The sequence below is a fragment of the Diceros bicornis genome, chromosome 21 (genome assembly GCF_020826845.1).
Source record: "Diceros bicornis minor isolate mBicDic1 chromosome 21, mDicBic1.mat.cur, whole genome shotgun sequence".
Taxonomy (NCBI): Eukaryota; Metazoa; Chordata; class Mammalia; order Perissodactyla; family Rhinocerotidae; genus Diceros; species Diceros bicornis.
In genome coordinates, this window is record NC_080760.1 from 19,408,099 (window position 1) to 19,480,187 (window position 72,089).

Here is a 72,089-nt window from a genome sequence, read left to right on the forward strand (position 1 = left end):
TAGACAGGTGGGGTCTGTGTCCCTCCCCTTGAGTTTAGAGTCTGTATATCCATACCATGGAATATTATTCAGCTATGAAAAGGAATGAAGTACTGAGATATACCACAACATGAATGAATCTTGAAAACATCATGCTAAGTGAAAGAAGCCAGCCACGTAGTCTATGAATTCCATGTGTATGAAGTATCCAGAATAGGTAAATCTATAGAGACAGAAAGAAGATTAGTCATTGCCAGGGGCTGGAAGGAGAGGGAAATGGGCAGCAACTGCTCAGTGGGTTTGGGATTTCCTTTTGGGGTGATGAAAATATTTTGGAACTAGATAGAGGTGGTAGTTGCACAGCATCACAAATGGACTAAATGCCACTGAATTGTTCTATCTAAATGATTAACTTTATGTTATGTGAATTTCACATCAATTAAAAAAATAAAGGTAGTTGCTTTTGTGGAGCATAAAAAAAGTATTTGTCATAATTTGGGGATTTTTTTCCCTTCATATGGGGCTTCAAAGAACATTTTACATTTATCAAAAATGACACACACTGTCCTATCACAGAGGCCTTAGTGCAGAATAAGAGAATAAGCCATTTTCTTTGACAAACTCGATAGCTTTCTGGGTTTTACCAAAATGCTAAAATGGTTTTCATCATATTAATTATTGGGATGTACCCAGAATACTGGTTTAATATATATATTTCTAATAGTTTAAATATCTTTCTTTTTTTTTTTTTTTTGCTTTTTTTAGGGGAGCGGAGTGAGGAACATCAGCCCTGAGCTAACATCCGTTGCCCATCCTCCTCTTTTTGCTGAGGAAAATTGGCCCTGGGCTAACATCTGTGCCCATCTTCCTCTACTTTATGTGGGATACCGCCATAGCATGGCTTGAACAAGCGATGCGTCTGTCCGCACCGGGGATTCGAACCTGTGAACCTCGGGCTGCCAAAGCGGAGCAAGTGACCTTAACCACTACATCACCTGGCCGGCCCCTAGTCTAAATATCTTATATGTAGAAAAAAAAATCCACTAATATGAGCACTTAGAATTTTGGGATTCCACTTAAAATTCTGCAGAAAATTGTTCTTTTATTAGGAGTATATTGATTAAAGGGTAATACTTTGAGCAACAGACATCCCTCATGTTAATGCTTTGGGGGGAAAGTGGCTAATAGGAGTAGGAAGGCATGAAGTCTGCTCTGGAGCTTGCGTCTTTCGTCTAGCATCATTGGTGGTGCTGAAAAATGGTGAGTTGGGTGGGACTCGTTGGGAATGCTTTGGCAATGAGATGGGTGAGTGGAGGAGAAATTCTGGGGACTGGGGACACCGTGGCGCTCAGAGGCCTGACTCTTTATGGTTTTGTGAAGGATTACAGGCCCAGGAGAGTAAGCAGGGAGATGAGTGCTGGTGCGGAGCTTTGAGAGGACAGCGATGCCCTAATTCCTAGGGAGCCAACGTCCTTTCAAACCTTGCCCTACATTCGCTGATCAGTCCCTGGAGCGAGGTGAGGGCTCTCGGAAGTGAGACTTAAAAAGCCTTCTTCAAGGATTGTCTTGGCATTGTGGGGGATCATCACAAACCATTTCATTAAGGTAGAGGTAAATACAAGGATACAGATTATGAGTACAGGAAACACCCCAATTCAGGGTGAGGAGACCTGACTTACACTCCCAGTCACGTCACCACCTGTGTGATGTCCGGCAAGTCACGGAACTTCTCTACTCCTCACTTCTGTCAGGTGAGGGGCGGCCCCAGAAGCCCTCACCACAGCCAGTTCTAAGTCTGTATCATTCTAACAAGAATACAGACGTGCGGTTAGGTGATCAGGTCATCTGCGAGCTAGAAGCCTGGAGATAAACACGTTTCATAAGCTATAAAAGCCACACAAAGGTAAGGAATTTTTCCTGGAGATGGAAAACACCTGGTGTATTTAATTCTCTCAATCAACAATCATATATGGGGCAAAAAGTACAGTGAGCTCTGTGCTGGCTGCCGAGACAATAAAGAAACGTAGGATAAGCCCCTGCCTTGGAGGAGCCTGGAGCGGGGAGAGAGGGAGACAGCCAAGTGCAGTGACAGTGGGGGGCTGTGACAGGGGTAGTACAAATGCGGGGGGTGGGGTGGAGGTGTTCCTCACATGAGGGGCATTCAATCTGAGTCTCAAGGAATAATATTCTAGCCAAGGCTTTTTCGGCTTCAAAGAATAGAAATCTCTTCAAACGAGCTCAAGTGAAAAAGAAGCTTTTACTGTAAGGACTGAGGGATCTCATGGAAGCCAAGCTCAGGAAATGAGTTAGGTAGCCCAGGGTCATCAAACTACAACAGGACGCTGGAAAGACTAGCTGAGCCACAGATGCTCCTGTCGCATCGCTTCCCTCCCCTTCCCTGTATCCCTCCCTCTCTCCCTCCCTCCCTCTCTCCCTCCCTTCCTCTCTCTCATTTCTGATTCCCTCTCTCTGTCTCTTCCTTTTTCCCTGTAGATCAGCTGCTTCTGCTTGCTCATCAGCTTGTAAACGACCCCAAAATGGCTGCCATATGCCCCAAGCCTAGAATCCAGATAATCTAGTACCGTTTTGGTTTGTTTGTTTTATCACTGCCTGGCCGCAATTTATAGAATTAGTTCAAATGCTAGAAAGAAACAGCAGTCTGATCGACCCAGCTCGACTCTTCAATCCAGGACACCCAAGTCACCAGCCAGCTGATGGTGAGGTGTGTTGGGCTCACGAGACCACCTCTGGTCCAATCAGCAGAGTGACAGAGTATTTGGGGCTCCTTTCTAAGGGCTGTGGGCCAGGCGAGTCACAGGAGAATGGCTGGTTGCTTCGTTGTTATTGTTGTTTAATTTGGTGGAGAAGAGTTAGGAAGAGAAATGGGAAGGGAGAGAGGGCACACCTGGCAAGAAAGCAGCATGTATGAAGGCCTGGAAGTGAGAAAGCTCATGGCCTAATGGAGGCACCTTGAGAGGTTCAGTACAGGACGCCATCATCCAGAGGTACTGTTTGAGGAACAACATATTGAACAACTGGTAGGGCATGGGCGCCAGCCAATCAGAACAGGTGATGGCTGTGAACAGCTGGAACAGCAGAAATGCCTGAAAGTCAGGCCTGCCTTTATCTGTTATAAAATCTCCTCGTGTGTGTGCATTTCTACTGAAGGGTGTGGCCCTCTCTTAACAGCCTTCTGTGACCTCACGTCCTCCTTTACCAGATGAACAGTTCTAAGACTGGGTTGAAGTGCTGGCTCTGTGGTTCTTGGCCAGGGCTTGGTTCCACCTCCAGGGCACCTCTGGAGTAGACAGAGCACTTGTCACTGATGCTTGGGTCTTAGGGGACTTGATCTGCCTGAGGGAGTTTAGAAGCTGCTTTGCCCTTTCTCAGCCTTTCTGGGAATAAGGAGAAGGAGAAAGCTGAGTGTTTGAGCCCCGTTGGAGGCTACAGAGAGTTCTGGATGAGTAAGCACTAAAAACGTGGGAAGTTTCTGGAAAGGATTTCTCAGCTGGCAATACTTTAGCCCTGGTGGGGCCAGTCACTGCCATTCCCTGTGTACAGATGACTCATCTGAGTGACTCTCTTCCTTGTCAGAAGGAGCAGGCCTATCTGCAGCAGTGTGAACCGGGGGACTGGGGAGAGCGACTGGTGCTTATTGAGCATTTCCTATGTGCCAGACAGCATGCTAGCTGCAAGGTATCTCATCTTATTTAATCATCCCAATGCCTTGTGAGGATTCGATCCAGACACTCTGGCTCCACAGCCCACTTTCAGATCCACTACATGAACTTTTCCATTCCTAACGTCCCCAGAACCCACCTATTTCATATGAAGCTCTGGATACTGTCAGAAAAAGCATCCAATACCTGGAAATAAGGCAAGTAACAGGAAGTGTGTGGACAGGACATCCTTTCAATATCACAGCAGGTAAAAGATCACCCAAGGATTGTCTAGAAGGGTCCTGTCCGATGCAACAGCCACTAGCCATGAGTGGCTATTGAGCTCCTGAAATGTGATCACTCTGAACGTAGATGTGCTGTAAGTGGAAAATCTACACCAGATTTCAAAGACTTAGTATGGAAAAAAATTCTAACATATCTTACTAATAATTTTTTATGTTGATTACATGTTGAAGTGATAATATTTTGGATATGTTGTGTTAAATTAAACATTAAAATTAATTTCACCTGTTTCTTTTTAAAATGTGGCTACTAGAAAATTTAAAATTACATACGTGGTTTACACTATATTTCTATTAGATAGCACTGGTCCAGTGGAATGTACTTAGTGCATCTTATTATTTCCTATTGACTAAAAGTCCCAGACTTAGTGAAGTTACTTGTTAATTTGTAGATTTTTGTCCAGTAGAGATGCAGATAATTTATTTTGAGTGGAACAGATAACCACTAAGATTTATGGCCTGTGGGACTTTAACTAGTTTTATATCTAATCCAGCAATTGTATCCTAACGTTTCATTGTTAAATCGCCTATAAATATCTTGGCTTCTCACATGTTCTTTGTATTGGTCATAACATCTTATGGGTTCCCTCATTAATTAATGAGTTTTTAAAAATCCTTGACACATGTTCATTTTATATTTTTCTGAGATCCATAATCTTTACCTTTTGGAGCAGCACTAATAGAAATAGAATGCAAGCCACATGTGTAGTGTTTTTTTTTTTTACTTTCTTTTAAATTGAAGTATAATTGACTTATAACATTATATTAGTTTCCAGTGTGCAACGTAATGATTCGATATTTGTGTACATTGCAAAATGATCACCACAGTAAGTCTAGTTAACATCTGTCACCATACATAGTTACAAATTGTTTTTTCTTATGATGAGAACTTTTAAGATCTACTCTCTCAGCAACTTTCAAAAATGCAATACGGTATTATTAACTATAGTCCCCATGCTGTACATTATATCCCCATGGCTTATTTTTTTAATAAATGGACGTGTATAACCACATGTATAGTTTTAAATTTTCTAGTAGTCACATGAAAAAGTAAAATTAATTTTTAAGATGTATGTTATTTAACTCTATATGCCTCAAATATTATCATTTTTACAGGTAATCAAGATTTTAAAAAACATTATCAATGAGATATTTTGTATTTTTTTTCGTACTAAGCCTTGGAAATCTCACACATCTCAGTTTGGACCAGCCACATTTCAAGTTCTTAATAGTCACACGTGGTAAGTCGCTACCTTATTGGATGGTGAAAGTTTTGACTTTATCCTTAGAAACAAAGGAATATGACCAACAAATAAAGCCAACTCAAGTCGCAAGGAAATCCTTATCTCACCTTTCTCTCCTTCCTCTCTATCCACCAGCTGTGTGACTTTGAGTAAATCCTCTCCATTCTTGGGTTCTCAGTTTCCTCATTTGTAAAATGAAGAGATTGAACTTGAAGATCTCTGAAGTTCCTTCTGTCGTTGATGTGCCATCATTCTCTGAACTACCCCTTCAGCAGCATCCTCTGGGGAAGGCAGCCAACCACTCTTGGAAGATTTCGGGTACTTCTGAGAGTCTTCTTTCTGTTCTTATCATCTCTACAGTATGTCGTGTTGAAAGGCTGGGAAATGGCTATGAGCTGCCTGCCCAACCAAGACATGGCTGCTCCCTATGGGCAGGCGGGGAGACAAGAGTTACGACATGTAGGATTCAAGGCCTGCCTGCCTAAGTGGTCAATTGTCTTCCTCTATGGTCTAAAAGTATATTTTGGGGAGGATCTCTTGCTTCACGGAGTTCTACAGCTAATCTTAAGCAATAGAAGATAAAGGAAGTTAATTCCGTCCTGAGGATCCCCAAGAGATTGTGAAGGAAATTAGGAGCCAGTGTGTAACAAAGAAGAAAGAGAAACTGCACACTGATTGCTCACTTAAGAGGCTGTAACTAAGTCTTGCTTTCTGTAGGTAAAAGTCGCTGGAGCCTTAGATCAAGAGAAGGGATTAGTCTGTGGATGTTCCTTTTAAATAAATCAATGAGAGGAAACCAACTGGATATGCCTTCTGCCAACCCAACAAGACATATGTCCTATGGGAACCAACAACTGGGAACAAGGAGACACCTGACCTGCTGGTGCCCCAGAATCAGACCTGGAGGACAGAAGCTACAGGGAGGTGAATTTCTGTCTGTAAGTGTAGGGAACATCTGAGGATGGGAACTTTCTGCAAGTGAATGGACAGCCTCCCAAGGCAGGAACATACAGGCCCTTGAAGGTCCAGGCAAAGGCCAAATGATCACCTGGAAGAAATGTTAAATGTAGAGGCTTAGGACCCCTCCTCTGTGTTCTCCTATTTAAATTACCTTACTATACTGTTTAATAATAGTTGTGCTTGAATATTGATCAGACTGTGAGGTCCTGTGTCTTTTATTTCAGCTTTGTCAGTGACCAGTACATTATCTGGCCCAGAGTAGCTACTCATTAGATGTTGAATGAATGAATCAATTAATCAGTCAATCAATGGATAAATCAATGAATAAATAAATATTTGATTCTTACATATTTAGATGAGTAAATAAATATCTTAGATATTCAGATGGGTAGTTGGACTAGGTCGTTTTCTCCAACCCTGAGACTGGACAGTTCAATGGACTAGTCACGGATGGGAGAATCAGCCCTTCTCCCATGCTGAAGCCTGGCGGGCGACAGTCCTTTCTCCTGACATTTCCCCAGAGCAGAACGGCCAGCTCGTGAAGCAGGGCTCCCTCTCCTCCTGGTCGGCGACTTGGTGGAGCCTTCTCCTGACAGACAGAGGAGTGGGGGAGAAGCAGGGGCAGAGATATCTTCTGTCACATCAGAGCTCTTCCATTCAGACTGGGTTCATTTGTCGCATCAAGCCATACCATGGTGGCTTATACATGAGGGCAGTAGAGAACTACTCAGCGGCACGATTCATGAGATGCTAGGGAGGGCACAAAATATCTCCTCCACCGCTGCCTGAAATCCCACCATGTGGGGTGCATTAATAATTCCTTTGTGGCCTGAAGAATAGTCCAATTTTAGGACTTCTCTATTACGGTGCACATAAATCTGGAGAACAGACATCCTCATCTTCTCAGCGTTTATCAGCTCACGCCTTAGGGCCCTGTAGGAAGGAACACAGCAAGAGATGCCTGAAATAACCTCTGCTGTCTTCCTCCCCTAACACTGCAGAACATTGGGCCCTTCCCTCCCTTTCCTCTCCTTCCTTCCTCGAGGATATTTGTCACTCCCTTGTTGGAACACCCGATGCCCTACACATCCTCTGGGTCTGCTCCCAGCCTGCCTCTCCAGGCCCATCGCTTTCTTCTTCCATGCACAAACCTTGGGTTTCTCCAGACATGCCCCAGCCCTGCCTTCCAAATTCCACCCCCTGACCTTTGCTCATGCTCCTCTCCCTTCACCTGGCCTGCTCTCTCCTTTCAAATCCAGGGTCCACCTCCACTTGGCCAGTCTGGGTGTTTGATGTGGGGCAAGCCAGGTAACTTGGCTAAATAGTTTCTTCAGTGTCAAAATGGGGAGACTGATATCAGCCCCAGTAACCTCACAGGGTGGTTGTGAGAAGTTCCTGTTTATGAAAATGGTTTAAAATTTCAAAGCGCTACACACATGCAAGATATTATTGTAATACTGATCCTAAAGGACCAGCAAACACAGGGTAAACTTGGATTTTTAGTCTGTCATCGTGATATTGTAGAAGGAGTTTGATTCCTGAGATTGCTAACTCCGTGTAAAAGCGCGGCCTGCAGGTGTCACTTCACTTTCTCATGAGGCAGGTGTGTTAACCGTGAGAAGGGAGAAAACAGTCTTTGGTATTTTTTCTCTGTTCCATTTTTATCATGAAAATCCAATAATAGTCCCTCTGGACTTTAGTGGATAAATCCACAGTGGATTTTTTTCTGTTTCTTCCAGGCTAAGAATCTTGGAAGTGAAAAGCATTGGATTCTGAGGTTCTGGAGAGATGACATAAATAAGTAATGACTTTTTTCTCTCTCTCTCTCTCTCTTTTTTTTTTTTAATAATTTTATTTATTTATTTTTTTCCCCCAACTATCTTTTGCCCAGTAGATAGTTGTATGTCATAGCTGCACATCCTTCTAGTTGCTGTATGTGGGACGCGGCCTCAGCATGGCCGGAGAAGCGGTGTGTCGGTGCACACCCGGGATCCGAACCCGGGCCGCCAGCAGCGGAGCACGCGCACTTAACCGCTAAGCCACCGGGCCGGCCCCTCTCTCTCTTTTTATTTATATCTTCGACTTGTACACCTGCTGAACAACAGAGGCTGAAAAAAGCAATAACGAAAGCCACTGCTTGCCTGAGCCCTCCAGCTCTATTTTGGAATGCCCGCTCTTTACAAATTCCCTTCCTCCTCTAGGAGGATGTCTAACTGCAAAGCCCATTCTTAGAATCCTTTTAATAGTGAGGAAACTGAGCTCAGAGGCAAGAATTTGTCACTTGTGGAAACTCACAAGTAATCAGTGGAAGGTGTGACTGAGGCCTGATCGCTCCAGTGGCCCAGGACGAATGCTCAACACCAGACAATAGATTCTTTTCAAGGACTGTTTTATCCTCTTGTGTTTATAATTTATAAACATGGATCAAAATTAAAATTTTTCAGAAGGACATCCCTCGCACCTCTATCCTCCAACCACCCAGTTCTTCCAAATGTATCAGTTTCTCGTACATTCTTTTCAGAGATATCTCATTTGTATATAAGCAAACATATTTCTCACCCTTTTGTTTTTTACACAATTGGTATACTCACTGTTCCTTGCTTGGCTTCTTTTACTTAACGATATATTTTGTAGGTTTTTTCATATGAAAATATAAAGAGCTTCCTCTTTCTTTTTATGGCTGTGTAGAATTCAGCGTAGTGGTGGAGGTGGAGGTGATTTCCAGTCGTGTGCTATTTAACAAAGCTACACTGAATAACCTTGCATATATAAGTATATATGTAGGAAACCTTCCTAGAAGTAGGATTTCTGGGTCACAGGGGTATCTGCTGTTGCAATTGAACACATGTTGCCAAACTGTCCTTCAAGGTGGTTTTACCAAGTGACATTACACTAGCGATGCCCAAAAGCACCTTCTCCTCACCAGCACAATGCATTTTCAGACTTTTTGATCTTCACCAATGTCTCTCTACTCTTGGACCTGAACTTTAGGCCTGACTAGACTCATCTCCCATTTTGTATCTATTACGATTTCCCAACTAGTTTAAAACCAGGTGTCACTCTTCCGGCAACTAATAAAATATAAACTTCCAGGAAAAGCAAAAGCAAATCCTTCCTATAAGGTAAATTATAATTCTATTCAAATGGCCAGTATACTCTAGGGTATGATTTATTCCTTATTTAACCAAATCCCTTCTTGCCTAAGACTACACAGCTCTGCGTAGGGAATGGCTCTGCCATGGCGCTCTTGCACGTGTCCACATGGGCAAAGGCTTGACCCACAGCTTATCTGAGTCTTGATGGAAGACTCTGTGGTCCTCCTGGAACATGAGAGGCAGGGAGGCCTCTAAGGAGCTGCTCTGAGGCTGTCTCCCACTTGCCTCCCCATCACCCCTGGGAGGCTGACAGGAGACAGTTTCTCATGGCCTCCCATGAGACAGCTTTCAGCCCTGCCCTCCTCAGAACAGAGCTGCAGGATATGAAACCATCTTGCTGCTGCCTAGAAGTCGTTCTAGCAACAGGCACCATACGCGGATTGTGTTGCCATCATCCAGCCCCTTTGCTTTTGCTGTTGACTTTTTGTGTGTAAGGGACAAGAACCTCGGGGAGCTGGTCCTTTCACTTATTCTTCATTGAGCTATGAAGTAATAATAAACTGTCTGAATCTAAAAGTGATTCGTTGTATCTTTACCGGTCAAATCAGTCAGACCTTGGCTTTGACCTTGCCTTGTGTTTCATGTGTGAGCTTGATACTCTGAAGTTTTTATGTTTTATTTTCTCATTTATTAACAAATATTTATATCACACTTTCATATGGGCCAGGCACTGTTCCAAGCACTTTACAAGGTGTTAATTCATTTAATACTTGCAACAACTCTATGAAGCAGGTGCTATTATTATCCTCGTTTTAAAATTGAGGAAACTAAAGCCCAGAGTGGTTAAGAAACTTATCCAAGATGACACAGTAAGAGGCAGGGCCGGGATTCAGTCTCAGGCAGGCTGCTCCCAAGTCAGCTCTTAACTGCTGCCTTTTGCTGCGGTATGTTACGGTCACCACCTAGGGCACTTTTTCTCAAACTGTGGTTCATATAACACTTGCCCCAGAACCACTTGGATTATTCATTTGAAATGTCATTTCCTGGGCTCCAGCCAAACCTGTGCTATGAGAATCGCTGGTGGTAGCTCCAGGAATTTCTAGGAACCAAGAGGTCAGACAACCACTTTGCAGCAATGAGGCACCTGGAGGATGACAGACAGGAGGAGACTGGGTCCCTGGAGGCCCAAGGAGCCACCATTCAAGCCTTGAACTCCCTACCTCCAGACTCTTGCATTTTGAGAAAAATTAACTCCTATTTGGTTAAACCATTGAAGGTAGAGGGCCTCTTTAAGCAGGTGGGCTATATTTACGGATAATTTGATTTTCTGGAGCAGCACTGTTGAATAGAAATACAGTGTAAACCACATATGTAATTTAAAATTTCCTAGTAGCAACATTAAAAAAGGCAAAAATAAACAGGTAAAATTAATTTTAATAATATATTTTATTTAACCCAATATACCCCAAACACTATCATTTCAACATGCAATCAATATAAAAATTGTCAATGAGATTTTTTACATTCATTTTTTTTAACTAGGTCTTCATAACTCAGCGTGCATTTTATTAATGCACATCTCCACTCAGACTAGCCACATTTCAAGAGCTCAACTCGTGGCTAGATGCGACTGTGTTGGACAGTGCAGTCCTACAGTTCCTAATCTTCCACCTGTTTTAGGCTCTGGTTCTCAAACTTGACTGCACCTGCAATCATCAGGGGAGCCTAAAAGAGTGGTGCGGGGTCCCACCCAGATGCTGATATGTAGCAGGTCTGAGTGCTGCCGGGGGATCCGAGTTCTAAACGATCCCCAGGTGATTCTAACAGGCAGCCGAGGTTAGGAACCACTGCTCTCCGGTTTTTATTTCTTGAGCCTCATTATCACTGTGGGAACAGTTGGATGTTGTTGTTTTTCAGAGGTGCTCTTTCCAAATCAGAGCTGGCAGACTTGCACTGTGTCTAATCTTTCCATCTTTCTTTCTCTGACACACACACACACACACACACGCACACAACCACCTGAGCCCTAGAAGTTTCGTCTGTATTGATGCATGTTAGCAGGCAAATCTGGCTCTAGTCCCAGCCTGACCAGATCATACCTAAACATCAAAAAGATGAGCTCGACATTCTCAAAGAAGACTTAAGACCAGGGGACCATGAACAAGCATCAGGCCTATTTCTTTCTTTTTTTTTTTTTTTTGTGAGGAAGATCAGCCCTGAGCTAACATCTGTGCTAATCCTCTTTTTGCTGAGGAAGACCGGCTCTGAGCTAACATCTATTGCCAATCCTCCTCCCTTTTTTTTCCCCCCCAAAGCCCCAGCAGATAGTTGTATGTCATAGTTGCACATCCTTCCAGTTGCTGTATGTGGGACGCCGCCTCAGCATGGCTGGAGAAGCGGTGCGTTGGTGCGCGCCCGGGATCCGAACCCGGGCCGCCAGTAGCGGAGCACGCGCACTTAACCGCTAAGCCACGGGGCCGGCATCAGGCCTATTTCTGGTAAGTGAAGGCAGATACAACACTCCGATTATAGGCTGAAAAGAGCAAAACAGGTCTTCTTGGAGGTCAGGGAGCAGAGAAAGGCCATGATCCAGTGCTGAGGCACGTGAACAAGAGCAGACCCCGCCAATCCTCAGGACAAACATCCACAATAAAGCTGACCTTGGGCTAGAACCCTAGAAGCCAGGTTATTAACCAATAACTCAAAGTGATACTACTGTTAGCAATAGCCCTTGAGTCAATTTTTTTATGTTAAAAAACAAGCAGCTGTTAAATACAAAACAAACTGGATTCTGGAAATAAGGTCTTGGGAGCAAATTACAAGTGAGATTCATTTTACCCAACCCAACAATTTTTGAGCGCCTATTCTGAGTAAGGCACTATGTTAGGTGTTTGCAAAGTAAAAAAGGGAAATCTTTTTGTTAGTTAGCACAGATGCCAGAAGGGGGTTTAAGATTTTACTCACAAATGTTTGCTAAGCATCTATTCTGTGCCAGGTTCTATGCTGAGTGCTTAGAAGAGAATGCTCAACAGGACATAGTTGCTGCCCTCTGGAAGCTTAAATTGCAGTCTCTACTCGGGTGTCTCCAGAACGCCTGCCCTGAGCAGCGAGGGATACTCCATCCTGGCATCGTCTTGTCCATGCAGCCTCTAAGAGTTCCTGCTGGAGGTCAGGATAATTGCTGCTGGTAGAAATGGTCTCATGTTAGCAAGGAGAGTCTGGTGGGTTGGCAGTCCGTTTTACTTGTCTAATTGTAAATCAATAAAAATGTTGAATAAATAATGTCTCCTCTACTTTAATTTGGGAAGCTATTTCTCTTTAATAGCATCAGTAATGGGACAAAAAGAGATCGTGTGCCTCCTATTACGATGTCCTAAGGACCCGACATCACTTCAGTGGGATTCTTGAAAAAAGTGCATAATAATGAGAAAACATCAGGGAATAACCGAAAAAAGAAGACATTCTACAAATTAATTGGCCTGTACTCTTCAAAACTGTCATAAAAGACAAAACCGAGAAATTGTTCCAGATTAAAGGAGACTAAAGAGACATAACTCCATTCAACTACAGATCCTAGATTGGATCTTAGACCCAGAAAAAATTTTCTTTCTCTGCCACAAATGACACGAGTAGGACAACCAAGACTTTGAATAAGGTCTGTACGTTAGATATCAGTATTGCATCAGTGTAAATTCTCTGGTTTTATATGAGACTATCTTTGTTTCTAAGAAATAAACACTGAAGTATATAGAAGTAAAGAGGCATCATATCTGCAATTTACTCTAATTCAGAAAAAATATATATATAGAAAAAACGGTAATATGTTGATATTTGGAAAATCTGGGTAAAAGGGTATATAAAAATTCTTTGTACTATTTTTGCAACTTTTCTGTAAGTGTAAAATTTTTAAAAAGAGAAGAATATTTAATGTTTGCTACTATAGTTAAAAATATACAACTAAAAAAGGCCTTTAACTCCAAATCATCTAAAATTCCACAATGTTGAGCATATTTCTTTTGATGAAGAGCCACGCTTAAGTGTTTGTGAAATGATACAATCCAGGTGTTAAAATAAGATACACAGGCTATATTAGTATCTTAACATATGAATGATTTTTCTTCTTAATAGAAGAGTAATTACAAGACTTTGTTCTCAGGAGAAAAATAAAGTTGCTGTTTTGTGTCATTAGGCAGAAGAGATTTTATTTCCTGGGAAAAGTGAAATTCCTTGTGGTCAGTGTTTTGCTTTAAGTTCCTTGAAAGAAAAAAATAAAAACAAACAAAAAAATCAAGTAGGGAATAGGAATATAATTTTTTTAGTTTATTGAGCTGGATTTTAGTTCTAAATTAGATTACCTGCCAGATTATTCAATTACCTCGAGTCACTTCATTTTTCTCAGTGTCCTAGTTTTGTCATTTTGGTTGCTATTCTTTCTTGCATTTTCTTAATCACATTAACCACGTTGTTTGATAGTTTCTTTCAGACGGCTCTTTCACTCACCTTTTCTTGGTGTGCAAATCCTTCAGTTTGTTGACTCGTCTTTGTCCTTTTTCACTGAGAGCTGAGATGGTTTTATAAGTGGGGATGAAAATTTAACTGCACTTCCTGTTCAAGTTTCTTTCCTTTCCCTTGTGTCCAATGGCTGGAGGGACTTGTCAGCTTCATTCCCCAAGTCCTCACCTAGTCCTCACTGGCTGCAGTGGCTCCACCAGGGTTGCATTGAGTGGGGGCAGGAGAGGTCTTACTTGACTGGAACTGAAGGAAACTGGGCATTGCTCTCCTCTGACCACGACAGATGTTAAAGCCAACTTTCTTAGTCACTCACCGATTCTTTGGAAACCAGTCACTGATTATCTCTCGAGCAGTCTCTCCATCAGCTGCTGCTTGCCTCAGACTCTGCTGTGGGGATCCCATCCAGGCAAGTTCCTGGTCTTGATCCTGGCTTACTGGAAACATGTCCACTTTCTTTGCCTCTACAAACCTTGAGAAAGCAGGCCATTTCTAATGGAATTACTTCTACCTACTCTGCCATCAGCATAGCCAGCTAGACACTCTCTCGGCTTAAGAATTTCCTATGAGCCTAGGGTCACTCTGTGCCACACAGATTAGATTCCAGAATGGTTTGTGAAGTAGTCCCACTGGAGCACCCCTCCTCTCCTCCATTGAGCAGGCAGGTGATGGTGGGAAGAAATGCCCAGCATTCTAAAGCTTTCTCCAAACAAATTCTCTCATTTCCAGTTTTTTTGGTTCTTCAACTTTGACCCTTTATAAGGTTCTCGAAGGATGGACTAAAGTCTCCAAAAATTACTTTCTGGCCACCTCTCTTGCAAATCCTGGGAAATAAAAAAATAAAGGACTAACAACCGTATTTATATCTGATCTAGTACTATTTAAAGATTGTAGGGGCCAGCCCTGTGGTGTAGTGGTTAAGTCCAGCATGCTCCGCTTCGGCAGCCCAGGTTTGTGGGTTTGGATCCTGGGCACGGACCTACACTACTTGTCAAGCCATGTTGTGGCGGTGACCCACATACAAAATAGAGGAAGACTGGCACAGATGTTGGCTCAGAGTGAATCTTCTTCACCAAAAAAATAAAAAAACATAAAGATCATAAGTAGATTCTCTACTTTCAACTCACCAAGTCAGTAGACTTTTCCTACAGAAACCAATTAAGTTAAATATAGAACTCTTAAAGAATCCCAGAGAAACATGAGAAAAAATACTGAAAATCTTAAGATTTGGCTACACATGGGGTTTGATAGATGTCTCAGTGATTTAGGGCCGAAGGCAGTGCATTTTCTCTAAAGGTTAAGAAACGAGGAGCCTTAAGACAGGCTGAATTTGCTTAAGTGGTTTGACTGGTACGACATAAAATTCTTCAGGCCCTACAAGATAGACTCACTATGTGCTACCAAAAGTTCTTGAAGACTTTCCTGCTCCTTCATTTTAAAGACCTGTACTTTTCACTAGTTTCAGTTTCTATAATGCAGCCTTCCCAGCTCAGTCCTTCCACTGACCAAATCTCCAATTCTTGCTCCCTGCTCCTCCTGAGTTAAATGAAAAGGACAGTAGGACAACTTCACAGTGTAATCAATATGGTAGCCATTTTCAAGTCTCTATTGACCGAATTTTACATGCTCAGTTTCAACAATTAATAAACTCAATGACTGTCATATTTTCTCTTCCAACCTTATTTTTACCATTCAAGCAAGCCTTTGACTGATAAATTTATTGGCCTACTGTACTTTGTTTCCATTTAGTTCTTTTCTTTTCTTTCTGTGATCTCTAATGCCCAGAACTGGAGTAATCATCCCTCTTCTTGAATGGATCTCTTTCTAATGAGTATCTGTGAACCCACCTCCCCCACCCCCACCCCCCACTCTCAAGCTGATAACATTACCAATAACGGACATTTACCTATGTCCCCCTGCCCTAGCCTGTCTCCCTGCTGCTTCTCCATAGGTAACCTCTATTCTAAATTTTGTACTTATTCATTTCCTTAGTAGAGGGAACTTTTATCACATATACGTGTACCTAAGCTAAAGATTTGTTCACTTTTGAACTTTATAAGGATATCATACTGTATTATCTAGTCTACTCGGGCTGTTTTGTCACTCGATATTGTTATTAAAATTCAACCATGTTACCAACTGGGCTATAGTTGATTCATTTTCACGAATGAAGACTATGTCACTGGGTAAATAACTCTATTCATTCTCCTTTCAATAGATATTTGGATTGTCTCTAGTTTTTTGCTAATTCAAACAGTGCAGCTGTGAATACTCTTTTATGATTTTTCTGGTGTACACATGCAAGGAGTCTAGGAGAAATGCCCAGCAGAGAATAGCTCCGTTGTAGGGGTGTGAATGTTCAACTTTACAAGATAATGCCAAATTGTTTTCCAAACAGATGTACTAATTTAAACTCGCATCACCTATGTGCAAGAGATCTCAATCCACACCATCTCCAACATTTGGTATGGCTAAGACTTTCAAATTATCTAACCAAATAGGGGTAAAATGGTGGCATCTAATCATGGTCTGGATTTGCATTTCCCTGGTTAAGCCTCTCTTCATGTATTTATTGGTCATATATTTCCTCTTCTATGAAAATGCCTGTTCAAAATCTTTGCCCATTTTTCTGTTTTCCCTTTTCTCGTTCTTTTCATTTATACTTTTTTTCAGTTATATATGTTGTCTTGTCTCAGTTGCTGGTCTTTTCACTTCTAGACATCTAAATTTTTGTGTAGTTGAATTTATATTAAGGTTCATATATTAAGATTCTGAATTTACATATAATTTTTCTAGTTATGCTGTGTCCATTTTAAGAGATCTTTCCTCACAAACTCAGCAAGTTATTCACCTACATCTTACAAACAAGATAAAGTTTAAGTTCTTCATTCTTCTGGATCTGACTTTTCTGCATGGCATGAGTTAAGAAAAACAATACAAATGGCATTCATTTTTTGTTTAAATCCACAAAATCCTAAGTATGTGTAACTTTTCTCCCCTTGACAGAGTAAAAGTTCTAAGTAGTACCTGCTCCCAAACTAAACCAGGGTCATTAAGGTGAAAAACCCATTGTGATAGGTAACATTTACCCTTAATCTCCCGCTTGAGAAACATGATCTGCTGAGCAGCTCCACAAACTTTTGCTTTGCAAACTGCAGTTCAGTTTTAGAAATAGCCTTTTTGGCTCAAAACGTGGTCTTACACACTCGTTTTCCCCAATAGTGTCTGTTCCCCTGGCGCCCTAGACTTCAGCAGTGTGGACACAGAATCATTACAGCCCATGGGAGTTTTACTAAAAATGCATATTCCTGGGCTCCAACCTAAGAAATTAGAATCCTTGAGACTGGGTACTGGGAACAGGCATTTTAAACAAGTTCCCACCAGGTGATCAAAAGTATTAAAAGTGAAAATCACAGGCCTGTATTTAGAAAGCAGAACATAACCTATTTCTTCTTTCTATACTCTCACAGAGCCCCTCACTTGCAAGTGCATGGAAGTCGTCTCTCAAGTTCTTCACCTATCTTGATGCCTTTGTATAGACTGTAACCTGCATCTGGATCCCACTCATTCTGCAAGTCTTGACTCACACATACATCTCTGAGTAGCCCTTCTTAAACAGAACAGTGGCGGGCCCAAACCAACATCCAATAACATTAAAAAAATGTAAGCACCCATTGAAAATATCAGGTTTTCAAGTTCTGGAATTGAAAATTAATACTGACAAATGTTTGATTAACATCAGACTAGTTAAGTTTGGGTTTTCAGAAATTTCATGGAATGGACTCAAATATGAAAAGTACTCATCAGGGCCGGCCCCGTGGCTTAGCGGTTAAGTGCGCGCACTCCGCTGCTGGTGGCCCGGGTTCAGATCCTGGGCGCGCACCGACGCACCGCTTCTCTGGCCATGCTGAGGCCGCATCCCACATACAGCAACTAGAAGGATGTGCAGCTATGACATACAACTATCTACTGGGGCTTTGGGGGAAAAATAAAAAAAAATAAAAGTAAAAAAAAAAAGAAAAGTACTCATCAACCATCCGAGTCCCTGGAATAACTTAAGGTCGATATAGCTATGCCTAAATATGTCCGTTCCCTTAACTCAGTTTCTGCATCCCAAGGACACATATGCTTGCTTGCCCAGCATGATGGACATTCTTATAAATTGAGTAATTATGGTATCAGTAATCCAGGACAAGTGCAGATGTCTTCCTAACAGTTGGCCTATCAAGGGTTTAGCTATTCCACTAACTTTCATGTTCTGAAATACTTGGGGGTTGACAGTCATAAAACAGACTTCAAAGGATCCAGGTAAGTAGCATAATCAGATTTGGATGTACACAAGCACCATTCTTAAGGTTAGTTTTCCAGTTTTTAAAGCAGATCTAGTACTGTGATGGGTTCAACATCATTTTGTCATCCAAAAGTACGTTTCCTCAGAGGCTTGTTGTGAAGTACCTAAAAAAATACCTATGTAGACACATCAATCTCTTATTTTTAGGTCTCTAGTCTTTTAAAAGGAGAGCTAGAGCTAACCAACAAAATTGTGACTGCTGTTAAGTCACACAAGACAACAGAAAACTATTTTATTGATCTAATTTTACATTTAGAAAAGGATCCAAGTCTAGCCATTTTCCAAGTGCCCAGTCTCAGCCACCACCTTAAGACTGTAGATATTTTGATTCCACCACTGTAAATTCTTATATGGTGTATGACAAAATGCAATAAAGCAATTTGAGACTTCGTGACCTTTCCCTACAGGAATGTGTAAGACTATCTGCGCACACAGCACCAGTAAGAAAGTTCCTTACACGTTGTAGGCTCTCACGCAGTGACTATGATGTACTAGCCTCCACATAAAGTGCCACTCTCCCCTAAAGATGATACAAATCATTTAAATGATGCTGATGCTGCTGGAAAGCCTCCAAAACTCTTAGATCTGCATCGAGTCTATGGAAGATTGAGAGTTCCCAAGATATTCCCAGGCTTTCACTCTTAAGCTGAGGTCTGACCAAAAATAATCTAAGATTGCAGATTCCAAATTGGCCTCTGACTAGTTTTAAAATAGGCTTTGACCACAGCAGGATTGGTATTTGTAGAGAGAACAGAATAGAAAAAATTGAGCCTCTATAGTTAAGCCACTTGACATATATACTTTTCATCTTCTTATACTCCCCCGCCATTCTTATGATCTTTATAGCACGAAGAAGTAACAGAGCTATGAAGTGGAAAATCCAGGACCATAGGCCAGAGCTGCAGCAAACTCCATTCTTTTAACTGATCATACTGCTCTCTACTCTCAAAGGACAACTCTAAATAGTAAAAAGGATAGTCACGTGTCACTTAATGACAGGAACAGGTTCTGATAAACGTGTTGTTGTGTGACCATCAGTTGCATACTGAAGGGGAACAAAATTTGCCACCCCAAAATTTCTCTCTTTAACATGATTATTTTAGGCTGATTATTTTAAAACAAAAGAATCAAAAGTTTTTGTTACCTCCCCCTGAACTGCCTAAAAGAATCCATTAAAAAAACCTGTCCCAGGAAGTGAGCTGTTACCTATAGCCTAACATGAACTAGGTGGTAGACGGGAGGAACCTAGAAAAGCCTGTTTGTGGCGCTCCCGTGTGTTCTTGTGCTTCTGTGCAGCCAAACACTTGCTCCTTTTCACCTGTGAATTGCATTCCTTCCCTTTGAAGTCCCTGACTGTCCCCACCCCCAACATCTTGTCTTTAGCTGAGGATGGTACTCAAGGTGAGAACTTCAGCCCTTTTGGTAAATTACTCCGTTTTCCTAGATTTCTCCATGTATACATATTACTAAACTTTTTTCTCCTAATTTCTCTCATGCCAATTTAATTCTTAGACCAGCCAGAACAACCTAGAAGTGTAGAAATAAATTTCTTCCTCTCCTACAGTACTTAAATAAACCTAGATGGCATAGCCTACTACACATCTAGGCAATATGGGACTAATCTTACGGGACCACCGTCATACGTGTGATCTGCCATTGCCTTAAACGTCATGCAGTGCGTGACTGTATATATGTAGCGTGTGACTGTATATGTTTTTTTTTTTTTTAACAATTCCAGTACTATACACACACAAAATACATAGCTGGATTCTCCAACCACACCTGGAACTATCATGGTATGTTGACAAAAACAGACATGAAGCCTGGATTTGGGACAACAACATAAGTTATAAAAAAATTTATTACTCAAATCTCGAGGCAAAAAAATCTCAGGCTGGAATCTTCCTTCATCTATCGGGCACTACTACGTAGAAACATATTAAATTAACAGCTAATATTAATGAAGTATTATCACAATTTATTTCAGAATCAAACTAGTTTAGTAGATGACCAATGCACACAATAGGCAAATGTGACAGGCTTTAGAGTTTATTTATAATTTACTTGAATGAGATCCACCTCAGTCTAGCTTAATTTTCCGTAGTATAAAATGGTTATTTCATGTCCCTGGCCTAGGGGTCAGGAGAAACCAACAGAAGGAACTATGAGTGAAGATGTATTATCACGTTGTCCCAAATGCGTAAGAGATCTTTTCTCCTTGAAAGAAAGACCCCAAGGCCTCCATTGCACTTTTATTTGAATGTAATATTTGGGACAACTGTCCCAAAGGGCTAATATTTCCCAGTTTAATCTGAGGTCATAATAAAACAAGCAACAAAACAGTATTTGGGATTTCAGTTTCTCACCCTTATCATCAAGACTCACTGCCTCCCATCATCAATATTTATTGAGCATTTACAGTGTACTAGGCACAATAGAACATACAGAAAACATTGTCCCTGCTCTTGAGGAGCTTACATTCTAAAAGAAAAAAAAAATACACCTCTGTTAAAATTGTCTTTTTGTTTGGTGTTTTCTGCAAGGTATTGAGGAAACAGTCTGTAGGGTGAGCTTTGGGTATAACTTAGCCCCATCATTATTTAAAGAAGAGAGGAAAAGGAAGGATATCAAAGGCAGACAATGACAGACCATTCAGGATAGGCAGGGTTTACAGGGAGATAAACACAATCTCATCAACTAAGGAGAGATTTGCTGCAGTAAATAGGAGGAGGGGAATAGTTTGTGGGATGCAAGCAAAGGAAGCAGGGTATCCTTAGACATCGAGTGGAGCCAGAAAGATCATGCGGCCCTTTTTCCAAGTACATGGCCACCAAGTAGGAATGGTTGGTGACAAGACAGAAGGCTAAAAAAGGTAATCCTGTGCACCTGACGAAGAGAAAGAATCAAGGATCAAAACTGAAGACAGGCTGTAAGAGTATCAAGAAATTCTTAAAAAAACAAAAGTGATTTGGAAGCACAAAACTTATAGTTAATGCTACCCAATGTCATGATGGGCCAAGAACATTGTGGCTGCCTAAGTGAGAAAATGCCATATACCAGAATTTCAAATGGAACACATACTTTTCTCCAATCAATCCCCCTTGCCTCTGAAAAAAAACCTAAAACTTTTTTTTCAGGGGTGGGGGGAGTATGGGACATGGTTGGGAACAGTAGTTATATTAGTAGTATTTTGTTATGATAAACTTTGTATTTAAACTTGGTAAAAGCCCATTAGCTGCCAAGAGGGATTAGGAATAAATTTCCCAAAACGTACAATTTCCTTTAGAGAAGTTTCAGAACCAAAAGACTAATTTACATGAAAAGCTGTAGAGAAAGTAGTTGAAAAGTCCATTCATAAAACTTTTATTCCACTTACATGAACTTAATACACGTTCTTAACAATTATGCTTGGATTGTTCATGAAAATTTCATAAGACATTAAACAAAGCTAGCCATCATCTCAAGTTATTTCCCTGTTAACTATTTTTACAGCACATGCATGTTAGGCAAGTATCAAAAAAAAAAAAAAAAAATCACAAAAGCAAAAAAAACTAAAAAAAGTTAAATACATGGGTTTTTTGTTTTACTGTTGTGCTCGATATACATGAAGTAATGGATATCAAGCAATTCATTTTTACTGCATCTTTACTTGTACATTTGTTCTTAGGTTGCCTAAAACATTTAAATACAAATAAAATGAGTGTAGCAAAAATAATGAAAGCAAACAGCAGGTAACTTTACAAGTAATGGAATGTGAACCGTTTCTGCCCTTATCCAGAGTAAATTGGGTCACAACTAAAGGAACACTTCTGCAGCTGTAGTCAAAGGTGTGCACACTGAGACTGAGTATTCCACAGACACACATGGTTCAACATGTAATATCTATGGGATATCCATTTCTACCACAGCCTTGTAAGTGCTCCAAACCTTAAAGTACCCACAATGACTACACCTGTGACTGGAACCAATTATCCCTTTTATTCCCCACCACGACAATATGTAGGCAGTTTTCTTTGCTTAGACATGGAAGCAGTTTTAACACTGGCCCTTGTGAAGCCACAATGTACCAAAAGTACTATGCCAAACATTTATAACTCGTATAAAAATTCCACATCCCCATATTGGCCACCTCAAGATGAAAACAGATAACTCCCTAAATGTTAACTGGCTCTACTCCCCTAATATTAAACATAAAAACCACATGGGAAATATAGAAATTCAAATAGAAGTAACATAAACCTGTCATAAATCGTAAACAAAAAACTATTTGTGGGACAGCATGGATGACAAATGGTCTACTGTGTAAATTTCAGAATGAGGCAGACAAAAGTTGGAAGGCCGGTTAATTTTCCCCTCCTTCTCCCGCTTCAGCTTCATCTCCTTGGGTATCCGATGTCCACAACTGGCAAGAGAAGGAAAGATGTTTCAGCTTGGAAAAAAAATCTTAATACATATGCCAAGGTACCAGAATGTAACTGTGGTTTTTTTCTGAAACACTTTCTTAAAAAATAGCAGCACTGAAGACAGCTTCATGACACAAAACACCTCAATACAACACATTTATTTTCTCCCTAATTATTTTGTAAGCATGCTAAGTAGAGTACATAGCATAGCTGTGTTTAAATAAAGTCAGATATAGGGAACTCTTGGTTATTCATAGACGGTAAAGAGAAAGTAGAAGAAATCATAGAAGGGCTACAAAATACTAAGTATCAACAGCTATCAGATTGTCCTGAATAGTCCCAGTGTGAGGGGTGGATGTGTAAGTTTAGTGCAACTAAACCAGAATCATCTAATCTGGTCCATGCTCAAGGAGGTCAGGTTGACTACTTTCCCTTGGGAGAACTTTCCCACTCCAAAGAGAATCCTAGACTCTGTGAAATTCAAGAGCCACGATCAAGTTTGAACTAAAATACAAACTGAGCTTTTTTAACATTTTTAACTTAGAAAAAGATACCTTTGTGAATTGGTATGATTCAAAATAAACAGTTGAACTTACAAAAAACAATATGGTCAAAACCAAATCTAAGAGGTAAAAACTGAATCATCCCATAGTGGTAGGACTGTGGATTATTAATTTTTCATTAATGTTATTGGTTTTTAGCAGGTTAAAAAAAATTCCAAAATTATTTCAGCTGCTTCAAATAAACACATTTTATAAGTTTTACCACTCTATAATGATTTTTGAGGTAATTATAAAAGGATTGCTTCAACGAAGGAAAAACCACCAATATCTTTTAATCTCCCAAATCATTCATTAGTTTTATTTATTTATTAACCAAATATAACTCTGGCCTCGAAAGGAGACTTTACAGTTAGCTAAATGACCTCTGGAAGCCTGTGTCCTCCTGTTAAACAGGGGGTTTTGTAAGACAAGATGCAATTATTTTCTAACATCTCTTTCCAGTTCTAACCTTCAAAGATTCTTAAATTTTCCATATAAACATGAAAAAATTTGATACAAGATATTTTTCTTCCTAGGGTTATGTGTTGACAATACTGGAAAACAAGATCCACACTCACATACTAGGTAGTTTTGACAAAATTTCTTTGACTGATGATAAATGATCCAATCAACCTATAACGATAACAGGTGATACCACCAAGGCTCAAAGAAGATACATAGTAAATAGTGACAGAATCAGAATCCTAACCTTGGTTTTCTTCTTACTCAGCTGGTGCAGTATGCTCTTCACGCTACACTGATAGCAAAATTCAGCTAGGAGTATATGTTTCAGATCAGGCCCTCTCAAAAACTGATGACAATACAACACAGTAACTGGGTCTCACGTATTACCTTTTAGAATGACAACTACTTCATAACTCAAATCAGAAAACTATGAAAAATTCTTAATATTAAAATTACGTAACAAATTGAAGTGCTTCAAGATTCATTAAGAAATTACAGTTTATTCTCTTGACTAAAAAATCTCACAAATTTGCCCCCAATTATACTTTCTAAAATAATTTTAAGTATTTAAAATAATAATAAACAAGTACACAATACTGCTCAAAAAACTCTTTGCTGAAAATATTAAATACTAGAATGTAGAACTGGTTCAGAAAATTGGTAGTGGACCAGAATAAAGCTGGAAGAAGCGAAATTTATAAACTGACGATATACAGTCGCCAAGAGAAATGACCCTACAGTTAACAAAAACCAGCAGCACTAGCGATAATCTTCATTCCTGCTCTTTACCTGGCACACAGCAGACACTTGATAATTTTTTCACCTAAGCCTCAAAACTTCTAAAATTAATATTTATCTGAAGGAGAAAAATGGAAAAACCTATGGGACCAAAGAGATATATCAACCAATTGCAATGTGTAGACTTTATTTGGATCCCAATTCAAATAAAAAAACTGTTTTAAAAAAAAAGACAACTTAAAAAAGACAAAAAGAGAACTCGAATTTGAACACTGTTTAGACATTTAACATTATTAAGGAATTACTGTCAATGTTTTTGGTGTGATAATGGCACTGCAGTTCTTTTTTCAGTCTGGAGTAAACCAAGAACGACAAGCATGATGTTCTATAATCACTTTTTTACCAAGAAAGTAAGCTAAATAGATTTCCATTCAGATTCTGTGGAGCATCTGAAATTCTGTAACTGAAGTTATTAATGGCCTACCATAGCTGTCTAAGTATGGTCTTCATTAAAATAATTTTTAATGGAATTTAAACATAAAGAGAACTTCAGTATACTTTTAATACTAAGAACTAAACTCTTTTGTGACTGAAATGGAAAAAATGGAATCACCCAGATTGAAGTGGAAAACAAAACAGCCTAATGTGATTGACAAAGTCCAAACCATAGATTACAAAATTATTTTAAAAACAAATTTTAACAATAGGTACGTAACTAATGAAAGTGTACATCTTTAGCCCTTGGTCTAATGTTTCAGTTTCTCTAAGGTGGTTTTCTTTACAGTTTTAACAGCAGATAGGATCTTACATTTAATAAAAAAGACCAGAAATATTCCTTGTGGTAATCTATAAAACAACAAAATCTCTTTAACCACATTAACCATTAACGATACTGCTAGGTACTTACTGTCAAGTTGTCTCTCAGTAACTGCATTATTAGCGTGCTGTCTTTGTATGACTCTTCACTTAATGTATCAAGTTCAGCAATGGCTTCATCAAAAGCCTATGATCAAAAAAGTACATTTCAGTGCTCAAATAATAAGAATTACTCAATTTCCACATATCAGGTAAAATACATACTGTCTTTGCAAGAGAGCAGGCTTTCTCCGGGGAGTTCAGAATCTCATAATAGAACACAGAGAAGTTAAGGGCCAGACCCAATCTGATAGGATGTGTTGGCTGCATTTCCTTTTTGCTGATTTCAAAAGCTTCTTGGTATGCTTGTTGTGACTGATCCACAATCCCTGGATAATAAAGCACACCAAAAGGTACTGATAAAGTTTGCATTTCATCTTCATGCCTCAAACCAAACTTTTAATATCCAACCATATCCTTTGAAACATTAAGCTGTAGTCACCTCAGAATAAGGCTATTAAAAAAAAAAAAAAAAAAGCTTCTCCTAGAACACCACTCTAGCCATTGGTCAATGTCAAAATAAAAACAACTCTGTAATTATCTCAGTATTATTATATTTTTAATAATTAGTTTGCACTGCTTTACAGTTATGCCATGACCACTACTTATTAAAATTGTGAGGAAACATTTCTATGCACAAAACTGGCTTTTCAGTAAGGATACATTTTAGAATACCAATATTAGGCAATAGGTAAATATTCTCAGCACTAAAAAAGAGAAAAAAGTACATTACTGCTCTGTATTTAGTGCTCTAAGCAATTAAAAAATTTAAAAAAAGCTGCTTACACTTCAGAAAGAGACTACTTCCATATTATGTTATTTTATATATGTTCAACAAGAGGTTGAGAAACACGGCATACCTTTCTTGTCATCACCAGCAGCAACCTCAGCCAAGTAACGGTAGTAGTCTCCCTTCATTTTCAAATAGAAGACTTTGCTCTCTGCTTGTGAAGCATTGGGGATCAAGAACTTTTCCAAAAGAGACTTGAGAAGAAAAAAAGAAGTCATAATAAGAATAAAATATTTACAGAACTGAAAGAATTCGCATTTAAAAGCATACTATAGCCTCAGTTATAAAATTTTTAATACCTAGTCATTGCCAATAACAATTCTTGAATGCAGCAGGCATGAATTTGTGGTTTAAAAGTAGAATGCTTTGGACAGCAATACTTAAAATGTGAAGTTAGTATTCAGTTTATTATTTAATTATTTATACATCTGAATACTGGCCTCCCCCCTATAGCGCTATCTATTTACATGCTGATAAAGACGCATGTTTCAATGAATGTGAAAGCATGATAGCTCATAACATTTTCTAACAAGCTGGCAAACTTTCTATTTTCAAGGTAGTCATGACATTAGAATGCAAAGAATAAGAGAGGAACCTTTTGGGACTCTGGAGGAATATGACTTAAGCAGAAACCAATAATGTAATAAATACTATCAGAGTCCATGACAGAGGAAGCAGAACAAAATTAACTTCATTTATAAGAACACCATTCAAGTAATATCTCACAACAGGTAAAAAGCTGTAAAGTACAAGTTTTATTTTTCCGAACTAAATCCTAAGTGGCAGGATCACGACAATCACAGATCTCAAGAGTAAACCTTTAATTTCATTGTAGTGACTTTTAGTAATACGATCCATGTTTACAGATCACCGCAGACAACAGACAGAACCTCACCCTATATAATTTTGTTTAACACTTCAACAATCTAATTTAAATCCTAACATGCTAATAATTATATCCTACAATTGATTTAAAGCAAAAAAAAGAAATCATCCTATTAAGGGGAGGAGAAGGCATAATAAACTAGTCATTTTTTTTTCTTTTAAGGGGGAGAAAGATAATAATTCCAGTAGTAGAATTAGGCAAATGCTAAAAAACAAAACCCCCAAACTCTCACCACTCCCATTTCCTCCTACTAAATATACTCTAGTAGTCAAGGCGAAAGTCAATTTTCAACTGTGCTTAGCCCCAAACAAGTCAATTTTTATAAGAAAAAAGGTTATCTAATTCTTGGTTTTTATTCTTCTGGTATTCACTCAATAGTTTATAATCTATATAGCATCTACTTACATGCAAACTAGCTTGAAAAAATGTTTTTAAATAAAAACTCTAACTTTGTTATGTCTACTCCGTTACTATTTTCAGTGATGGGCATGGGAATAAGCTTTTACCACAGCTTCTCTCCCCTTTCTACAACTTAAGCTACAAATACACAGGTGAAGTGGGTAGCGGCCAAGTTGGCAGTAGGGCAAAGTTGACCTGCATTACAGGAAGGGGTTGGAGGCACGACAAGTCAACCTGAAATTATGTTTCCTGTGATTAGTAACCAATATTTGAAACTACTGGCCTGAAATCAGAAGAGCACTTGGGTTAGGATAACAAAATCTTTATTATACCACACCCATACCTTCATATTCAAAGATCTGTCAGCTACACAAGTGTTCTGTCCTTTGAACACCATGCTCTTTGGGGCATGAACACTCTTTGAACACTATGGCTGCTCTTTGAGAATCTGCCTCAAACAGAAGATTTAATATACCATTTAATATAGTAAGTGGATTTTTCTTTCCACTTAAGAAACAAATGACCAGGCTTTCTCAAGTTTTATCTTAACACAAAATGCATTATTCATTCAACTATGGGAGATGGTTTGACGTAGTGGCTCTGGAATCAGTCTAGGTTTAAACTGTGGCGCTCCACACTTTTAAGGGTAAATTCTATTTCTGATTGACTAGGCTAAAGGTTAGGACTATAAAGTCTAATAAAAGAAAGTGTAATGTGATTAACCAGAATTCACAAATAACTTAGAGAAAAATATATAAATTTGAAGAAGGCTCCATATACAATTCAATTGTGAACTGCTCTCTGGCTTATTTACATATATTTAAGATTATACTAAGAATACATTAAAATAAAAGAAGTGACAATAACTAAGCCCAGCCATGAAATCAACTCTACCTAGGCATTTCTATTTTATATTTCACTGCTTCAACATATTTTTTACATTCACTTATTCTCCAGATACTTATATGTCACTGTGCTAGGCACTGAGAATATAATGGTGAGCAAGAAGGTCTCTAAGTTTGTGGGTAAGTGGTCTAGCAAGGAAGACAACTGAAACTAAGAATAACACTGCTTTGTCACACCCTTCACTTTTCAATGACTTAGATTATCCAACCCTCTCTATATATGTAAAGATGAAGGCCACAAACATGTGCAGTTCGTTGAAGGTGGTTCACTTAAGATGCAAAACTTTAAAGTACACATCAGAAAACTTGTAGAAATTATTTAGGCAAGGTGTCAATAAATGTTACAAGAAAATAGTAATTCATCTTTTATGAGCCATAACTTCTGTATCCCTAAAGACATTGTTTTACCCCAGGTAACTCATACTGAGAATTTTTAAAGAAGTAGTTAAGCACCTCTTCCCCCAAAGTGAACACTGAATTAGCCATAACATCTGATTAAAACACCAAAGGTGGCGGTCCCGTGGCGTAGTGGTTAAGTTCGCGTGCTCTACTTCGGCGGCCTGGGGTTTGCGGGTTCGGATCTCGGGCACGCACCGACACACCGCTTTGTCAAGCCATGTTATGGCAGCATCCCATATAAAGTGGAGGAAGATGGGCACGGATGTTAGCCCAGGGCCAATCTTCCTCACACACACACAAAAACGACAACTTTAAAGCTATTAACCAGAACCTACAAAGTAACAGGAAGGTGAAATAACAGTAGTCAGGCTGCTTATTGACCTAATGATAGACCAAAAGGACCAAGTATCAACAGGGGCAAATGTTTCTGGCGAAATGCTGACTTTAAGTTGAGAAAGCAAACTCATCAAATTGCACACATTAAATATGTGCAGTTCTTTGTACATCAATTATACCTCAATAAAGCTCTTAAAAATAAAAGAAGTTGAAAAAGGGATAAATGGCATACTTTTGTCTATCAAATCTTCCAATGACATGATGCTAAAGAATCAGTAAGATTTAAAAAACAAAAAGCAAGAAAGACCGGATTAAAGATTAAATTTGAAGAGGCTAACATTTTCGTTTAAAAAGCTAACTATGAAAGAATGTAATCGTGGTAGACTGTCTCCAAAGATGTCCTCCACCAATTACCCTGCCATGTCTGTTCATGTATGCCATTCCCCCTCCTGTCAAGCGGTGGAATTTACTTCCTTTCTCCTGAGTCCAGACTAACTTTGTTGACTTGCTTTGACCAAAAGAATATGGTGGAGGGGCCGGCCCGGTGGCGCAGCGGTGAGCGTTCTGCAGTGGCCCAGGGTTCGCAGGTTTGGATCCCAGGCGTGCACCAATGCACCGCTTGTCAAGCCATGCTGTGGCGGCCTTCCATATAAAGTGGACGAAGATAGGTACGGATGTTAGCCAAGGGCCAATCTTCCTCAGCAAGAAGAGGAGGATTGGCATCGCATATTAGCGAAGGGTTGATCTTCCTCACACACAAAAAAAGAATATGGTGGAAGTAACTGCTGTTCCAGTTCTGGGCCTAACCCTAAAGAGGACTGACAGCTTCCCCTTTTGCTCTCTTGGAGCCCTGAGCCAGCTCATAAAAATTCAAACTACCCTCTGGAGAGAAAGACCAAGCCAACCCCAGTCAAGGAATGTGTTAAGTGAGCCATTTGGATATTTTAGCCCTAGTTAAACACAGCAATAAGTGACCCCAGCCAATACCATGTGAAGAACCGCCCAACAGAATCCAGGCAAGCCACAGAATCACAAGTAAGAATAAATCATTGTTTTAAGTCACTGAGTTTTGATTGGTTTGTTATGCAGCAATAAACTGAGAAAAATAATCGTTAACATTATTTCAATAATAAACATGACATTTTTGATACTTAAATTAAGCACTTTATACGGATTATTTAATCTTTCCATAACCCACCTATGACGTACAAACTACAATTATCTCCAACTTATGGAAGACAACGGGGCCCACCAATATAATCTAATGTGCACAAAACCACAGCTAACTTGTTAAGGTACAACTCCAACTAGGCAATCTGATCTGTACTACTAACATTATGCTACATTTTCTCTGCCTTCGTAGGGTGATACGCCTACTAAAGTGATTCCAAGATAGTAATACAACTAAGAAGCAAGTTAAGGAAAATAATTCAGTTCTACACTGAGCTGACACACCCAATCTAGAGTATATTGTTTCTTTAAAAACGTATCAAAACAGGCACTGACAAATTGGAGAGTGTCCTAGAAAGCAAGCAATGGTGAGGAAACTGGAAACTGTCATGAAGATTAAAGAATATGTCATGAATGGCTCCAGAAGACAAGACTAGTTAAATTTAGTAGCAAGGGGCAGATTTCTGCTCAATGAGAAAACTTACATGAATGTTCTACACTTGGAAAAGGCCACCTAGTCAGACAGTGAGTTCCACTCTTCTTAGAGATTTTAAGGAGAAATGAGAGGCTCACTTGAGTATTTTGTAGAGAAGATTCATAAATCAAATGTGGTCTCATTCAACTCTAATGTAAGATATGAAAGATACAGAGCTTGCTGAATTAAGTTAATTGTAACACTAAAGAGGTGATTAAGTATGTTAATTTGTCAAACTGACCAAAGAGAAATGAAAGCTCAATTTTTCAGATGTGCATTATACAATGCAATCTGTCCTAAATTTCATTCATCTATAGCAGTACAATGAAAGTGATGACGACTCTGGGACACTGTAGGAATCTGATTTTAAAAGGGGTGACATAGCATTATATAAGAAAAAAAAGTAGACTGCATCACAACTCAAAGTATAAAAGGAAGGTTAAGCTGAGTACTGATGTACCTTCTGCTTGTAAAATTCTTCATATAACAAAATACATTAACTTTCTAATCCAAATACAATTTACAATGGAAAAGGATTTTCAGGTCAAACACACAATTTAAGAACATCTTACACTTAAGCACTAAACTGAGGCTACTATGTTAATCCATATGAATCCTGCTGAAATATAATTTGATTTAGAAATTCACAGTAATTCAAGCAATTCAAAAACCTGTTTTTGATAGCAGTCACTGTCTTTTAAAGATATCATGGCCAACATTTTCAAAAATATCTAAGATTAATTTGCTGAATTAGAGTTAATACATATTCTGACTTTATTCAGTAGTCATCCTAATAATGTTAAGTGGGACAGGAAGCTGCAAGATGTCACTAGAAGCCCATAGCCAATATCTCTTTGTAAATGGTTCATAATCCAGAGATACAGATATGATATGGTTCTGAAGAGAGGGCACTGAACCTTAATCTAACCAACAGGTAAATTATGTAGAGCTTCAGATCTTAGAGATAAAGGTTTTTCTCTCGCTACAGCATCATGGGACAATTAACCACTTAGGTTGTGAAAACACTTAAGACACATGGGGTCAAGTAATGATTTCCCTCCAAACTAGTCAATTTAGCCAGGGCAGAAGACATTAACAGTAGTTTCTAACACATGCCTTGATCCAAAGATGATCTTCATAACAGCAATGCTTTGATTTAACTGTATTAAAATGAAGAAACCACATAAACTGACAGGTCACCTAGTTCTGACTGCCCTTCCTGGGGTAGGCTCAACCCACCCCCACTAACAGGAATTTAGAATTTAAATAAACATTCAAAACTGACTGCGGTCAAATATTTCTAATGAAAGGTTTACGAATTGAAAATCCAACTCTATTCTAGTGATATACCTCTCTCACTGGTCCTTTAATAGGATCATAGCCTGAAATTAAGAGGAAGAGTAAAACACCAAATCTTTTTTCTTTTTTTTTGTGAGGAAGATCAGCCCTGAGCTAACATCCGTGCTAATCCTCCTCTTTTTGCTGAGGAAGACCGGCTCTGAGCTAACATCCATTGCCCATCCTCCTCCTTTTTTCTCCCCAAAGCCCCAGTAGATAGTTGTATATCATAGCTGCGCATCCTTCTAGTTGCTGTATGTGGGACGCGGCCTCAGTGTGGCTCAACAAGCGGTGCGTCGGTGCACGCCTGGGATCCGAACCTGGGCCGCCAGCAGCGGAGCGCGCGCACTCAACCACTAAGCCACGGGGCCAGCCCAAACATCAAATCTTTAGGTAACAATTAGACTAGGAACCAACTAAACCACCAAAACTGCTGCCTGAGCTGGTGCAAGACCCTAATCTCTGGACATCCAAGCACTTCTTGGAGCAAGAGCTTGGTGTAATAGAAATAGTACAAACTCTAAAACTAGGCTGACTTTGAACCCCACTCTCAACATTAATTTTGAGATCTCAGGCAAGTTAATCTCTCAGAGCCTTAATTTTCTCATCTATGAAGCGAAAAATGAAAATCTACTTACAAAATAATTAAAATGCAAATCTATTTCAAAAGGCTGCTATGAGGCCTAGATGAGAGTATAACAGGAAAGCAGCAATCGCAGCTCCTGATACAGTGTAGGCACTGTAACTCAGATGTAAATAGAAGATATGGGGATCTCAACAATCAAAAATCTGCTCTTTTGTTCTTGTACTCTCAATTTTAGTACTTTACTTTGGGTTTAGTAATCCAAGATTCGTGTAACTACTAAGTGTGGAGAAATAATGTGCAAAAAGCTTTCATTTAAAAACACAGGATTAAGTCATATCAAAGGGCAAAAGACAAAAGAAAAATATTTTCCTTTAGTACTTATTCTTTTTACAGCAGACTTGTAAAGGGGCACAACCTATGGCGACAGATTGCCTACTGCCTAAATTCAAATCCCAGTTTACTGCTTACTGGCTGCATCACCTTACAAAGTTCTGAAATCTCCCTAGGACTCAGAGGTTTCTCATCTGTAAAAGGGAGATGGTGGTAGTAGATATAATATACAGGGTTGTTGTGAGGATTAAATTAGTTAATATACAGCAAGCATTTAGAACAGAACAAGAAGTGTTATCCTTTTGGAGGGTAAAATGGCCTAATCTGAACGACATTCCCTAACCAAGTATTTTCTTTCCTTCAAGTACTGTCTAATCAAGTAAATTACCATAGAAAATACTTGCACTATAGTAACTTTAAAATGACATCTTAACTAACCAACCCACCACCCTCCCAGAAACCCACTTTAGTTCTATACTTTCCTCTTACGTGAAATAATTTCTGTAAGCTTAAAAAATGCTAACTTATTCCTCCCAACAGTGGTACTTATTATTTCTCTCAACAGAACACTTTCTAGATAAAACGTAACAATGAATGCTCCATATTTATGGTTTAAAAATTTTTGGTCTTAGCACTGCTTAATACTCAAAAAAATTTGGGAAACTGTCAAGATCATGGTAGTGGATACAAGTTTTCCAAAAATCTCATTTTTGCATCAAAGTTTGAATTATCATTGGTCACAAATACCATTTGTTTTCCTTAAAGTGACAGGCTCATTTCATTCATTTTCAAGATGATGTCTGCCAAACACCCAAGTCTAAATAAACATAGCTTGCTTGTCTGCCATTCTTTGAAGTCAAGAGTGTTCCATGAAAAAAAAGCAGTTAGTTCAGCTCACAATTCAAATGATCACAAATGCTTTTCCTGGAAATAACTGCTGTACTTCCCATTTTGCCTCAGAATATTAAAAAGATGTTTAGATAACGGCTATTAATACAATCATTTCACAGCTTCAAGGATATTAAGTAAAGCCAGTCATTGTTTTTTTAAACTGAGTGCATAGTGGTGAAGAATGTATCAATTACTACTAGTACAGTATGGTGCCACTGCCTTTATCAGTGTTAAGGAACCAGCAGTTTTAGCCACCACTGCTTTTGCATCAGTGCTAACATCCACACAGTGAAAAGAGCCAATTACGACTTAGTATTGTCATGCAAGTAGTTGTGACCTCATGGACCCCCTAAAAGGTCTCTCAGGGGGCTGAAGATCACTTTTAAGAACTGTTCTGGGCTAAATATCATCCACTTTCAATACCTAGCTCTAATCCTATGTTCTCCCTAAAGCTAATTCTCAAAACCACTCAGTTTAGTTTACATTTTCTGTACCTCTAGTGTCGAGCTTTTAATTGAAGGAGAAACAAAAGGAAATATCCTAGTTTCTATCAATAATGAACTAAGCTAAATAAATTATGGTACAGCCATATAACACTATACAGACATTAAAAAGAATGAGGTGTGAGCAAAATAGACAGAGAGACTAACACTGTGCGACTTCACTCTGTGCAAGACAAATGCACACATGATGGATAAGGAGAACAGATTACTGGTTACTAGAGGGGAAGGGGGTGGCGGGAGTCAAAAGGGGTAAAGGGGCACATATGTATGGTGATGGATAGAAACTAGACTATTGATGGTGAACATGATGCAGTCTATACAGAAACTGCAATGCAGTAATGTATACCCGAAATTTACACAATGTCATAAGCCAATATGACCTCAATTTAAAAAAAAAAAAAAATGAGGTGTGTGCCAATGTGGAATGAAGCATAAGATATACATCAAAGTACGGGTGTGCGCATGTGTGTGCGCGCGCAACTTACAAAATAGTTTGTATATGATCCTATTCACCAGTATTCTTCAGACAGAAATGTTTGCATAGGCACGTCGAATTCCCAGGATACAAAAAGGACTAATAAAGATTACCTCTGAGGAGGTGGGATGATGTCAGAAGAGTTTTATTTTTTTACTTTATATCCTACGCTCTGTAACATCAAAATTATTATCCAGAGGAAGTATAATTGAAAATAAAACTTAATTATGATTTTGCACCTCTAACTTTTCACATACGCGTGTATGATTCTTAACTTACTTATAGGCTCCTTAAAGACACATGTTTTGCACCTAGTAGGCACTCAAATATTAAATCCCCAGGCTTAACTGTAACATATGCATAATTTGAACAGCTTCATTTAAATATAACAGAGGAAACTTAGAACAATCTTGAGAGATTGAAGGAGGAAATCATCTTAGTTCAGCACCCTGAAGACTATTATCAAGAGTTTCTCCGGGCCGGCCTGGTGGCGCGCGGTTAAGTGCGCACGCTCCGCTGCAGTGGCCCAGGGTTTAGATCCCGGGCGCGCACCGACGCACTGCTTGTCAAGCCATGCTGTGGTGGTGTCCCATATCAAGTGGAACAAGATGGGCACGGATGTTAGCCAGGGCCAGTCTTCCTCAGCAAAAAAAAAAAAAAAAAAAAAAAAAGGAGCATTGGCAGATGTTAGCTCAGGGCTGATCTTCCTCACACACACACACACACACACACACACACACGAGTTCTTCATCTTACCAAACTTCTAAACAGTTAAGACAAAACATAATAGAAAATTATTGAGGTTGCTACCGTATGTTAGATAATGAATATTTTACTCAAAAAGAAAAAACGATGTCCTACTTCTCTGAAGACCTAAGAAATTGCTCAAAAATGACAAGAGAGCATCATGGCAGAGTGAGCTTTCCCGTGAATTCTTCCCCCACAAGATACAACAAAAGCAACAGCCACAGACCAACAACGGAATCCCAGACAGTGAAAACCTAGAGTGGAGGGATCCACACTGCCGCAGCACATCTGAGAGCCGAACGTGCTGGGCCCCCGGAGGAAGTGGGGAGAGGTAAGGAGAACTCCGCTCCCTCCCCATCAGAGCAGCGATCCCGGTCCGCGCGGCTCCCAGAGAGGGGGGAGGGGCGGCCCTCGGCGGGAAACTGTAGCTCTTCGGACTCTCTCAGCCAGTGGGAAACTCCCGCACAGAGGGCTCAGAGGAGCCACAGGGCTACCATCAACATCTGAGCACCCCAGAGAGCAGATAAAGAGGGGCAAACGAGAAGCCTCCCACGTCAGGGACCCAGAGGGCAAAAGAGAGAGCTCCCCCCTTCCCGCAACCCAGAGTCTGCAGCTCGACCAGACCTAGCGATCCGAGGCAGACCTGAACAAACTGGACTGGACCCGTGGATCGCAGTGGGGAAAAAAACAAAACAAAACAAAACAAAACAAAACTGCGGATCGCAGCAGAAAAACTGGGGCAGAGCGCAGGGGGCTTAGACTACACAGCCCTTTACCACCAGACAGTGGCGGCAGGTGGAAATTGCAACCAGAGACTTCCAGGATGAGGAAAATCAAAACCAACACAGGAACCACAATGCAAAAATATATGAAATCACCAGACCAGAAACAAAATGACAAGCACCCAGAAATCAACCCCGAAGACACAGAAATCCATAAACTAAATGACAGAGATTTCAAAATAGCTATCATAAAAACACTCAACGAAATACGAGACAACACAGACAAACAATTAAATGAGATTAGGAGTTTCTTCACAAAAGAGATTGAAATCATAAAGAAAAACCAATCAGTGCTGATGGAGATGAAGAACACAATGGAGGAGATAAAGGAGAATCTGGAATCTTTAAAGAACAGAGCTGACAATATGGAGGAAAGAATTAGTACTTTAGAGGATAGGAATACAGATATACTCCAGATGGAAGAGGAGAGAGAACTAAGACTAAAAAGAAATGAAGAAAGACTCCGAGAAATATCTGACTCTATTAGAAAATGTAACATAAGAATTATAGGTATTCCTGAGGGAGAGGAGAGGGACAGAGGAACAGAGAGCCTATTCAAGGAAATAATAGCTGAAAATTTCCCAAATCTGGGGAAGGAGCAGGAAATACCAGTAAGCGAAGCCAAAAGGACGCCTATATATATTAACAGACAAAGGCCTTCACCACGACACCTAGTGGTAAGGCTAGCCAGGGTCAACGACAAAGAAACAATATTAAGGGCAGCTAGACAAAAACAAAAAATAACGTACAAAGGAACTCCCATCAGGCTCTCAGCAGATTTCTCAACAGAAACTTTTCAGGCTAGAAGAGACTGGAATGATATATTCAAAATACTAAAAGACAAAAACTTTCAGCCAAGAATACTCTATCCAGCAAAAATATCCTTCAAATATGATGGAGAATTAGTAACTCTCCCAGATAAACAAAAGCTAAGGGAGTTCATGGCCACGAGACCCCCACTACAAGAAATACTCAAGAAGGCCCTCAGGCCTGAAAAAAAGAAGAGAAAGGGAACACAAAGCTTGGAGTAAGGAGAAAAGTAGGTAGACAAAATCAGAGAAATAGTAGATCTTTACCGGAATAGGTTAGCAACCACTTAAATACTAAACTCAAAGATCAAAGGAAGAAATTCACCAAAAATAAATTTAACCTCATCACTGTAAACACACAGCCACAACACAAGATAGAATAAGGTATAACAAGAGCAACTTAGAAAGGGAAGAGGAAAGTGACTGAATTGACTTAGTATAAGGAAATAGGAGGCTATCAGATAATGGACTATCTCATACACAAGATTTTTTGCCCAAACCTCAAGGTAACCACTAAACAAATAATCAAATTAAAACCACATATGATAAACAAAGAGAAAACTAGAAGAATCATAAGACAGAACAACCAAACTGAATTGGCAGTCCAAAACAAATGGGACAAGAAACAAAGGAAATGCAAAAGAACCAGACAATAAGTGACAAAACAGCAACATTCAGCCCTCATATTTCAATAATTACCCTAAATGTAAATGGATTGAACTCTCCAATCAAAAGATACAGAGTGGCAGGATGGATTAAAAAGCAAGACCCAACAATATGCTGCCTTCAGGAAACACATCTTAGCACTAAAGACAAGCACAGGCTCAGAGTGAAAGGATGGAAGACAATACTCCAAGCTAATGGCAAACAAAAGAAAGCAGGTGTTGCCATACTCATATCAGACAAAGTAGACTTCAAGATAAAACAGGTTAAGAAAGACAAAGAAGGGAAATATATAATGATAAAAGGGACACTCCATCAAGAAGACATATCACTTATAAATATATATGCACCCAACATAGGAGCACCAATGTACATAAAACAACTATTAACAAACCTAAAAGGAGAAATCAACAACACCACAATAATAGTAGGGGATCTTAACACCCCACTTACAGCAATGGATAGATCATCCAGACAAAAAGTTAATAAAGAAATATTAGACTTAAATGAAAAACTGGACGAGATGGACCTAGTAGACATATACAGAGCACTCCACCCAAAAACAGCTGACTACACATTCTTCTCAAGCGCGCATGGAACATTCTCTAGGATAGACCATATGTTGGGAAACAAAGCAAGCCTCAATAAATTTAAGAAGATTGAAATCATAACAAGCATCTTTTCAGACCATAAGGCCATGAAACTGGAAATGAACCAGGAAAAAAAAACTGGGAAAGTGACAAAAATGTGGAGATTAAACAACATGCTACTGAACAACCAATGGATCACTGATGAAATTAAAGGAGAAATCAAAAACTATCTGGAAACAAACGAAAATGATAACATGCCATATCAAACCATATGGGATGCAGCAAAAGCGGTCCTGAGAGGGAAACTCATAGCGATACAAGCCCACCTTAACAAACAAGAAAAAGCCCTAATAGGCAACCTTAAATTACACCTAACAGAACTAGAAAAAGAAGAACAAACAAAGCCCAAAGCCAGCAGGAGAGAAATAATAAAAATCAGAGCAGAAATAAATGATATTGAGACCAAAAAAACAGTAGAAAGGATTAATGAAACAAAGAGTTGGTTCTTCGAGAAGATAAACAAAATAGACAAACCCTTAGCCAGGCTTACTAAGAAAAAAAGAGAAAAGGCTCAAGTAAATAAAATTAGAAATGAAAGAGGAGAAATTACAACGGATACCATGGAAATACAGAGGATTATAAGAGAATACTATGAGAAATTATATGCCAACAAATTGGACAATCTAGAAGAAATGGATAAATTCTTAGACTTATACAACCTCCCAAAATTGAACCAAGAAGAAATGGAGAATCTGAATAGACCAATAACAAGTAAAGAGATTGAAATAGTAATCAAAAACCTCCCAAAAAATAAAAGTCCAGGACCAGATGGCTTCTCTAGTGAATTTTACCAAACATTCAAAGAAGATTTAATACCCATCCTCCTCAAACTATTCCAAAAAATAGAGGAAGATGGAACACTTCCTGAATCATTCTATGAGGCCAACATCACCCTGATACCAAAACCAGACAAAGACAATACAAAGAAAGAAAATTACAGGCCAATATCGCTGATGAACATTGATGCAAAAATCCTCAACAAAATATTGGCAAATTGAATACAACAATATATTAAAAAGATCATACACCATGATCAAGTGGGATTTATACCAGAGACGCAGGGATGGTTCAACACCCGCAAATCAATCAACGTGATACATCACATCAACAAAACAAAGAATAAAAACCACATGATGGTCTCAATCGACGCAGAGAAGGCATTTGACAAGATACAACATCCATTTATGATAAAAACTCTCAATAAAATGGGAATAGAAGGAAAGTACCTCAACATAATAAAGGCCATATATGACAAACCCACAGCTAACATCATACTCAACGGGGAAAGACTGAAAGCCATTCCTCTGAGAACAGGAACGAGGCAGGGCTGCCCACTCTCACCACTCCTGTTCAACATAGTACTGGAGGTTTTGGCCAGAGCAATTAGGCAAGAAAAAGGAATAAAAGGAATCCAAATAGGTAACGAAGAAGTGAAACTCTCACTATTTGCAGATGACATGATTGTATATATAGAAAACCCTAAAGAATCTGTTGGAAAACTGTTAGAAACAATCAACAACTACAGCAAAGTTGCAGGGTACAAAATCAATCTACAAAAATCAGTTGCATTTCTATATGCTAATAATGAACTAACAGAAAGAGAGCTCAAAAAGATAATACCATTTACAATTGCATCAAAAAGAATAAAATACCTAGGAATAAATCTTACCAAGGAGGTGAAGGACCTATACAATGAGAACTACAAGACATTATTGAGGGAAATCCACGATGACATAAAGAAATGGAAAGATATCCCATGCACGTGGATTGGAAGAATAAACATAGTTAAAATGTCTATATTACCTAAAGCAATCTACAGATTCAATGCAATCCCAATCAGAATCCCAATGACATTCTTCACAGAAATAGAAAAAAGAATACTAAAATTTATATGGGGCAACAAAAGACCTCGAATAGCTAAAGAAATCCTAAAGAAAAAGAACAAAGCAGGAGGCATCACAATTCCTGACTTCAAAACATACTACAAAGCAATAGTAACCAAAACAGCATGGTACTGATACAAAAACAGGCACACAGATCAATGGAACAGAATTGAAAGCCCAGAAATAAAACCACACATATACGGACAGCTAATTTTCGACAAAGGTGCTAAGAACATGCAATGGAGAAAGGAAAGTCTCTTCAATAAACGGTGTTGGGAAAACTGGACAGCCACATGCAAAAGAATGAAAGTGAACCATGTGCTATCGCCATTCACAAAAATTAACTCAAAATGGATCAAAGACCTGAAGGTGAGACCTGAAACTATAAAACTCATAGAAGAAAATATAGGCAACACGCTATTTGACATTGGTTTTAAAGGAATCTTTTCAGATGACATGCCTACCCAGACTAGGGAAACTAAAGAAAAAATAAACAAGTGGGACTTTATCAGATTAAAGAGCTTTTATAAGACAAATGAAACCAGAATCAAGATGAACAACCAACCAACCAGCTGGGAGAGAATATTTGCAAAACATACATCTGACAAGGGGTTGATCTCCATAATATATAAAGAACTCACACAATTGAACAACAAAAAAACAAACAACCCGATCAAAAAATGGGCAGAGGAAATGAACAGACACTTCTCTAAGGAAGATATACAGATGGCCAATAGGCACATGAAAAGATGCTCAACATCACTAATCATCAGGGAAATGCAAATCCAAACAACACTAAGATACCACCTCATGCCCGTTAGAATGGTTATAATCACCAAGACAAAAAACAACAAATGTTGGAGAGGATGTGGAGAAACAGGAACCCTCATACACAGCTGGTGGGAATGCAAATTGGTGCAGCCTCTATGGAAAACGGTATGGAGATTCCTCAAAGAATTAAAAATAGAGATGCCCTATGATCCAGCCATCCCACTACTGGGAATCTATCCAACGCACCTGAAATCAACAATCCAAAGAGGCTTATGCACCCCTATGTTCACTGCAGCATTATTCACCATAGCCAAGAAGTGCAAGCAACCTAAGTGTCCTTCGACTGACGATTGGATTAAGAAAATGTGGTATATATATACAATGGAATACTACTCAGCCATAAAAAAAGACAAAATCGTCCCATTTGCAACAACATGGATGGGCCTGGAGCGTATTATGTTAAGTGAAATAAGCCAGAAAGAGAAAGACAAACACTGTATGATCTCACTCATATGTGGAATATAAACCAACACATGGACAGAGAAAACTGGACTGTGGTTACCCGGGCAGTGGGGGTGGGGGGTGGGCACAAGGGGTGAAGGGAGTCATATATGGGGTGATGGACAAACAAAAATGTACAACCCAAAATTTCACAATGTTAGAAACCATTAAAACATCAATTAAAAAAAAAAAAAAAGACAAGAGTTTGGGTGCTCAACTAAGCACATATATTCAGAAACAGCAAAATCAAGGGGCAGGCTAGGTACATCCTAATGTTATTTCCTGGATCCTTGGATATGCTCTGGGTTTCGATGTAACGACCCTGTAAGAAGGAGGATAAGAGATACAAATAAAAAATCCCAGAGCTGGGTGGGAGGCGAGTTTGAAGTAGCAAGGTAGAGTAAACTTTTTTGGAAGACAGGAGGCCTGGATTTTGGTACTAACTCTGCCACCAAGAGAAGTGACAGAAGCTTCAAATACAAAATCATGACCCACCCCCTCATTCAATCTTCTGGGGTTTCACTACAGCATTCATTTCAAAACTTCCCTTGCTCTTTTATCCCAGGAAAAACCTCTCTAAGGCACTGAACACTTCCTACCCCATCACTATTCCTTAGCTTTTCTTTAAACTCAAGGTCACTTTTTCTTTCCTTTCTTAAATGGGAATCAAGAATTTATAGACTAAGGGTCCTTAGACTAAACTCTAAAAAATTAACAAGTACCCATGTGTTTACATTATTTATTTCAGCCCTCAAGAATGGACCACCTGCCACTATGTGCTCAAATCATTGCGCTATGTGCTATGATTTGAGCTTGCCAATTAGAATACATGAAGCCAACTAACAAAAAATATATTTCACAGGAAAATTACAAGTTATAGAGCTGGGATATCCTCCCCTTTCAAAAAGTAATCCATTCATTATAGAATGACATAACCCATTTAGAAAGTGCTTCGGCAAAATACAGTTGGTTCACAACCTTTGACAAAGTAATCATACTTATAGGGTGTCTACCTTAGAAAACAATTCAATTGATATATTCGCACCATAGGGTATTTTTTTTAGAAGTCCACATTGTTGTTTAAAAAAAATATAACGTCCTATCTAAATATAACTGGTTAAGTAAGAGGACAACATCATGCGTCTCCTAATATGATGCATCAAGGAGGGCACAATATCACTTCCAGGAATTCTTCCCCAAAATGTACAATAGGAATTTAATCACGAGGACTCACCAGACAAATCCAAATTGAGGAAAATTCTACAAAATAACTGACCAGTACTCTTTAAAAAGTGATAAAAATCATGAAAGGCAAAGACTGAAAAACTGATCCAGATTAAAGGAAAGTAAGGAGACATGACAATGAAATGTAAGTATGATCCTGGACTGAATTCTGGACCAAAATTAGAAGATTATATAATTTGTCAATAAAGTCTATAGGTTATATAATAGTTTAATTTTTATTAATTTACTAATTTTGATAATTATACTGTGGTTATATAATATGTTAACATTTGGGGAATCGGGTAAAGGATATATGGGTAATTCTTCATATAATTTTTCCAATTTTTTTTCTAAATTTGAAATTATTTCAAAATTAAAAGTTAACAACTGATTAGAAAGAAAATTTAACTACCATATATAGAAAAGGTTATTTTGCCTTTTGGTTATTTAATATTACAATTATTATATAAAAATAAGTTTTAAAGAAAAATCCTTTTTAAGAAATAGTGACTTTCTACAAGATGGCATTACCAGTGAATTTTGCATGCCATCCTCATACCCTTTTTGTGCTCATCTGTGTTTTTCAAATTTCCTTATTAGGCTGGTAAACCTTGTATTTAGGAGAGAAATGGCACAAAAACAAGGATGCATTTGTAAATAAAAATATGAGGGATAGAGAGGAGGTTCCTACTTTGTCTTAGAGAGTATTTCACCAATTGGTCACAGTGTTAAATTTAATTTCCATGAAGATAAATATACATAAAATGTCACTAACAAATAGTAAATAGCCCCAGAATACCAAAGCAAAAGAATCAACCTCTAACGAGACATTTATTGACTATAATTTGAAAATATACCTAGGGTAACAGTCTCCTTTGCCTTGACCTCATCAAATATGTGAATGGGAAAGACCAAGCCTCCATAACCCATTCCTCTGTTTTAGATTTTACTAGCATGGCCCTCTTCCATGAACACAAGAAATGAAGAGACAGGTTAGGATACAGATACTCTGCTTTCATATACATCACGCACAAACAATGCCAGTAGATAAGAGGGAAAAGGTGGCAAGAAATTGAGGCACAAGGGCCCTTGAATGTAATTCATTATTTTCATTTAAGTATAGAACCCTAAAACACAGTCTAAAACGGAAGCCATCGCTTTTAATGAAATTAAACAAAGTGGTAATTTTTCCAGTTATTCTGACAACCTCTCCCTATCTCTCCTAAAACCCATATATTTTATGGCAGAGTAAACATCACGTTTCAATCTACAACTAAGGTGATACTACCACAAGGGACAAAAATATGAATGCTTATGGTATGATCTATGAACCTCTGAGCTTCAGTTTCTTGATCTGTTAAAATGAAAAAGCTAGGCTGGATACTCCTTCAAGCTAAAATTCAATGATTCTATGAAGTTCAACTCTCAACTTATTTTATTATTTAATTAAAAAGATCAAAATACCCCCCACAAATATCATTTTTAATAACATCCTCAGCAGGAAATTTAATTTCAATTCTGCAGCGCACTGTAGAAGTTCAAATTTCCAGTCTTGCACAATTCCCTTGTGCACATGGAGCACTTTCCCAGAACTTCCACTTTATTCTGTAGAGCCACTGAGCCTTTTACCATTCCTAGATCTCTTAAAATTCTAAAAAAGCAAGCAGGCTATTTTTGCTGCAATAGGGGCCTAGCAATTTGGAAATTAGTCTCTTACTCCCCCTTGTGGCTGGAATGGCTTCCTTTCTTTCTACTGCAACTTCATCAGTTGCCTCCAACCAACCCAAGCACTCCACCAAAAATGCTAATCAGGTTGCCAAGAACTAATTTAGTAGGTACTTGCAGACATTTTGACTATAAATTCACTTTTTTGTGCAATGTTGGCCTAAGAGAGTAAAATTTTAAGTGTTCTATGAATGATAAGTTCATACAGATATGAAGGGACAGAGCCGCTTAACTTCAAGGATGGACTCCTAGAGGATTTTGACCAATCACTTACCTGAATGGATTTTCCATTAATAATAAATAGACGGGGGTGGCCGGTCCAGTGGCGCAAGCCCTTAAGTGCTCTCGATCCGCTGCGGCAGCCCGGGGTTCGCCGGTTTGGATCCCGGGCGCGCACCAATGCACCGCTTGTCAAGCCATGCTGTGGCGGTGTCCCATATAAAGTGGAGGAAGATGGGCATGGATGTTAGCCCAGGGCCAGTCTTCCTCGGCAAAAAAAAAGAGGAGGATTGGCAGATGTTAGCACAGGGCCCATCTTCCTCACCAAAAAAAATAAATAAAAATAAATAAATAGATGGCAAATCTTCACCATTTAACTTTTAAAAAATCAACAAAGAATTTGATAAAGCCAAGATACATTATCCCCGGTGTTTAAGGAATGTTAAAGCCAGCCTAAAATTTCATTATAATTCCTGTTAAAAGCTCGACTGTTGCTCCCTGACTTTTGCCCAAAATGAAACAAAAGATATCTGCACAAAACTTAATGCTAACAGAAAGCCTGGAGTGTTCTAAAATCTTTGTTTGTTTGTTTTTTGCAAAATCAATAGGGTGAAAGGGCTAACAATAAGTGAGACAAAAAACTGCTAAGTTAAATCAGGTTCAGAGAATTGCCTGCCTCTGAATCCTTAATGCTAGCAAAATAATCCCAGGAGAAATCAATGTTTTACCTCATATTCAAAATGTAGCTCTTATAGATAAAAAGTAAAATGGTAAGAAGTACCAAAAAGAACTTATTGCGCATTAAGTGATAACTGTTAAAATTGTTCCGACCCTCCTGGGAGCTTTACTTCTCCCCTCCCCCAGAGCCACTTTTACAGTTGGCATCAACCTTAACTTGAGCTCAAGTTTCTCACCAATCAAGGCCCATTTCTCAATATTTTGATTGATACTTAATTTTTTTTTATAATTTTATTTATTTATTTTTCCCCCGAAGCCCTAGTAGATAGTTGTATGTCATAGCTGCACATCCTTCTAGTTGCTGTATGTGGGACACGGCCTCAGCATGGCCAGAGAAGTGGTGCGCCGGTGCGCGCCCGGGATCCGAACCCGGGCCGCCAGCAGCGGAGCGCGCGCACTTAACCGCTAAGCCACGGGGCCGGCCCTGACACTTAATTTTTGATAGTGTTTTTTAACTTGCACATGCACACTGTGTATTATGTATAAACTCCCTACTGGGACTAGATTTTATCAGCCACTTCTTAAAATGGTTGAAGACCAGCTCTTCCATATTCAACCAACATGCAGTACTTTCCCTCTCATTATGTTATATTTTTTGTGTACATATCCATTTTCCTCTCTAGGTTGTCTTGATTTTTTAAAGAGCAGGGGCTTTTTATATTTATTATATTTATTTTTTTTATAGCACAGGGATTACAGAATGGCAGGTAACAAATATTAAATACAAAGAGGTTAAGCAATTTATTAAAATTCTCTTAAATTTAGTCTCAAAATTAATAAATCAAGCCACAGTGAAGAGATATCACAGAGATACAGAAAGTAAGCAGTGTATTTGCTATTTAATATCACCATGCGGGTGGTGGTAACTCAGTAATTCTCAAAACATCCTGGAGGTAGATACTATTATCATTCCCATTTTGAAGATGTGGAAACAGTCATAGAGATATAATAACTTGCCCAAAGTCATAAACAAAACTTTCAAACCCCAAAAGTCTGCATAGTCTGTGCTAGGTTATATCACCCTCTAAAATAAGGTAGTTCACACTTTAGTTTCCTTTACTTTTAGAAATATTACACAAGATTATTCTTCAAGTTTTATTCCTGTGATCCAATTAAATTAACAGTCTGTTGATAATCCCATCAGATGGAAACAACCAAAGGAAAAACGAGAAGGAAGTCATTACTCTTAATAAAGAGCATGTTCACTTAGGGATGTCATATTTCCAAACATCTTCCAAACACAGTACTAAAGTTCTCATCAAATTACTGCATTGAGAACTTGCTTTTCTAAGTATACGACAGCCTGCCTATATAACACTGTCCTCAACCGTCAATTCCACCTAATCACATTTTAAAAGTAATGTGTTTTGGGTAGGATTTTCATCAAGTGTCCCTGGGTTGAATGTGGTCCAAGTATGTCCCTCTAAACTCTGGGCAATGGTGTTTATTATGTTTTAAGAAGGAAGAAAACTATGAGCTGACTGTTCATGAGTCTTAGACCAACAAGAGATGCAGGTCTTTCTCAGAAAAGCATTTGTAATTTATCACTTAAATGAGAAGCATTCAACTCACCACTGGGTTCCTTGGTAATACTGCTAATTTAAAAAAAGTCCTAGATCCCAAAACTTGTTTGCAAAATGGGAATTAACCTCCACTAAAGAACTTTCTAACCTCACTAATGATGTCCAACTCATTAAACAATTCAAATAAATGAAATTCTGATACAACAAAAATTGGGCACTTCTTGCAAATTAAACGCAACAGGATCTTCCCTCGATTTTAAAAGAACAAACATGCATACAAGTCAACCTACTGGACAGTCTTATTTTGGTCTATTTAACTCTATAAATTAACATGTGACTGACTGTCCTTACATTCTTACCTTGCCATACTACCTGTGGCTAATACTGTAAGCGTATTTTTATTTGGGGGAGAAGGCTTACTACAAATTCTGTCAAAAAAAACTTGGAAAAGCTTATACGCTGAAACCTTTTAGTAATCAATTCCAATGTAAACAAACATGTATGTGCCATACAACAGGATCATAATGATAACAAATCAGCTATACTCATCCATGCTTTGTTGCCCCAAGATCCACAGTGTAACATAAGAATGTCAATAGAAAAAAATCAGTGAAATCTGCTAAGACAGAAGACTGTTCTATACATCACTACTTATGTCACATTATACCTTACCAGAAAACGGAAAACTAAATCAATGACAAACGACAAGGCTACTACATAGCAATTTTCGCAAAGATACAAGTTTTTAATCATTACAGGGCACTACTCACTAGAGAACAAATGGAGAATGACCCCTTGCACAGAAATGTACCTAGTACAACGGAAACTGCTGAGATGCGGTGGTTAAGCACACCTTTCCTCCCAAGCCAAATTCAAACTTGTGCCACTTAAGCTCTAAATCAGAGTAATCAATCAGCAACCCTCAGGCCACAAAGATGGGAATTAGCAATGCCTTGTATCAAGGACAGTGAGAAGACCAAACTAGGTCCAAACGCTTTGTGTACGGGGTTTTGGCAAAGATCGTGCAGATGAACAGAGGGAATGCACTCTTTTATAGGCAGGTAAGAATAAGCCATATGCAGCACAGACCTGGGAAAAGAATAAAGGTCCAAGTCCAAGCAAGTGACCACCAGCAGTAAAAGGTTTATAATTTAGCTTTTGTCCATTACAATTAGATCAAGGTTTTTTTATCCTTACAATACTTCTTTCTTGCCAATACGCTTCTGAGGGCGAGAGTAAGGGGTAAACTACTACTAGTACAACGGGAACGACAAATAATCCTGTGTACTATCCACGGGAGTGTATCATACAAGTGAGTATCAACATGAATGTAAAAGTCTGAGAACCAATGATCTAGGCAACACAGCAATAACAACTTGCAATCAGAAAATGAAGTCGAAGTTGAGTCCAAGATGTCATTTTGATTAAGCCTAGAAAACATGCTAAAATTAGGTATAGTCACGTGTTGCTTAATGACTGGGATCCGTTCTGAGAAATGCATCCTTAGGCGATTTCATCATTGTGTGAACATTACACAGTGTACTTACACAAACGTCGATGGTATAGCCTACTACACACCTAGGCTATATGGTACTAATCTTATGAGACCTGTCATATAGGCAGTCAGTCATTGATTGAAATGTTATGTGGCGCAAGACTATAGTTAGAAAGGACAGGTAGTTTCAAAAGAAAGATCAACTCTGGCTTTCAGCGTATTGAAATTGACAGCAATTCTAAATCCCCTAAAGACCAGTGTCTATTCTCAATGTAAAACCATCATAATAAAGCAAGAGCTATGCGAACCAGGATGAAGTCACAATCCGGACCTCAAGAATTCTAGACAAAAAATTCTAAGGCACTTAGAATTTCAATGGACTACAAAGTTTTTTCAACTCAGCTGACATCAGAACACCCATGATTTGACTTTTAAAAAAATTTTTTCTCATACACAAACATTCTTCAATATAAATGTGCCAAAGAGCACCTATTTTGGAAGGAAAAAACTGTGGTCAAATTAATCTAAATAGTCCAGTAACATTTAATTCAACATCATAAAGACAGAACTATTTCCTATACTGGGCTCCCTTTATGTGTCAGAACTATTTACCAGATGTGAAAATAGGTATTATATTCACAGGGAAAAAACCCTAAGTCTTTCACAGGTTAAAGAACCAATTCCAAAAAACTAAGATAACTGTATAAATGATGATTAACAAACTACGATGGAGGGCACTGAGAATCTATTCTAACATCATTAAAAGGAGAAAATTAGTCCAAAGAACAGAACCAGATTATCAGAGATCTTCAAAAAAACTGTCAAATCAAAGGCAGCTCTGATTTTCTTTATAAAAACAGAACCATTTTTGCATGTCTACCAACTCTCCTTTTAAGAGGCAAAATCTAGTGTCATTTCCTCTACTTGAAGTTTTTCCACGGCCTTTAAAGGACCCCATTCCTTAGTTTATAACATTATAGTAGGCCCTTTGTGATCTAACCAGTACCCACGTTCTCCTTCTAGTCCCATCTCTTACAAAATTATTAAAAAAGGCTTTTAAATGCAACAATGCTCCCCTCACCTAATGTTTTAATAGAATGATCTAGAATGCAAAAACTCTTACAGAACCGTCCCTTAATTTGCTGGATTAACCAAATTTCACTTGATAGCCTGGCTTACACTAGGTTCTTCATTCCTGGGTAAACGTTGATGATGCCCATAACTTGGGCTAAATACTTCAGTATAGTTAAGTTTTTCGGCTACTCTGTGGAATCCCCTTCAGCTTCCATCAGCAGTTATGTCTTTATTAAGAGTCCGATATTTGTTTCCAAAACTATGCTATCATACTGGGTATAATTACTTAAAAAGTTATGTTACTTACAAATGTTATGAAATACAAGTACGAAAAGATGTGTTCCTATGAAAACTAAGTTGAATGCTTTGGAACAACTAGTTTTTAAGGGAGAGTCTCTCTCTCACACACACACACACAAAATCCCTTGGCTTGGACAAACAACTGAAAGATTAGAAAAAATTGCACATTTCTAGAGAGATTCTGACTGCTTATCAAGCATTTAAGTTCTCACTCTACTATGCAAACTCAAACTGCATTTTATAAAGGGTGCATTTTATAGGGGCGATTAGCAAATTATTTTCAAACTGTGGATCTATACATATTCAAAGAAAAGGTTCTTAGCACCACAATAAAAATGGGCAACTGCGGGGCTGGCCCCGTGGCTTAGCGGTTAAGTGCGCATGTTCCGGTGCTGGCGGCCCGGGTTCGGATCCAGGGCGCGCACCGACGCACTGCTTCTCAGGCCATGCTGAGGCCGCGTCCCACGTACAGCAACTAGAAGGATTTGCATCTATGACATACAGCTATCTACTGGGGCTTTGGGGGAAAAAAATAAATAAATAAAACACTCAAAATGCAGATAGCTATAGCAACAAAGGTCTAAAAAGCAAAAAAAAAAAGGGCAAAGGAACATACACATCTGTTTTAATTTAAAATAAATGTTTAAAACAAGTATGATCACATACTAGAACTACTTTTCAAATAACCGACTAACTAGGATGCTTCTACTGTACCACTACTGAGGTGTTACCAGCAGGATTTGTTTACTGATAAAGTTGGATGTTCTTAAAAGAAAAAATGAAGAGCAAAATGATTCTTGGTAAGCTATCACAAATCTAAGGTAGCTTATTTTCGCCGTTTCTATTTCAAATGCCTCTGCTAGGGCTGAATACAATTTCCTCCTCTTTCTTGGGTAGATTAAGAGAGTTGGATCATTATTTCATAAGTGTGCATGTTCTTCCTATACTTTGAGATTTTACTCATGTTTTTCACTCTAATTCCAATTTCAAATCCTTTAATCTTTTCCTCTTAGTTCACTTTTAACTATCTTCACAGGTCATCTTATCACTAAACATTTCCAGGTCACCTGTATCTCTTACTAGAACAAGTGTGAAGGATCTCCTTCTTATTTAAGTACTGCTATAGTCACGTACCACATAACGTTTTGGTCAACTACGAACCACACGTACGACTCGACAGTGGTTCCACAAGATTAGCACCATATAGCCTAGGTGTGTAGTAGGCTATACCATCCAGGTTTGTCAAATACTGTAGAAGAGGAAGAAATTTTCCACCACCCTTCTAGGTTCTTCTGGCTGGCCCAAGAATTAAATTGACATGAGACAGATTAACAGGAGAAAAATAAAAGTTTAGTAACACATATACACGGGAGAAAACCAAGTAACTCGCCAAAATGACTGAAGCCCTCACCTTAAATACCACTCCCAGCTAAAGACAAAAAAAGATGCTGGGGGTGGGGCAGAGGCAGGGACTTCAAAGGGAAGGAAGGCAATTCACAGGTAAGTGAAAAGGAGCAAGTGTTTGGCCACGAAGACACCAGAACACATGGGGGAGCCCAACACACTGACATTTCTAGGTTCCTCCCATCTACCACCTAGTTCACCTAGTTTTTTTATCTGTCGTCTTCTAGGCAATTAAAGGGGAGGTAACAAGAAAAACTTTCCAAGTCTTTGTTTCTTAAAAATAATCAGCCTAGAAGCAACACGTTAAAGAGACAAATTTGGGGGCGGCAAATTTTGCTCCCCTTCAGTACAACAATGTTCACACAATGATGAAAGAGTCTAACAAATGCACTTCTCAGAATGTATCCCCGTCGTTAAGTGATGCATGACCGTACTGAAAAAAAGGATAGGCAATCTGTGTATCTTGGTTACGTTGTTGGTTATTCTTCCCCTTCCAACCCAACAGTGAACACCTACCTTTCAATTCTCAGTCCTCTATTTATTTTCGTTTCCACTTCCTACACCTCAGACTTCTCAACCATACAAAACACCTTACCAGGTGCAATACTGAATGCTTATTGTGAAAACTCTTTTAAAAAGACTATTGAATTTTACTACCAAAAAGACTCTATCCAATGTATTCCTTCCTGGAAGGGACTGTAGGTATCTGCTATGTCATGTAAGGTCTTTGTACTTTGAAACATACCAAAAGCCTTATTTGACAAAAACATGTAAAAATATAAAGTAGTGAAGATGGGTATAACACTTCAGAATTCTTTTGAGAAGTCCTTATTCCAATAAATAAGCTACCTTAGTGATTTTCAGCTTACAACTCTATGTAGCAGTTTTTAATGCCCAAAGCACATATTATTATATTCAGACTAGCAACGATCTAAAAGCCCCCTGGTTTCCTAGCTTGCTTCTGCTTAATGGCAGTTCTGTGGGCTGGAAACAAAAACCAGTGCCCAGTAATGACACCTTAAGACTGCCCTGGGCAAATAAAAATGCAGAGAAGCATAAAATGGAACTCAGTCAAGTTAACTGAATCACTATTACTATTACTCAACTACTACTGCCAACCGTTACAAACGTCAGACTCATGATTTTACTGCTTCGCCTCCCATAAGGAGAGAAAACCATTCTTTGCCTTATACCATTGGCTTTCAAATTTTTAAAGGAAACCTTTGAAAATCGGCTGGCCAGTATGGACACTCTGCCCCAGAAAAATACAGTTTTTAAAGTTTTTTGGATCTTTAAATCCCATTTTTGGACTCTTAAGAGACCCCTGTACTCTTATAGGTGGACTTGTACTGTTGCCACTGCTTTTAAGCAGAACCTAAAGCTAGGACAAACAAGGCACAGAAGGTAGTCAGGGGCTTTACCTGATTTTCATTCTCCACAACAATCCTATGGCGTGGATATTATTCCCATTTAATTGAGCTGTTTTCTCAGAGGGAAACTGAGTGATTTCCTTAGACCATGCAGCTATTAAATGGTAAAAAGTTGGTTTGACGCAAAACCTGGAGCTCTTTTTACACCACTACATCCTTCTTTGAGTTTGAATGAGGTTTTCTAGTATGTATTTCCTCATTTTGCTTTTCATTTCATCATGTTCAAGACAAAACGACTCAATTTTTTGCTTCTTGTGGGTTTATGCAAAAGAGGTGTTAGGGATCACTAGTGTTGAGCCCCTCCCCCACTACCAAGAAAGCCTTTGGTCTAAGATCCAGCAGGAAAGGCTGACTGCACAGTTCACATACTGCAATTTCAAATTAACAACACAAGAGAAGAAGCCCAAGTCCTTCTGCATAAAGAGAAGTCCATGCTGTGAAGAACATGCCAGTGACCGACTTTCCACAGTAATGCTCTACAACTCTTGGACAAAGTAACATGATCCCTACTCTTTCTCTGCTTAGTAAACAGTATAAATTACACAAACACTTGATAAATGCACATAACCACAATGGTAATAACCATTTAATAACGAACCAAAGAGTTCTTCAGAAAAACTTAGAATTCTGGAGGTTAGCTCCTTGTTATGGGAAGAAACAGGATGATTTCTTAGGTAGTATGATACCGGTGCTCAATAGAACAATGAAATCTCGTTCATCACCGATGCCACCAGCCAATAACACTAATACTGAAAAAAAACTATCTGCTTATCTTTCTTAAATTAAAAAAAAAAAAAAAAATCAAAGTTCAGAAAAAAGTAGAGTAATAAATATTATAATTAATTTCATTTTTATCATGTAAGATCTTAAACAAGTGGTAAGATCAGAGCTCTCACCACCTCGGCGCAGGTTCATTTCCCAGTCAGGGCATCACACCACCTGTGTGTCGGTTGTCACTCTGCGGCAGCTGCGTGTTGCTGTGGTGCTGAAAGCTATGCCACTGGTATTTCAAATACCAGCAGGGTCACCCATGGTGGACAGGTTTCAGCAGAGCTTCCAGACTAAGACAGACTAGGAAGGACCTGGCCAGCTACTTCTGCAATACTGGCCATGAAAACCCTGTGAATAGCCGCGGAGCACTGTCTGATGTAGCGGCAGGAAGATGAGAAGATGGCGCAAAAGACCTGGCAGGGCTCCGCTCTGCTGTACATGGGGTCGCTAGGAGTTGGAATCCACTCGACAGCACTAACAACAACAAAGATCTTAGAATATAATTAAAACATACTTCCACTAATAATCAAGCATATCAGCAGTTCAAAGAATTTTTTTCTAGAAATCACTAACAGAACTTTACTCTTGAAAAGACCAAGGCTGGAAGCAAAAGCCTGTTTAGAATTCTCTGAGCCTTTTGTATGGTAAAGGAATTTAACTTTCATTTGTCTATACTTCCAAAGTAGAAATTTCCTTTAGACATGGTGAGACACCAATGCTATTACGAAAAAGAACAACATAGGTAACTCCTTAACAACATAGATTAACTCCCTTAATAATCACATCAAGAAAGAGAAGGTATGTAGATTAATCTAGTTATTTTCATCCACTGATCTTATGCATTAATTTTTTATTCTTGATACAGTAACCAAAGGGAAACAAAGTTAAAACCGTTAGAGTCTTTTCCTAAGAAAATCCTCACAATAACGGGAACTTTTATACTTAGCGTGTGGAAAACATGCAAATACCTACCTGGAATCGCAAATAAGCTTGTATTTGCAATTCAGTAGAGGATAAATGTTACCACATCCCCTTTTATTCCTAAAATTGACTTTCGTCTTAAGGGAAATTATAATTTGTAACAAACTCTTTGAAACCAAAATAAAAATTTTATCTGTCAGGTGTAACAATTGGGGGAAAAACACCAGAGTAAACAAAATTCAATAACACGTACAAATACTAACCATTAAAGAGACCAAGGGGGGAAAAACTCAATACATTTTTTATTACAGAAAATGATATTTTCAAATTTTAAATATTCTTATTACCTTGGCAAACCACAAGATAAGCATTTGTCACTTAGCCTCAACAAAAGCAGAGGACTCCTTTCTCATCTTAGAAATAAATGATAGCTATCCACGTGAAGATTTCAAATAAGCAACCCAAAAAAAAGCCAAAGAAACAAACAAAACCACCCAAGACAGACACCACATGAGAAGACCTTGTGAGCTCGAGTTACTTAAATTAAAAAATATCATTGTTCTTTAAAAAGATAGCCTCAAGAAAATACCAGTTGAAAGCAAGTATTCATAATTTAGGAACTGAAGCCATTCCACTGGTAAAGACTAGTGTAAAGGAATCATAACACCACTACATCTTTAACGGAAACCCCAAACCCACACATCAGAAATAATCCTATATTGCTCATTATAGTAGTTCCTCTAGGAACAAGGTTCAAATAATAACTAGGGCACCTGGATTTCCATACTGAGTCCCAGACTCAGTAACCCGTCCAGAGAAACTGGGATATTGTATCTTTCTATATGCCTTCCCGTACTGACACCCAATGTGCAACCTGAAGTCCTATGATATGAGTAATCATTTAGTAAAATCACTTTAAATATTATTCCAAAAACTCCTGGTTCATTAAAAAGGGAAAGTATTAATGTATACGGGATATTATAGGCTAAATGGCTGCATCTTTTACCAATTTATCCTCAGATTTACACATTTCTGAATCAGAAAGCCATCATTTGTAAGAAAACAAATTAAAATTAACCAAAATGTAATGTTCAAATCTTTTAAGCTTTTTAGAGAAACAGTGCTTCAATACAGTAGGTACTGAATACTTAAAATATTTCTTGACTGAACCTGGAAAATCAAGCTCGAGGTACTCATAACCTTTTATTGTGGTTGTCAGTTTTCAAAGTTGACTTCCAACACTTAAACGCAGGAAGAAGTAAAAGCAACTGTCAAGGCAGAATTTTCTGCATGGCTGACTCATTACATTAACATAGTGGCTAATTGAGGGGAGGGTACCATATCCACAATGAGTCAGTCTCCCATTACATCTCTCTTACATAAAAAGATACGTAAAATTCCTGTATCCGTATATCTACATTTAAAAGAACCAGCTCTAGAACCACAAGAATTCTGACTATAACTGAAACGGTAATACTATTAGTTTGTCTTTTCAATTAGTACAAAATACACTACCACAGTCTATTTTCCAGTCTATTTGAACTGACTGATAATCATTATTGCATTTACTTTATACAAACTTAACTATAATTGTTTTAACATCTTTAAAGAATGACACTCTGAAGATTTCAAAACATAGAACAATTTTTATAAGGAAAAGAATAACCAAAAAAAGAAATTGAGAGTAATATAACTGATATTCATGATAGGAACTTTATAGTATAGTAAAGCTACACCAAATGATTCTCACCAGTACATCATTGCAGATATCTCTTAGCTCAGTCTCAATTTTCTCTCTGTATTCTCGAGCCATCTGCTGTTTTTTCTCAGCACCTTCTGTCTTTTGCTCAATACTTGAAACGACCCTCCAAGATGACCTACGGGCTCCTACAACATTTTTATAAGCAACTGAGAGAAGATTCCTCTCCTCATTGGATAATTCAGCTCCTTGCTCAGTTACAGACTTCATGCAGGCTGCCATGTCATCATATCGCTCAGCCTGCTCGGCCAGTTTGGCCTTCTGCACCAGCTCATTTTTATCCATGACTGGATGTTCTGCAGGAGAAAAAAGTAGCATTTAGATATTTTTTTCCAACAAAAGACTCAAAATTATACCTTTTGTAAATAAGCTATAATAACACCTCAAATCTGATTGCCAATGGAAGATTCTTCACATGAGAAATTTAATGCAGTTCACAAAAAGATGATCAGAATAGACTAGAAAAATTGGCATACTCAACATGCAGAGGGTAAATTTAAAGCCATTAACATCAGTTTAGCAAAACTAAAATTGCATTACCTCATTTCACATAAGGTCAAAGCACATTTGGTCAAGAGGCTGCCTTAAAAACCAACACTTATCTTGGCCAAAAGCTCAACTCCAGTTTCCAATATCACTAAGTAATCCAAAATTAAGCAGCTTTTCTTTAGTGAAAACACTGCCTACGAAGAATATTACAATTTCTATCATAAGTCCAGAATCATGATTTGTCTGTTTAATGTAATTCATGTCTTTTTACTTTTATAATACCTACTCTTGTCAGGAGCGTTTAAATTTTATTTGGTATTACCCCCTACCCCAAATCCACCGATCTCTGCAACATTTGCCAGCGGATCATAGCACGACAATCTTCTCAGAAAATTACCAAATTGCTTGTTTTAAAATATTTCAAATATAAACCACCAAGGATCAATATCTATCTGACCCAAAGGCTTCTTTAACTGTACCTTGTTACATGCACACACGCTTAAAAATATATCCATGAGTTCTGGAACTTCAACTCTTACTATCTGTGAGCACTAAAATGTACACATTAAGTGCTTTCAGTGTGACCAGAGTTTCTGATGTCATTATTCCAGTTTAAATGTAGAATTCCTACATTTTGTTCCTAGTAGTCAAAATTTAATTGAATATATTAGTACTCAAGCTGGCCTTACCATGACTTCCCACCTAATTCTCCTCCTCCCATTTTAAAGCTCCCTAGACTTTTCAATTTACCCGTTATACTTTTCCTTATAGATACTTTGGAAAGGTACTAAAACAGCAAAGATATTAAACCATACAGTGATCCCACAGAATAAACGATTTTAAAGAAAAATGTACAGCCTGAAATGCACTATTAACAAGTGAACAGAAAAGCCACTGTCACTCACTATGGCAATTGACTCCCCAATATCATATCCTTTACCCTCCCATGAAAATCCCACAATACATTAAAAAATAAAAAACAAAACCCCGAACAGAACAGGTCCCCAGTATTTAAACAAGTAATCAGCTAGCGTGGATGCAAGGCAGATCATTTCAATGCGAAAACTATTTAAATTTGTGATCGCATATCGCTCCCCGGCTCTCGAAATCACTAATTTTTCCCCTAAGAACTCAAAAACGCTCTCAGACTAATGTTGCTTCTAACGAAAAATTATCTAAAACCAGTACAAAGGTTTCTCTCCCCAACCCCTCGAGTACAAGGGGAAGTGGATTAGGTTTCTCACAGAATAACTAGCGCTCCAAGGCCTCGCCTCTATACTGCGGAGAGGACTCGCCGCACCCATTTAACCCTTAACCGACGTCAGACGTCGAATTGGGTGAAACGAAAACCGGCAGACGGTGACTTGAAAGTGCAAATCTTCCGTCCGCGCTATTGGCAGCCCCCCCACTTGGCTCCGCCCAAGCTTGTGCCTCCGCACAAGTCCCCGACTCTCCCTCTTTGTCATGGCGGATCTGTGTCAAGGAGCCCAACCTACTGCTGAGAGTTAATTCCCCCACCAGAGCGAGAGGGAGGAGCAGCGCCCGCGCCCCCGCCCGCGCCGGGGTGGCGCGGGGGGGTGGGGCGCCCGCCCCGGGGAAAGAGACGCCAGCGCCGCCCGCAGATGCGGAACCACGACCGACCGGGCGCGACACACCCCACTCTCCACCGGCGTCTCCGCCGCCGCCGGACCCCGCCGCTGCCCATTTAGTCTGGAAGGAGCCGACAGCTGCAGCAGGCGGGGGAGGGGGCGAGACCACACCCAGCCGAGCCGGGCCGCCGCCGGCTGTTCCGCTCCGGCTTACCCGCCCCGCAGAGGGGGGCCGCGGCTCAGGCCGAGCGCAGGGCCCCTCCGGGGCTGGCCCACCCGGCGGGCGAGCGAGAAAAGCCGGCCCCCGTCCTCCCTATCCTCTTCTCTCCCCCTGCCTGGGCCCCCATTCAACAGGAGAAAGAGGCCAGCCCCATCCCCCACCGCGAAACCCAGGAAATTCGGCTCCAGGTCCCGGGAGCCCCGCCCGGAGCCGGCTCCCCCTTGCGCCCCAGGGCGGCCTCGCCCTGCTCTACCTGCCGGGCGCCTCTAGGCCGGCCTCGGCGCGGGGCCCGGGCGCGGCGCTCTTCCCGCCGCCGCCGCCGCCGGGTGGGGGAGGGCTGGGTGCCGCCGCAGCGCGGGGCGCGGAGGCTGCGCCGAGGGGCGGGCGGGAGAGGCCGGGGGAGGGGAGGCGGGCGGGGGACCGCGGAGGGGGCGGCCTCACCTGCGCCACTGCAATGCCCGCAGCCGCCGAGTCATTATCTCGGGCGGAAGCGGGGAGCAGGCGGCCAGGAGGAGGGGGCTCTGGGGGCGCGGAGACGAGGGCGGGGACGGATCGCGGCCAAAGGCGCCTCGGCCACCCCCGGGAGCTGGCGGCCGGGCGGGTCCCCGGGGACCCGGCGCGTGGGCGCCCTCTCCACCCCGGGGACGGGAACCGGGGACGGGCGCTGCTGGGGGCCGGGGCGTCGGTCCGGAAGCAGGTAGCCCGAGGCGGCCGCGAGCCGCCCGCCCGAACCCAGCGGAAGAGAGGCCGCCGCCCGTCTCCGCCTGAGGAGACTCCGCCTCGGCCCAGCGCCGCTACGGCCGGGCGAGCGGGGCCGAGGGGACGTGGAGCGGGGCCGGCGCCCGCGCTCTCGAAGGCTGGCTGGAGACAGGAAGGAGCGGGGCGAGGCGGCGGTGGCCGGCTCCCTTACCTGTGTCCGGAGTGGGTGGCGGCGGACGGACGGGGCTCAGCAGGCTCTGGGCGGCGGCGGCGGCAGCGGCGAGGCTGAGACTCTGTCCCTGGATCTCGCTGCTCACAGGCTACAGCCGCTCCGCAGACACGGGGTTTCCTCCAATCACCAGCCCCGGCAGCAGGGGCACCACACGCACGATGACGTCAAACGCTGCTATGGCAACCGTTGATTGGTGCCCACAGCTCTGGGGGCCCAGCGCAACGGCCGCTCCCCAGCGCGCGCGTCCTGCCCGCCCGCGCTAGAGGGCAAGCGGAGGAGCGCGCAGCCTCTCCCGCTACCGACCCTCCTCTCCACCCCGCTGAGCTTCCAGTTCCTCTACTCTTACCCCGAGTGCGCCTGGACAGGAAGCTCCTTTCCCACGCCACCACCACCACCGCCCCACCTCGCCTTCCCCTCGGGTCCCTCGCAACCTCCGTCGTCTCCCTCTTCCTTGAAACCAGCAAGAAAGAAATTTCTCCCCACCCCCACCGTAGCTCTCCGTGCTCTCCTTCTGCGCCTGCGCCAGTCACTCCCTCTAGAAGGGGCTCCGGTTTAGCAACATCCGGGACCTTTCACATTCCCCCCGCCCCCGCCTCGCGCCCCGGACCGCCCCGCCCTCCGTGCTTCCCGGTGGTAACTGCCCGCAGGGCGGTCGGGAGGATGCGTTACGAGAGGAGCTCCGCGGTCTGGGCATTGTGATCAGCACTTGGGGTGGGGGCGAGGGCGCGGTCAGACGGTGAGGGAGGGGCGGTGTGGCGCGCTGCCTCCCATCCCGCCGCTCCCCTCCACCGAGCCGGCCGACCTGGGCGCGCGGCCCCTCCCTTCCTCCCTTCCGCCGCCGCGGCTTTACCTGCTGGCCCGGGGAAAGCGGCCTTAGACCTTTTAAGGCTCGGAATAGAGAGCGGGGCGTCCGGCCCCGGAGTGTGGGCTGAGCGACGGGAAGGTTTTCCAATCGGGAGTTCGGGATCTGCGCGCAGTGACAGCTGCGAGGGGACAATGGGTGGGCGCGAAGCAGGGGTGAGGTGGGCCGGGCGGGGCGGAGCTGCCAGGAGGTGAGGCCTGGAAGGAGACGCCGCTGCTTTCAGAAAGCCTACAACTCCCGGGGGGTGGGGGGGAAAGACCGCCTTCTTGGTTGGAGGGTTTGAGGTGATCGTGGAAGCCTTAAGATGGAGAGGCGAAGAACAGATTGAACGTACTGACTCATTTCTCCTAGGTTGAATTTTCTATGCAAATAAAGCTTTCACTTGAAGACCTCGTGCTGCAGTTACTTTAAACATAAAGATCATTACCTGTTTTCTCCTGAAGCAAGGTTTGAGGGATGTGGTAGGTCCCGGCGCCCCGGTTGACCCAGCTGTCGGTGGGAGTGGGCCGCTGGCAGGGCGAGGAGCAGGGACCGGGAGCCAGGAAGAGGGGGAAGGAGAAGGGCGGAAATTGCAGGTGCGGCACCAACGTGCCAACCTAAAACGGTAGGGCCTCCACCCTCTCAACTTAAGGAAGTTCACAGAGAGACGTTCACAGTGTGAAATGTTTCTGCCCCTTCTGCTAAATGTGTCAGAGCTAAGAAGAGATTAGTGCTTGGATGACCTGCAAAACCAGTTGCAAAAGTCATCGAGAGTTTATAGTTAGCAATGAGAGAATTCATAACTCTTCCTGCCATCCTGGTGTAAACTCGGTCTTGAGCTCATTGATTTTTCCAACGTATCTTTACTGAGCACCTACTAGGGGCCTGCTTTCGGCACAGCTGACCAGGGATCCCCACAAAAGAGTTACACCTCAAGTTCTGCAGAGGATTATTTGGCAGTAGCAGACACACAAAATGACTCTTCACTCTTCCAGCACCTTGTCTGTTCTGTATGACGGATATAGTGTGCCGCAAGACTTGTTCTACAAATTACGTTTTGCCTGAAGTCCCAGCTGGCGTTTAGATAGAAAAGTGTAAACCAGGAAGAGAGTTTCCAGTGACCGGTCCAATTTCAGTGTTTTTTATTTTCCCCCAAGCTTCCGCATTAGCAGTTACATAGTAAGCTGAATGGATGAACAAATTGATCGGGGTTTTACTTCTGAGATATTAAAGTCACCTTTCTTTGACTCCCAAGTAAATTATTTTAGGGAGTGACTCACTTAAAATGACTAATATTTCAAAAAGCTGGCTTTTTTATTAAAAGTTGTCTCCAGTTTTGTGCTAGGCACCAGAAATTTGACAGAAGATATTAAGTTAAATCTTTCTTAAAAGGGAAATTGGTGTTTCTTTAATATCTCAAATATATGTTTAGATAGAGTATATGCCTTTTGTTTTAGAGGAAGTTAAGGGATTTCTCTGCATAAATAAATCATGGATTTACTTTAGGAAACAGCTCAATTAGGTTTTTGCTTCATACGTTAAATAGCAAGGAATTTTTTAGTAAAACAATAGGAACTATTAAGGTTTACATAATCAAATCAACATTTTCATGGAATAAAGGTGTAATGAATGAGGTTACAGGGAAGCAAGAATAGAGAATGTCGTGAAAGCCCTAAGTGATAAGTATTTTGAGGAATAGGAATAGTATATGACAAGTATAATGGCAAAACAAAGAATAAATAGAACCTATGAACTTGAACTCTGGGAAAGTTACTGGAGACTTTCACTAGTAGCCTGACCTGTTTTATCTTCTTAACTGCTTATCTCTGTTGCCTCAGTCAAGTTGGTTAACCTGTGCCTTGATTTCCACATCAATAAACTAGTAATAAAAACACTTAACTCATTAAGTGGTGTTGAGGATTAAATAAAGGAATATATATCTATGTATTATATATAATATTTACATATATATTACTTCTCTATATATTATATATAATATATATTGTATATTATATGTTATGCTTAGCACCGTTCCTTGCACAAAGTAACAGCTATTATTATTCATTTATGAATGGATATATCTGAGATCTCTACTGTTCAAAGGGTTGTGAAGATAAGATGAAACTATATACAGTATTTAAAATATCTTTTAAAAGTGTGAGGTATAAAGATGTCCACTCTGAAAATGCAAATTTGTGTTAGTCTGTTAGCACTAATAAGACATAAGTGATTAAACAGTGAATATTGCTCCATTCCTGTACTGAGGACTGCAATGATCACTTCAGATCTATGCTATCTATACATTAAAATGGGAAACAGTTCAGGTAAATTAGCATAAGTCCATCATTCTGATTGGAAAAACATCACAAAGATGTACTTGATTGATGATGTGGGAGTTACATGATGTGGCGGTTACATGATCTTTTAGCTTTAATCACAATTCAGTCAGATTATAATCTCACTTCAATATTATGATTTAATTGGAGAAATGCAGCATAGTGCAGTGGGCTTTGGAATCAGAATGGGGTACAAATCTTGGTTTGTCATTCAGAGCTATGTGACTTTAGGCTACTAAATTGGACATACTAATGCCCAATTCCATGAGATTATTGCGAGGATTAAGTGATAACATAAGGAAAGGGCTACACACAGTGCTCCAGATCACGAGTATTGATTGTTGGAACAATCTAGAGTTTGTGGCAGAGCCATAACTGGCCTCCATTGCCCAGTCTCCTTTGCAATTAGGTGTGGCCATGGGACTGAGCACTAACTAATAGGATATGACCGAAGTGATGTGCTCCACTTGTGGCCCTGGTCAATAACAGCCTCCCTGTTTGAACCTCTATTGTGTCCCTGGATGGACCTCTATCTGCTAGCTGAATGGAAAGGATTCCAAGGCTTTAGAGGAGGATGGCGCCACAAAATCAAAGGAGCCTCAGCCCCTGAGAGCCTATGAAAGCTGACCCCAATCATTTTGGACTTAAATTTCTATTTTTTTAAGCCACTGAGATTTAGGGTTTATCTATCATAACTGCTAACACTGTAATGTCTGTGGATGTCATTGGCAAGTCCAAAGCAGGGTAAAGATTTTTTTAAAAAAAGAAGAAAATGGGAAAGAAAAAAAAAGGGGAGGTGGAAATGAAGTGAGAAAGTAAGAAAGGGAACCTGATTTTGTGATAAAAAGCAGTTTTTAAATATTCTCAACTAATCTGACTTCTAGAATGACCTAGGAAAGTAACATTTCCTCACTTAATTCTAAATCAATCTAATAGTCTCACTACTTACTTCACTTTTTTGATTTACTATTTATGTGATGCCATCTTCATTCCTTTGTCTACTAGTTAACCTTGTTTTTCTAAAAAAAAAAGTTTTCAGTCCATCTCTTTTAACTCTATCCTCACCTACCAGACTCTAGCCCTGTGTTCTATGATACGCTGGTCACAGACTGGGTTTTTTTGCGTGCTGATTTAAAAAACAAAAATATAAACCAACAAGACAGCCAAGCCTCATTTCACACATTCATCAAGCACTTAATGAAGGCCCACTGGTCAGAGATTATGCTGCTTATTGGGGATAAAAATGTGTAAATCGTGTCCCCTCCCTGAAGAAGCTCACAGTCTAGGGACAGAGACAAACACCAAATGCAATTACAGTGAGGCACAGGGAAGTAAGAGCTAATAAAGGTAAGCAGATTGTGTTTTGCAAAATTTGAGCTATGAGCACTGTCCAGGGAGAGGTGAGGAAGGTTCCCTGAAAAAACTCATATTCGTCCTATAAATTACTGACTTATCAGCAGAGTCAATTTTGCTTTCTTGTCTCCGATGGCATTTTTCATTCCACAGTGAAATTTTTAGTTTCTCTACAGTCTTAACTTATGTGTCACTGATAGACACTATATCTCCTTGCATCCTATTAAGGACATAAACACATTTTCTAAAGTTTTCCTTTCCTGTAGTAAATCCTCCTCAGATACATGCTCTTCATTGGAGTCTTCAGATAGTGTTCTGTTTCCTCGTACTATAGAATTTTTGGTAGATCTTATGTTGTGGTGGTGATTGTTCTCCTTTACATGTCAGTGAGGGAAGTTCCTTCCAGTCTCAGAGTTGGCCAACTGACAGGAAATTTCCTCTGCTTCTCTTTACCATCCTCTTGAAAACGGATGGGTCTGAAGTTGTAAGAGAGTGCAAGTACACGCTCCCTTGCCCAAATTCTGATATCCAGCAGACGTTTCCATTTATCACCTGCTGAGCAGCCACCATGACAAGGTTTTCCCCTGACCCATTGTCCAGTTGTCTGCAATGAGGAGACTTTATCTGGTCGAGACTCAGAGGCTATCTATGGTTCTTCTTCAATCAGCTGTGATAAATGGAAAAACTACAAACTTAGATCCTATGGGCTGTCAGCGTGCTTCCGCAGCTGCGGTATCTACAGCTCCTTATCCCAGAGGTCCGTCCATCACATTTTATAACCAGCCGCCCCGCCTCCCTGGCCCTCTGTACTTCTGTTTTGCCTGCTGGGATTTATAGATTCTGATTGAATAACAGTTTGAAGGCTTTAACTTCTTCCTATCAATGTTGCTCTTCTTTTTCAGAGGGTAAAGTATCCATGATAAAGCTTCTTGGGTTAGCCTTCTCTGCAGTGTAGTCAGTGGAAATTCTTCCCAGACTCTTGCAAATGGTTGACTCTCAGTTTTCAAAAACTCTTTCATAGATATTTTAATGGGAAGATGGGAAAAATTATAGCAAGAATCTTAGTTTGGCACCAATTTAACATCTTAACCCTTGTCTCCAGTCAATTTCAAAAAAAAAAATGTATATATATAGACTTTATTTTTTAGAGTAGTTTTAGGTTCACAACAAAATTGAAAGGAAGGTATAGAGATTTCCATATACCCCCTGCCCACACTCTTACACAGCCTCCCCCATTTTCAACATCTCCCACCAGATGGGTATATTTGTTAAAATTGATGAACCTACATTCACAAATCATTATCACCCAAAGTCCAAAGTTACATTAGGGTTCACTTTTGGTGTTGTATATTCTATGGGTTTGGACAAATGTATAATGACATATATCCACCATTACAGTATCATACAGGTAACATTCACTGCTCTAAAAATCCTCTTCTCCACCTGTTCATCTCTCCCCCTTAACCCATGGTAGCCACTGATCTTTTTATTGTCTCTCTAGTTTTGCCTTTTCCAGAATGTCATATAGTTGGAATCATAGAGTATGTAGGCTTTCACATTGGCTGATTTCACTTAGTAATATGCATTTAAGTTTCCTCTATGTTTTTTTTCATAGCTCTCCTCCATGGCTTTTCACCTTTTTTTAGTGCTGAATAATACACTTGTCTGGATACACCACAGTTTATTTATCCATTTACCTACCAAAGGACATCTTGGTTGCTTCCAGGTTTTGGCATTTATGAATAAAGCTGCTATAAACATTCGTGTGCAGGTTTCTGTGTGAACATAAGTTTTCAACTACTTTGGGTAAATACCAAGGAGCACCATTGCTGAATCGCATGGTAAGATAATGTTTAGTCTTGTAAGAAACCTCCAAACTGTCTTCCACAGTGGCTGCACCATTTTGCATTCCCACCAGCAATGAATGAGAGTTCCTGTTGCTCCGCATCCTCACCAGCATTTGGTGTTGTTAGTGTTCTGGATTGTGGCCGTTCTAATAGGTGTGTAGTGGTATCTCGTTGTTTGAATTTGCATTTCCCTGGTGACATATGATGTGGAGCATTTTTTCATATGCTTATTTGCCATTTGTGTGTCTTCTTTGGTGAGACATCTGTTAAGATCTTGGGCTCACTTTTTAATCCAGTTGTTTGTTTTCTTATTGGTAAGTGTTAAGAGTTCTTTGATATTTTTGGATAACAAGCCTTATCAGATATATCTTTTGCAAATATTTCCTCTCAGTCTGTCTTCTCAGACAATTGGTCTCTTGACCAATTATATTTTTAGTGTATTTTTTTTTACACTTCGTAAGCAAAAGTAAAGACTTTAATTTGGTATTAAGCATTACAACAGCTTTTGGAAGTTACCATTGAATTTAGTGGCACAGAAATGAAGGTGCTGGTTTATAATACTTACTAGCAATTTTGTCTGAGTTCAGGAATCATTTCATCTGAGAGGTACTCATATGTACAAAGAAAAATGAGAAAAGATACAGGTACTACCCTGTCAGCGCATTCAGTGGAGCTTGCAACCTCGTGACAATGGCTAGAGGCAGGTAAAGGTAGCTGGGAGCTCACAGTTTCAAAAGTGCATCATTTACAATTCAAAAGTGATCAGTGGCAATCATGGAGTGGAAAGGTCAGAAGAATTTGTCCCTTTCTGGCCTGTGTTTCAGTCCTGAGTACCCAAGAATAAGCAAAGGGAACATTTGGAATTCATTAAGGGTTTAAGATACCATAAGAATACATATATATCAGAAGACATTTAAAAAAAATCCCCCCTGTAGCAAAACAGGCATCTGGAAATGGAATCAAGGGCAATGTGAATTTCTGGCAATTTTCCCTGAATCTAATATAAAATTTATAAACCTGGACCTAAGAGCGGAATTTGTGTATTCTTGTTTCCCTGATTCTTCCTCTGGGGCAGTTGCTCTCAACTTGAAATTGTTTTCAGGAGGAGTTCACACACTTTCTTAGCCATGAAATCCTCAGGAATCCCTGAAATATTTCAATATTTCAGTGACTTGCTAGTAAATTTAAACCAAACTCACTCTATAGGACATGAGATAGTTATTCTGGGTAAGTCAAATACATGTTTTTGACATGATTAACTTCCATACAGTTAATGCCTCACTTATTTGTTAAACATTGATTGTTTTCAGTCAGGCTAATATGGTCAGTAGGCTTCAAGCTTGGACAATTAACAAATGAATAAATAACAGCTGTAGGAACATTTTAATTGGTAAGTGACCAGTAGAAGGAAAGGGCACGTGTGTTGAACTGTTTCTCTAAACCACCATTTGTCGAAAGATCTAGCTAAGCAATTTATAAGACAGGTCACCTTCCTTTTGTGACTTTCCTGTCACCGCAATGCAGCTAGCAATAGCTTATGCATGCAAGCAGCATAAATAAGTTAAAATATATCAGCATCTGTAGATACAAGAGGGTAGGGATTAGAAAGAGTACGAAGGTCAAGCTTTAGAAAGAACAATTAACCCTGAGCTGCTGACAAAGAAAGCTTGATTGTTTTATTGGAGGAAGTTGAGAGTTAGAGGTCAGGGAGAAGTGGGTGTTGTACTTGACCAAGAATAAAGGGAATATTAAATGCAAGGAAAGCACCTAACGTCTGCTGCATAGAGACATGGAATGGAGAGCACGTTCCATGACAAGGCCTTCGTTATGATACCTTACTGTTCTCCTTTGCCGCAACATCTCAAGAGCTTTTCTAGAAGGGCAAGTAAATATCAGGACCAGGGGAGTCTGGAATGTCAGTGAAACATTCAACATCACCATGATTTGTTTTTGCTGTCTTTAGGAAAACAGACAGCATTGGGCCAGCCCCGTGGCTTAGCAGTTAAGCGCTCGCGCTCTGCTACTGGCAGCCCGGGTTCAGATCCCCGGCGCGCACCGACGCACCGCTTCTCCAGCCATGCTGAGGCCGCGTCCCACATACAGCAACTAGAAGGATGTGCAGCTATGACATACAACTATCTACTGGGGCTTTGGGGAAAAAAAAAGGAGGAGGATTGGCAATAGATGGTAACTCGGAGCCAGTCTTCCTCAGCAAAAAGAGGAGGATTAGCATGGATGTTAGCTCAGGGCTGATCTTCCTGACAAAAAAATAAAAAATAATAAAAATAAAAAAAAGAATAGCATCAATGGATCGGGGTTCTGGAAAGACCACACTTATTCTTTCTTTCATTCTTGAACAGATGTTTATTGAATAGCTATTTAAATACCAAATGTAACAGGTGCCGAGAGTGGAAAGATGGAAACAAAAAGGACACTTCTGAACCACAATAGAGTCACATTTTGGTAGGAAAGACAAATATATTAGCCATCTCTTTGTAGGTAATTGGCAAAGATTGGCTGAATGGAAAAATAATGAATAAATAAATGCATTTTTTAAAAGACGAGAATAGCCTTTTTGAGATTACTAATACTGCTACGTATGAATAATAATATGAATAAATGAAATTCACTGATAAACACATTCTCAGTATTTATTTAAATCCAGAACTACTAGGAAGTATTTTGTTATTAAGAAAAACCGAGTAAATTTTCTTTTCTTTTTTGATTAAATTTTCTTTATGTTCATTTCTCTGCAAAAGACCCACGTATAGATTTGGTTAGTGATGAAATGAGATAGGGAGTAAAAGGAGAAGAGAAACAAGACCTGGATAATTCAAATGTGTATAAATACTGAAAATAAACAAAATATCATGATTTTTAAAATATTTATATGAGTCAGGGGACAGACTCAAGACATAAATTTAAAAAGGGCTATTAAAATTCAAATATTGCCTTCAAGTCTATTTCTGAAAAATAACCAAATAAACCAAGAATTACATCTAACAACAAAATTTAATTTTTTTTTCGTGAGGAAGACTAGCCTGGAGCTAACGTCTGTTGCTAATCCTCCTCTTTTTGCTGAGGAAGATTGGCCCTGGGCTAATATCCATGCCCATCTTCCTCTGCTTTATATGGCATGCCGCCGCAGCATGGCTTGACAAGTGACAAGTGCTGCCTTGGTGCGCGCCCCAGATCTGAACCTGTGAACCCGGGGCAGCCAAAGCGCAGTGCGCAAACTTAACCACTATGCCACTGGGCTGGCCTTAAAGTTAATATTTTTTAAAAGCCAAAATTTAATCCCTTGTTCCTTAGATCATTTTTATAGAACTTTTTTTAAAAAACGGGTATACTTAAAAAACTACAGATCAATAATAAGGGTTTTTTTATTGCTACTAATAATGAGGGATTTTTTTCCTTAACAATGTCTTTATCTTAATAACTTAGCATCTAGCATAGTTTCTTGAAAAAAGAAAGTATTTATGTTTGTTGAATGAATGATAAATCAGTTAATGAGTATTGGGCATTTTAGATTTTTATAGAAAAGTCACATTTCTTGTTCAGACTTTTCTAGAAGGTAAAGGCTTGAGAACCTCTGAAGAAGAAAATGTAAATGTAGCCTGTGGAAGAGTCTGTAAATTTTCTCCAATATACCTTCTTCCTTTCTTCTTAGTAATATCAATAGGATTTCTGATACTCAGCTGGGCACAATGCTACCTGGAATAAAGACCACATTTCTCACTCCCCACGCAGCCAGGCGGCCTGGGAAGTGATGGCCAAGAGATGTAAGACGTTTCATGTGAGACTTCTGAGACATGTCCGTAAAGGGAAAGGATGCCCACTGCTTTATCCCTTCCCCTTCCTTCTTGCCAGAATGTGGACATAGTGAGGGCTTGGACAGTCAACCTGGACGGAGGTAGAATATTGAGGAAAGTGAAGCAGCAAAGCAGGAGCCTGGGGCTCTCACAGCTTCCGGGTACTGCCATACTAGCCCTAAACTGCATTTTTGATGTTGTTGCTGATAATGAGTCAAACCTTATGTAATTAAGCTCCTGCTGATTTGGGGTTTCTAATCCTAACCAATAGTAGCATGAATAGCCCTAAGATTATTACCTATTTTATGTACTTGTCATGGATTCTATGACTCTAGGTTCAGGTTCATTTTTTTTTGACCTATAGATGTCCAATTGCTCTAGCACCATTTTTTGGAAAGGCTATCCTTCCTTCATTGAATTGCTTTTGCACCTTTGCCAAAAATCAGTTGGGCATATTTGTGTGGGTCTATTTAGTTCATTCTTTGTTATGACTGAATAGTATTCCATTGTGTGGGTATACCACAGTGTCTTTGTCCATTCACCCATCGGACATTTGGTTGTTTTTTACTTTTGGCTGTTGTGAATAAAGCTGTTATGAGCACTCACGAATCAGTTTTTGTGTGGATATATGCTTTTGTTTCTCTTGGTTAAATATCTAGGAGTGGAACTGAGGGATCGTATGGTAAATATATGTTTAATTTTATAAGAAACTGCCAAACTGTTTTGCAAAGTGGCTGTACTATTTTGCAATCCCACAAGCAATGTATGAGAGTTCCAGTTGGTCTACATCCTTGTCAACACTTAGTATTGTCAGCCTCTTTAATTATAACCACTCTAGTGGGTGTGTAGTGCTATCTCATTGTGGTTTTAAAATGCATTTCCCTAATGACTAATGATGTTGAGCATTTTTTCATGTGCTTACTTACCATTTGTATATCTTCTTATCTTTCCTCATTTTTAATTGTTTCTTTTGTCTTATTAGTTGTGTGTTTAAAAAACACCAAATACATAAGTATTTTGAGGGAGCTTGTCTTCAAAGGAATCCTGAAGTGGTTCTTCCCAGCTTCAAAGAATCTTAGGTCTTTAAGAAAACAAAAGTCGCTCCTCATTAAAAAAAAATGAGAGCAACTTTCCTACTTTATTTGGTGTATATGTTTGGATTTCCATGTATAGTACTAAGTTGTTTAAAGAAGAATGTACAACAGAATAACTAAAAAACACAGTGCTCACTGCTCATCCTTCCATGAATTAAAGTGAACATGGTATTTTGGTAGTCATATTGCTAACCAAATGGGAAGGACTTAACTTCTTCAAGCCAGCTTGTTATCATTTTAGTGAACAAGTCTTAGTAATTTTTCTGACCCTTACCAAAAGTAATCGTTCCTTCCTCCAGCTTTGAAAAGCCTCTTTGTGTTGCAAAAGATGTGTCTTGTGGCATGCCCCTTCCAGCAATGGCAGTTAAGTGCCACAAATCCAGAAGGGTATGGGCCATAGAGAAGGATGCAGGCCAGTGGAATCTTCCATCTTGTGCTTTGTTTCAATCCAGTAGATCGAAGACCAGTAGTGGATTCGAGACCAGGGTCCACCAGGCACTCCAAGACCTAGGATGCCAACCCAGGAGTACAAGTCAATCACACTGTGAACAGTGTTGAAATACCTCCTGAAACAGAGAGCAAGTCCTCTACTTTCACCACAGTGAATCAACCACTAAAGCACATTTCACTAAGGAGAATAAGCTTTCCATCTCTGGAAATGTTTCAAGAGAAGTTGCATGACATCTAACAGGAATGATATGGAAGTCAGCAATTGGTTACATTGTTTAAAACATATTAATTTAACTGACAGTTTAGTCTGATTGCATCACAACTCAGAGGCAGTACGGCACAGTGAAATAGAGATTGGGTTATAGGGTCACTTGTAACCTCTCTGACCTTCTGATCCTCAGTTTCTTCATCTATAAAATAGAGATAATAATACCTGATATAATGTGAAAATTAGTGATATGTAAATAAAGTGTCTGCCACTATGCTTGGCTCAATAAATATAACTATTATTCTCATATTTCAGTCTTCCTAGTCTACAACTTAAGTTAACCACTTAAAAATTTGAAGTGACAGTTGTGATAAGGTTTTTATTTTGAAGTTACACTTTGCTGTAGATCGTTTTCGTTAATTGGACACTTACTATGTGCCAAGCTGTGTGCAAAGTGCTTTACATATGAATTCTCACAAAACTAACGTGAAATAGGTTTCCTTATTCTTATTTTACAGAAAACAGAGATACACAAAGGGAAAGTAACTTGCTCAAGATTCTTCAGTTAGTAAGAGGCAGAGCTTGAATTCAACCCAAAGCCCGAAACTGACACTGGTATTTTAACCACTACGGTCTCCTACCTTCCCTTTTTATTTAGATTTGCGTTCTAAGCTTTACCTAATCTAAAATTCACCTTGCCTTAAACCTACCCTCAGCTAAGATATCATTGCAGATATTATTCATCTAAATTATTGGAATTGTAACATGTATAATCTTGAACAATATGTAATCTGTTTAGCATATCTAGATTTTCTCCTCTGCAGGGTCTAAGATCTAGAAGCTAACTTTTTCCAATTGGTTATTCCATTCAATTAAAAAATATCA

At 39.8% G+C, this 72,089-nt stretch overlaps 1 protein-coding gene across 1 annotated transcript; it reads right to left on the reverse strand.

The window, feature by feature from the left end:
• Positions 1–20,338: 20,338 nt before the first annotated feature.
• Positions 20,339–59,474, reverse strand: YWHAZ (tyrosine 3-monooxygenase/tryptophan 5-monooxygenase activation protein zeta). The gene is made up of 6 exons (XM_058564725.1): positions 59,243–59,474; positions 56,026–56,330; positions 26,023–26,146; positions 25,328–25,491; positions 25,155–25,250; positions 20,339–22,501 (listed from the first exon to the last, which is right to left on the reverse strand). Exons 2-6 carry the CDS (start codon positions 56,317–56,319, stop codon positions 22,442–22,444), a joined length of 738 nt encoding a protein of 245 aa, XP_058420708.1. The 5' UTR covers positions 56,320–56,330; positions 59,243–59,474; the 3' UTR covers positions 20,339–22,441.
• Between the last annotated feature and the right edge of the window lie 12,615 nt (positions 59,475–72,089).

Bases quoted from the DNA above. Each gene is read 5' to 3' on its own strand.
- YWHAZ (XM_058564725.1), bottom strand. From the start codon at position 56,319: ATGGATAAAAATGAGCTGGTGCAGAAGGCCAAACTGGCCGAGCAGGCT. The intron at 26,147-56,025 runs GTGAGAATCATT...TTTCTTCTCAAG, and splicing joins ATATCTGCAATGATGTACTG to TCTCTTTTGGAAAAGTTCTT. The intron at 25,492-26,022 runs GTATGCCGTGTT...TTTATTATCCAG, and splicing joins TGCTGGTGATGACAAGAAAG to GGATTGTGGATCAGTCACAA.